This window comes from Eucalyptus grandis, chromosome 8 (assembly GCF_016545825.1).
Source record: "Eucalyptus grandis isolate ANBG69807.140 chromosome 8, ASM1654582v1, whole genome shotgun sequence".
NCBI lineage: Eukaryota > Viridiplantae > Streptophyta > Magnoliopsida > Myrtales > Myrtaceae > Eucalyptus > Eucalyptus grandis.
The window spans coordinates 17194424-17266512 of NC_052619.1; the positions used below are offsets into that span (position 1 = coordinate 17194424).

At 39.7% G+C, this 72089-nt stretch overlaps 2 protein-coding genes and 2 pseudogenes across 2 annotated transcripts; 3 read left to right on the forward strand and 1 right to left on the reverse strand.

Annotated features, from left to right (window-relative positions):
* Positions 1-23200: 23200 nt before the first annotated feature.
* On the forward strand, positions 23201-24479 carry LOC104416574 (rust resistance kinase Lr10-like). The gene has a single exon (XM_039299660.1). The coding sequence runs from the start codon at positions 23201-23203 to the stop codon at positions 24386-24388; it is 1188 nt and encodes a 395-aa protein (XP_039155594.1). The 3' UTR covers positions 24389-24479.
* Positions 24480-29590: 5111 nt separating this feature from the next.
* LOC104457046 lies at positions 29591-35427 on the reverse strand (annotated as a pseudogene).
* Positions 35428-39780: 4353 nt separating this feature from the next.
* Positions 39781-47852, forward strand: LOC108954562 (annotated as a pseudogene).
* Positions 47853-49237: 1385 nt separating this feature from the next.
* Positions 49238-53317, forward strand: LOC104417063 (PR5-like receptor kinase). The gene is made up of 3 exons (XM_039300627.1): positions 49238-50537; positions 51922-51990; positions 52113-53317. Exons 1-3 carry the CDS (start codon positions 49505-49507, stop codon positions 53282-53284), a joined length of 2274 nt encoding a protein of 757 aa, XP_039156561.1. The 5' UTR covers positions 49238-49504; the 3' UTR covers positions 53285-53317.
* Positions 53318-72089: the final 18772 nt, after the last annotated feature.

Consider the following 72089-nt stretch of genomic DNA (forward strand, 5'->3'; position numbering starts at 1 on the left):
AATGCATACTTTGAATGACGTTGGTTATTCAAATTGACGCTATGAGAATTTTCTAATGAGGAGTTGCCATTAGCCTATTGGGGTCGATTAAAAATCAAGTGAAACATGTGAGTATGCTTCACTTTCTACACAATCAAAGAATCTAGGGTTGGGGACTTAATTTCACGAATTAATCAAATGTCATTTTGGTATCTAATTTATTTCATTTCACAAAAAAAAAAAATCTTCAAGTAGCTTGGATTGATTTTAAGCATATCCACTAACATATGAAATGATCATGTGGGTGCGTAATCATTAAAATAATAATCAACAATCAAGGAAAGCATTAAATAAATTATATGGGAAAGTAAAGATCTAACATTACCAAATAGGGAGTATGCAATCTCTAACTAAGCTAAAGGGAGCCCATAATCAACATCGAAAGTGCGTAATCAAGGGCATTTATTTTTAAGGACAATCAAAATCCTATGCTAAAGCTGTAAGGATTTATTCAATTCTTGAGCACAATTTTCTTATCAAGGACTTTCACACATTTTAAGGGTATTTTCTAAAAAGCTAACTCTTAAGCTTTTTCCTAATTTTTAGAAAAAAATAAGTTTTCTCTTAAATTTTTTTAAAAAATTAATTCCGAAAATAGGGACTCAGGCTGGGCCCCAAGGTCTGGTCCGAACATGGGTTACTATGGGCTTTGCGGGCTTGGACCGGGAACATGAATTGGGCTCTATTAAAACAGACCTCCATTTTAGTAATGGACTCTCAAAGACCCACTTCATGAAAATTTATACCCAGCCCAAACATTCACAAATTAAGCCCAGCGCGAGTCCGCCTAACTTAAACCAAACCTAAATCTACTGAAACAAAACCTCAAGCCCATCTTCCTATCCTCTTTCCACGAACGTCTGCACCAGGCCTATTTCGTAATTTTCTTTTATTCTCTATCAGCCTTTCAACGTCTTCTTCTTCTTCTTCGTGTCGACTCCCCTGTTACGTCCTTTACCGAAGCCTCCCACACCGACGAACTCCACACTGGAATTTCGCCGGACGGACCCACAGCAGAAATTTAAACGGATCGACGACGACACCCAACGTCGCCGGCCGTCACCAAGCCATCTTGGCTCAACACCGCAAAACCAAATTCGCTGCCAACGTCTCCCATCACGCAGGCCGCCACCACCACTCATCAAGTTCAATGAAAAATACACAGCATGTCTCGAACGAAATGCAGAGATGCAGTGAATTCATTGCTCGTGAAAATCGAGCTTAACAACTGATGACCCTGGACGAACTGCATCAAGTGGTACCTTCGCATTCGAGCGAAAATAGAAGCCATTTCTTAAACAATTCTCTCAGAAACATTTCATCGAGCAAGTCTTAGGCATTCGACTAAAAGTGACATGGCATACTGATGAACCTCCACTTTGGTGTTGAGCTTGTCCTACGACATCCCAAGTCGATGAAAATATGTGAAACAGATTCATTGTATGCTTTCACGGAGACAAACAAAACCTCTTCTCATTTTTAGAATAACACTAATTGAGGCATTATATCGAGCATGAGCATGGATTATGGAGAGGTCGTAAACCCATTCTAGACTCTCGCTCGTGTCCAGACTCAAAAGAGAACAGTAAGTGACACTCAAACTCAACAAAAGGGACTGCTCGTTCAAACCGAGCATGCTCAAGGACCAAGGAAACGAGACCCAGCTATCGTTTCGGTTCCGTTTTAAATAAAACCAAGCACGGAGTTCCCATAGAGAAGTGTTTGACCGCGAATATCCCTACTCGGCTAGGCGACGACTGCCAGGAGGTGAGCCTGAAGCGAAACGAGCTATGTTCGGCCACCTCGATGTTGCACCGAGCCAGGATTATCTGGATAAAAGTGAATTGAACCCAAAGAAAACTCACCGGTAATTCGGGCGCCGAGGAATAGGTAGCCGTGGACTCGAGGGTGTCGGCTAAAGATCGCCGGTTTATGTTGGGGATGGCCAGGCAACGTTTGTTGGAGAACGAAGTTCGGCTTCTGGGTCTCGCTTTCTCTCAGTCCATCCCTCCACTCACTGTCGGTTCTCTCTCCACTTTGTCATGCCCCGATCCTCAGGCACGCACACATCCCTTACCTTTGGTCAATTTTAAATTGCGATATCCCAGGACTATGTATCGCCGACCCTTTCATTTATATATGCACATGCGGAAGCGGTTATAAATCCCCAAACAATAAAACAATGGGATAGAAAAGCAAGCCATACATTTTTCCTTACTAAAAATTCACAACTACATCTTTTTACATGCATCTCATAGTATTCCACAATACAATATATACACAACTCTGGTCTAACATCTATTCACATGCAAACAAGGTCTGACAAGACAAGACGGGATCTCAGTCCTCATCCGGGTCGTACTCGGGGTTATCCTCGGGGTCCTCCTCCACGTACTCCTCTTCGGGTTCCTCAACAAGGATCTCCTCGTCAGATTCATGCTCCTTAGGCTCCTCATCCAGGTCCTGAAATGGTTATTCAATAACCACTGAGACAACGTCTCAGCAAGTTCTACCTCCTAAGACCCGACTAGTAAACTAATACACCTTAGGGCTGCTTACTCACAACATGAGTCAGAGGACTTACCTTAGCCTCAGATTCCACCTGCATATTAGTACAGATCGAATAGGCACACAAGCAATCACATCACAGATCGAAGCATCGATCTAATCGACTTAGTCAATTTCACATCAGGAAGACCACTCACGATCATCTCCATTCAATCATTCAATTCACAACATCCAACCAAGGCAATGAATCACATCAAGTCAAGCTCAGATCGAATCATCGATCAATCGACCTATTCGATTACAAGTCAATCAGACAATCTCATGGTCATTTCCAATCAATCAGTCCATTCACAACATCAGATCAAGCAATGATCAATTGACCTAGTCGATTACAGGTCATCACGACCTATGCTTGGTCGGCACATTCAATACTATCTATAAGTCCGACCATAGTCCAGGACTGCTCACTTTAAGCTGATATATAGATAGTATAGCTCGCACTAAGCTGATAGGGTTAAGGTATACTTGCTCTCGCTAAGCCGACATATCGCCCGTAGGCTGATATAGTATACCGGTATACTGCTCTCGCTAAGCTGACATATCGCCCGCAGGCTGATATAGTATACCCCCGATGCTTACACTAAGCTGATAAAGTGTATTGCTCGCGCTAAGCTGACATATCGCCCGTAGGCTGATATAGTACACCGCCTATCTTTTGCTCTCGCTAAACTGACATATCAGAGCCCGTAGGATAATATAGTATACTATCCGACCATTCAATCCATTCCATCTGTTATCCTTCTCGATAAAATAGCCGTGTGTGGGAACACGGTCGGCCTTAGCCAAAATATAATATTTTCCTTTCCATAACTCCCACATTTTCTGTAGTCCACCAAAACACTTTTAGTGCTGTCAACCGACACCCGGTTGTTTTCCAATTATTAATCAAAGATTATTCCATTAAAGAATAATTCCCAATTTCACAAATAATTCAATTCAACACAAAATAAAGCTCAATTAAATAAATGAACTATGCCACGACAATCAGCACCAAATTCCGGTCGCTGGCCATCTCAATTGAATTTTCAAAAAATAAATAATTAAACAATTAATTTCGAAAATTAAATAAATACATACAATAAATTCGATTTAGCATAGTATAAAGCTCAATTAAATAAATGGACTGCACCACGATCATCAACATAAAATTTCGGTCACTAGCCATCTCAACCTTAATTTCCGAAAATAATTAATTAATTAATTAATTTCGAGAATTAAATAATTAAAATTAAAAACTCACTTTAGCTCAAAATAAAGCCCAATTAAATAAATGGACTTCACCACGGTCATCCGCATAATATTCCGGTCATTAGCCATCCCAGTTGAATTTTCAGAAAATAATTAATTAATTAATTTAATTCCGAAAAATAATATTAAAATACCAAAAATCTCACTTATGCCCGAATTGCCTAATTAACACCCGATAAGGGTCAGGAAAAATCCCACGAAGCATCCAATAAATACTACATGCAATTCTCTATCTAATTACACTAATCACACCACTAATATACAAAGCAATTAACTAATAATCACTAATCAATTCTAATCTAACAACCTAATTACACTTAATTAACACTAATCAATATTTAAGTATAATTAGCAAACTAAGAAGGCATTAGTGAGTAAAACTCACACAAAACGACGGGCTCGACGCGAGGATCAACTTTCCTCAAAGCGGGCCGAGCATCCGGGCTCGGGAAAACGGCCAAAACGGGCCAAAACCCTATGCGATACCCATTTTCTTCATCTCTGATCGCTGCTGGAAGGGGTGGTTCCGGGGTTGATTAAAGTCGGACAAGGCCGGTGGAGGGCGAGGGTACTCCGGTGAGGCCGGACAGTGGCCGGAGGAGGCTAAACGGGACTGAACAAATGCGGAACAGAGGCTGGACAGTAGCTCTGGACGTCGACCAAGCCAGGGACAACGCGGCTGAAGGCGGAGACGCGGGCGACGCTCGGCGGTGACTTCAGCTCCGATTGCTTGCTGCGGCGGCAATGGGACTTGCTGCTTCGGTTTGCTCTGATCTTCGAACAGCAAGGGCACCAAACAACCGAAAGAGGACAGAGGAGAGAATTAGAGGTTGATATTGCTAGTACGAGTACCTAGAGGGGGGTGAATAGGTTTATAAAAATTTTCTTGAAGATTGCACAATACTTAGACAGATGAAGGATTTGCAATAATTAAAAAATCAATCGTAAGACTGAGTAAAGGAAAGAGAGAATTGAACACGCGGTTTATAGTGGTTCGGCTTGATTCAAGCCTACGTCCACTCTTCTTCACTGACAGCCGATTGGCTGGATTCCACTATGAACAAAGAGATGTTACAGTGTTGATCTTCCTTGATTTCTCGATGTAGATGATCTACTACACTCACTCAAGGTATCACCAAGTATAAACACTCTCTGTGTATACAATTTCGCTCGAACTGTATCGACTAACAATCAAGGTTCTTCAGACTCTGGAATTTTTCTATCAATCACACACTTAAAACAACTAGAATGTCTTCCTTTTATACTCCTTTATGCCATCATAGCCGTTGGCACTTACCAAAGGAATTCCTCCAATCTACCCGTTGGACGGAATCAATTAAGAAGATCATCCGAGCTATTTAAGGAATCTGATGATAGCCCATCAATCATGTTCGCCCATACAATCAGGATCTTGGTTTCCAAGAATAGAACATTCCAAGAATGTTTCGTCGATCATTGGATCTTCAATTGATCTTAGATAAGAATCAAAGAATCCGAAATGATTATCCAACCAAGGGATCTTTTCCAGAGGATAGGATCGAATCCTCAACCATATACTTCAGCTTTGGATTTCCTTCGTCACTGGATTAGAAAGACTGTCAGTGAGAATAGTCTTGAGTCTTGAGTCTTGAGATTACAAAGTCTTGAGACTTTAAACTGTCGATATAGACTGATAGAAATGTTTTGTCAGCTTCAAAATATTCTGGAAAGATTTCTCCAACAATCTCCCCTTTTTGATGGTGACAAAACTTTCTTGTAGATTTGAACAACTTTGACCTGCAAAAACATTTCTCAAGCAACATGGCTAACTCATAAAGATTAATAAAACAACCAGACTCTGCATCCACAGCAAATTGGTTAGTCTTTCATGAGTAATACCATATAACAATACTTGATATAAATGCAACCAGTCAAGCATCAAAATCCACAGCCAATTCAGTCAAATTTAAATTCACACCCAAGTTCAAGTTCTCAAGTCATACTAAAAAATAAACATAACCACAAAAGTCAAAGTTTTTAAAAAATTGTTGGCTCAAATTGGTTCTCCCCCTTTTTGTCATCATTAAAAAGGGTGAGGAAGGAGTCATGTCTGCTTGGGAATGCGCACGATTTGGAAATCTCCCATTGACTGGACCACGCCTTCTAGCCTCTTCAAGTCCTCCCTTAGATGAGCTACCTCCTCTCCTTTGGCATTGGCTTGAAGTTGCAGAGCGAGGTCTTTCATCTTGTCCTCCAGGGTGACTGAAGATGCTTGTCCAGCATTCTTCATGGCTTGAATTTCACAATCCAGAGCATATATCTGGCCACGCATTTCCAGAAGAATATCCATGATGCGATGAAAATCTGCAGAATTTTCCGTCTGTGTACTGGCATGAGCTTTCTCAAATGGAGTAAATGTATACGATGGCGCTTCTGTATAGTCTTGCAGATTTGGTGTCGACGTATCACCTTCTTCAGGCAATTGAGAAGCCTGAAATTCTTGTGGGTCTGCTGGAGATTGTCTTGGACCTTCACTATCGGCAGCATGAGGTGTGGACCTTTCTTGCTCGCCAACTCCCCCTGTCTCTAGGACATCCAAAGGGGAAGAGTGATGATCATGCTCTTGATTTCCCTTCTCTCCAGATTCAGCAGCAGACTTTTCTTTCTCTTCTTCAGCTTCTTTCTCCTTCTCTCTCTGCTCTTCTTCTTCTCTGCTCTTGGTTTGCTCTTCTTCTTCTCTCTGTTTCTTCTGAAGTTCTGTCGGCTGAGACACAGAACGTCTGGTTCTTGTCAGTGCATGGATAGTAGGATCTTCATCCTCTTCATCTTCATCCTCCAGGATAAGAGTTCTTTTCTTCTTTTTCGATGGGGCACCAATGGCCTCCTTTCCTTTTCTCTTTAAAGCAAACTGAACTGGAGATTTCACTCTGAATTTCTCCATTGCCTTGGAAAGTTCTTGCAGACGCATCTTCGTTAACATCTTCAAACCTACCACCATCTTATCACACGGTTGAACACAAAGTGTTTGTGGCGGTTCAATATTCATGTGTCTCAAGATCTTGGTCACTGACCGGATAAGGCAATTGTCCTTTGTCTTTCGACATTGCTCTGTACATATGGAAGAGAATAGTGTGCGGGAGAGAGAATTTCCGTCCTGAGTTGATCGCGTACATCAACTTTGCTTCAAAAAGAGACACGGAAGTCTTTGACGTAGACTTCGGTCTGAGACAGTTGATTACAATCTTATGAAGCACAATGTTGATGGCATTCATCCTGGAATAGGTAACTTTCTTCTCTGCGTTCCTATCTTTGACAAGTTCCAGAGTAGTACGAGCAGGTGAGACTTTGATTGGTAGATAACGTCCTCGTTCAACTCCAACTATGTCTGCCAACATATTCACATCTACCACGTAGATTTGGTCTCGTACACTGAATGAAATTCTATTCGCATCCAGAAATCTAAGATTTGAATAGAAATAAGCGGTCAGATGAGCATACCCGTCAGTAGAGTCAGAGCAAAAATTCTCAAGTTGAAACAAATTCAACTTTTCTCTTAAGTTCATGTTGATGGCATCCAGGAAGTCAAAATCGACACTTCTAGGGTTTATCACCCCTCTTTTCAACAGCCAAAATACACTTTTTCTTGATCCTTGGATTTGAACAAATCCATCCGATTTCCTTTCACCTTTGCTGCCACTCCCATTTTCAGTTGAAATTCAAGGAACATTCTGTCATCATCGTTCCCTTCAATTAAATTTCGTCCTGGCATACGAGGATCACTTGGAATGTTCGCAAGTGCGTCCTCTGCTTTTCCTTTCGGGGCAATTCCCAAATCCTCCATTTTCCTCAGAAAAAGATACTCATTCCCATAATTTTTTTCCTTAAGGAAGTCATCTATATATTGCAATGGAGTACCGGTGCTTTTCAACGCACGATAAAGTTTATAGATAAAGGAGGGTTTTTGGACTCTTACTGGGTCGGCATCCTCGATTATCTCTTCTTCCAGAAGATGACTTGCACCTTGTGGGGCAGGAGGCATTGAATGACGTGGATGAGAGCGAATCGGACTTTGTCGCTGACTTGTTAAGTCTTCTTCCTCAGTGAGATCGAAGTGAGTCGGTCCCTTCTCCATTCTTTGTGGTCCCCCTCGCTTTGCGATTCTTGATGATTTCCTCGAAGAAGACATCTTTCTTTGTCGATTGGAAGATTCCTTCACTTGCTTTCCCAAGAAAAATGACCACTTTCTCGACGACGAACAAGCAATAGAAACAGTATCGGGAGGAGAGTGCCTTTTAGGGTTTTGAAGATTGGGAAAAGAAAAATTGTATATATATAACTCAGTTTTGAAAAGGGAAGTTCAATCGGTGCAAGGAAAGTGTATGAACACTTCTTTTCAAAATCAATAACTGCCAAAATTATTTCTTTTTTAAAAAGACAAGTCTTCAAATTTCACGCGGATTATAGAATAACCGAACGAAAGATCGTACCTTTTCGAGTTTAGATAAAATAACTAAACGAAAATTCGTACCTTTTAGATAAAATACAACTTACAGTCTATAGCCACGAATGTCTGAGTCTGAGGGTTTAAAGTCTGAAAGATTAGAGTCTTAGAGTTGGTGAGTCTCTAGACTTTAACTTCTTCAAGCTTCAAAATGTTGAGTCTTGAACGGATAAAGTCGAATTGATTTTTCTCCAAAGGCTTTGTGAATATATCCGCTAGTTGACTCTTTGAATCAACAAATTGAATCGAGATTTCTCCATTTTGAATATGATCTCTAATGAAGTGATGTCGAATCTCAATATGCTTTGCTCTTGAATGAAGGATTGGATTTTTGGTGAGATTGATCGCACCGGTGTTTGTCACATCTGATTTCGTGCATGAGTCTTCAATCCCAAAGTCTTGTAGCTGTTGTTTTATCCATAGAATTTGCGAACAGCAACTTCCAAGAGCTACATACTCGCTTGTCGTTGAGAGAGCTACGGTGCTTTGCTTCCTCGAAAACCAAGACACCGTCCCTGTTTCCAAGCAGGTTGACAAGTTCCGTGCTTTTTCTATCGACTACGCAACCGGCCAGATCTGCATCCGAGTATCCTAGAAGATTAAAGTCTCCCTTCTTGGGATACCGAGACCGATGCTTGAAGATGAGGCAACGTATTTGATAATACGTTTTGCAGCACCGAGATGGGATTCTCTAGGATCCGATTGAAACCTAGCACAAATGCAAACACTCAACAAAATATCAGGTCTAGAAGCGGTAAGATAAAGAAGTGAACCGATCATGCTCCTGTACAGCTTTTGATCTACTTTCTTTCCTTCTTCATCCTTGTCTATCTTCTGAGAACATGACATTGGTATGTCGGTCTTTTTGCACTTTTCCAATCCAAACCTTTTGACAAGACCATTCGCATATTTTTCTTGATAAATAAAAGTTCCTTCCTTCATTTGTTTCACTTGGAGTCCAAGAAAGAATGTTAACTCTCCCATCATACTCATTTCAAACTCATCCTGCATAGACTTAGAAAATTTCTTGCATAGACTTTCATTTGGTGATCCAAAAATAATATCGTCCACATATATTTGAACAAGTAAAAAGCTTTTGTTTTCCTTTTTGATAAACAAAGTAGTATCTACTTTACCTTTGACAAAACCATTATGTAATAAAAACTTACTTAGTCTGTCGTACCAAGCTCGAGGTGCTTGCTTTAAACCATACAAGGCCTTTTTTCGTCTGAAGACTGAGTCTGGCTTCTTTGGGTCTTCAAACCCAGGTGGTTGTTCCACATAAACTTCCTCATGGATGAATCCATTTAGGAATGCACTTTTGACGTCCATTTGGAATAACCTGAAATTTTTATAACAAGCAAATGCAAGTAATAGACGAATAGCTTCTAACCTTGCTACCGGAGCGTAAGTCTCATCATAGTCTATTCCTTCTTCTTGCGTATATCCTTTAGCCACGAGTCTTGCTTTGTTTCGTCGACTTTTCCTTCTTCATTCATCTTGTTCCTGAATACCCATTTGGTTCCAATAATGCTTTTACCTTTTGGTTTAGATGTCAATTCCCGGACATCATTGATGTTGAACTGCGAGTTCTTCTTGCATAGCTTCGATCCAACTTTCATCGATAAAGCTTCTTCTATGCTTTTTGGTTCAATTTCATAAATGAGAGCCACAAAAAGACTAGATTCTTCACGCCTTTTTGATCTGGTGCGGATTCCTTCATTGATTTCACCAATAATGAGATCTTTGGGATGACTGGATTTATGCTTCCAGTTACTGGTTGATCTGCCTGGTTGATGATCTCTTTCTTTATTTGAATCTTCATGAGTTTCTTGATGTTGGACTTCCAGAGACTGAGATGCTTCTTGAGTTGTAAGCGTTGGAAGGTGCGGGTGGGTTCGAACTCTTCATACCGAGTCTGGCTGGATTCATCTTGCATTGAGTCTTGGAATTTGACATTCATTGATTCCTCCACCGACTGGCTTTTCTTGTTATAGACTCTGTAGGCTTTGCTTGATGTAGAATATCCAAGGAAGATGCCTTCATCTGATCTTTCTTCAAACTTACCAACTCGATCATTTGCATTTTTCAAAATAAAGCATTTGCAACCAAACACATGAAAGTATGAAACAATAGGCTTCTTACCTTTGAACAATTCATAGGGGGTTTTCTCTAAAATAGGTCTTAAAAAGACTCTATTTATAATATAGCATGCTGTTAAAACAGCTTCAGCCCAAAATCGTGAAGAAATTTTGCTTTCAATTATAAGTGTTCTAGCCATCTCTTGAAGAGATCTATTCTTTTTTTCCACAACTCCATTTTGCTCTGGAGTATATGGAGAGGAAAACACATGATTAAAACCAGATTTATCACAAAATTTCGTAAAATCTTGATTTTCAAATTCACTTCCATGATCTGTTCTTATGCTTGAGATTGCACATCCTTTTTCATTTTGAACCTTTTTGGCAAATTTTTCAAAATACGAAAAGGTTTCTGACTTACTTGCAAGGAAATATACCCAAGTAAAGCGGGAGTAATCATCCACAATTACTATGCAATATTTCTTACCTCCAATGCTCTGGGTTCTGGTCGGTCCGAAGAGATCCATATGAAGCAACTGTAGTACATGATTAGTAGAGACATGATTTATTGGCTTAAATGAATTTCTTACCTGCTTTCCCAGAATGCATGGAGTGCATGAATCAGACTTTTGGTATGGCAATTTAGGTAAACCTCGAACAAGCTTCTTTGATGAGATTTTGGCTAATTGTTTCATGTTGACATGGCCAAGCTTTCTACGTGCCATAAGACTGCTTCATCTTGAATTGAGATTAGGCATTGTGCTTCATTTGGTTTTACATCAAGGAGGTAGATATTTCCATGCCTTCGACCCATGAAAGACTGAGTTGAGTCTTTGCTAATTCCAACATATGCCTTCTTGAAAGGAGATCTTGAAACCAAAGGTATCACACAATTGGCTAATGCTTAGAAGATTGTAGTTGAGTCCTTCCACTAGAGAGACATTGCTTATTGTGAGATTTCCAATTTTCACAGTTCCAAATCCCACAATGCTTCCTTTGCTATTTCCTCCAAATGAAACTTTTCCACCATTTACTTGAACAAGCTTTATAAAGCAATTTGAGTCTCCTGTCATGTGTCTTGAACATCCGTCAAGATACCACTTAACTTTCTTTTTGACAGAGACCTGCATTAAAAGAGAGTCTCAAGCTTTCTTTGGTACCCAAATTTTCTTGGGTCCTTTGGCGTTAGTAGAATGAGCATTATTAGGCCATACTTTTTTAACAGGCTTCCAAACCATAGGACACTCTTTTTCAAAATGATCCTGACTGTTGCACTTTGAACACCTTAGAGCATTTCGACCTACAAACTTTACAAAGACTTTCTCGAAATGATTTTTGTAAGCCTCTTTTGACGGTCTTTTCTTAATTCTTTCTTTTACTTTTGGAAAATCAATCAAAGGAATTGTTTCTGCTGTCATACCTAAACCAGACTTATTGAAGTAAGGTCTTTGGACCGAAAGAACTTTTTCAAGTTTTTCAGACCCTATTGAAAATTTCTTTGAAATATTTGATAAGTCAGTTTTTAAGAAAGCATTTTCTTTTGAAAGTTTATCTTCATTCTCCTTAAGAGTAGAAACATTCAAGTCTAAACTTTTCACTTTTTCTTCTAAAATATTTTCCTTTTGTTTTAAAACTGAGTTTTCCTTTTTAAGTTCGGAAATCTTTTTGAGAGAAGTCTTAAGACTAAGACATAGTTCATCAATGTATTTAGAGACTTTGATAGGGATTTTATAATCACTTACCTCAAATTCACTGTCTGAGTCTGATCCAGAGTCTGAGTCTGATTGTGCCATCAGACACAGATTGGCATATTCCTCATCACTTTCTTCACACTCTGTATCGCTCCAAGTTTCGGCTTTGAGAGCTTTTCGAGACTTTTCAGCTTTTCCTCTCTTCTTCTTCAGGAGAGGACAATTTGGTCGATGTGTCCCTTTTTCTTACATTCGAAGCAAACTTCATCTTTGTTTGGTTCCTCATTATCAACAAACTTGGTTTGCTGTTTCAAGACTTTGTTTCCTTGAGTTGAACCTTCTTCCTTTTCTATTCAGCTTTCTGAACTTTCTAATCATTAGAGCAAGCTCCTCATCGTCCAGATCTTCTTCAGAGTCTGTATCATCAGAATCATCGTTAGATTTTAATGCAATGGATTTCTTACCTCTTGGATCTTCGTCTTCATTAATTCGTTCCACTTCGTAAGACTGAAGAGTTCTAATCAGCTCGTCTACAGATAATGGCATAATTCTTTGCGTCTCTCTTATTGAAGTCTTTATATGATTCTAATCCTTGGAGAGTCCATGCAGCAGTTTGTTCACCTTCATAGGATCAGAAATTTTCTGTCCTTGATTTTCAAGGCCATTGACAGTATCTGTAAAACGGTTAAACATGTCAATTATAGATTCTCCTGGTTTCATTTTGAAGGCTTCATATTGACCAAGGAGAATGTTAATTCTGGTCTCCTTCACTCGGTCTGTCCCTTCATAAGTGATATGTAATCTGTCCCGCACTTCTTTTGCTTTGTGACACAAGAAGATATTCTGTTATATTCAGTTGGTGATAAAGCACAATATAAAGAGTAAATTGCTTTTGCATCGAGTGCTTGTCCCTTGTTTATCTCTTCTTGAGACATTCCGCTGATATCAACAGTTTCTTTCCCTCTTTCGGATACTGATGCAGCAGTAGGAATAATTCCTCTTTCCACCACATCCCATTCCAGAGGATCCTTTGACCGTAGAAAAGCTTTCATATTGTTTTTCCAGATGTTGTAATCCTTTCCATCAAAGTATGGTGGTCTGGTATTGCTTTGCCCTTCCACCAGCCCTGGTGCTAGCATACTAGCCATAGATCTTTTACTCCGAAGTAAAACACTTCAAATAAAGTAAGAACACGAGCTCTGATACCAATTGATATTGCTAGTACGAGTACCTAGAGGGGGTGAATAGGTTTATAAAAATTTTCTTGAAGATTGCACAATACTTAGACAGATGAAGGATTTGCAATAATTAAAAATCAATCGTAAGACTGAGTTAAGGAAAGAGAGAATTGAACACGCGGTTTATAGTGGTTCGGCTTGATGCAAGCCTACGTCCACTCTTCTGCACTGACAGCCGATTGGCTGGATTCCACTATGAACAAAGAGATGTTACAGTGTTGATCTTCCTTGATTTCTCGATGTAGATGATCTACTACACTCGCTCAAGGTATCACCAAGTATAAACACTCTATGTGTATACAATTTCGCTCGAACTGTATCGACTAACAATCAAGGTTCTTCAGACTCTAGAATTTTTCTATCAATCACACACTTAAAACAACTAGAATGTCTTCCTTTTATACTCCTTTATGCCATCATAGCCGTTGGCACTTACCAAAGGAATTCCTCCAATCTACCCGTTGGACGGAATCAATTAAGAAGATCATCCGAGCTATTTAAGGAATCTGATGATAGCCCATCAATCATGTTTGCCCATACAATCAGGATCTTGGTTTCCAAGAATAGAACATTTCAAGAATGTTTCGTCGATCATTAGATCTTCAATTGATCTTAGATAAGAATCAAAGAATCCGAAATGATTATCCAACCAAGGGATCTTTTCCAGAGGATAGGATCGAATCCTCAACCATATACTTCGGCTTTGGATTTCCTTCGTCACTAGATTAGAAAGACCGTCAGTGAGAATAGTCTTGAGTCTTGAGTCTTGAGATTACAAAGTCTTGAGACTTTAAACTGTCGATATAGACTGATAGAAATGTTTTGTCAGCTTCAAAATATTCTGGAAAGATTTCTCCAACAGAAGTGCGCGTGGGTGGGGCGAAGCAGCGACGACGGCAGCGTTTCGACATGATGGCGACGGTAGCTCCGGCGTGGCCACGGCTCCTTCAACGCTGCTGGTCGTTGATTCCGCTTCTGCAATTTTTCGAACCAGCCGAGAAGGAGAAGAAGAAGATGTCGAGAGAGTGAGGGAGTCTAGAGAGAGAGTTAGAGATAAGAGAGAGTGAGAGTTTGAAAAGTCAAAAAGTAGAAAAGGAAAAAGAGAAGCAAAGTTGGAATCGGCAGCAAGGGGGAAATTCGCACGAGGGGAAAGAAAAGAGAGGGGGAGAGAGAGAAAAAGAAAAAGAAAGAAGGAAAGAGAGAGGGAAAAGAGAAAAATGAGTCTTTGGCTAAAAAGGGAAAAGAAATGGGAATGTCACAAAAATAAAAGGATTTCCTCAAATAGAAAATCCTAATTCCAATTTCTTTTAAATAAGCTCATAGACTCTCAAAAGGATTTTCCAACTTAGAGTTCTTGATCCCCACTTGCATATCTACATCCAATTTCTCTCTTAATTTATCTCAAATAACTCTCACAAAAATCAATTGATATCTCCATTATCAAATTGATTATTTTCTTCATCCAAGAATCCCTCATGCTTCTCAATTTCACAATCCCCGGTTTCAACTGAACGAAAACGGCCCTATTTATCCAGTCAAAATTAGAACCCGAAAATCTAGATGTCACACACTTCACCCTTTGCTCACTCACTCCGATCTCACTCTCTCTGTTGCTCTAGCTTTCTCCAGCCTCCCGCGAAGAACTCGAGCACGCAGTCGCCTCTCTCTCCCGCTCTCCCTCGATATCCACCATCTCGGTCTCCTCTCTCGAGCTCTCTCTCTTCTATGGCTCGCTCCTTCTCTCTCTCGAGCTCGCCTTCTCACTCTCACCAGCTCTCTCTCTCTCTCTCTCTCTCTCTTGGTTGCTCTTCCTCGGCTGAACAAACCCAAAATGACCGGAGAGACCCCCCTTCCCTTTGCTGCCTTTCTCTCCCATTTATCTCGTTTCTCTCTCTTTCTTCAAGGACGAGATCAGCTAGCTTCGTACTGCACGACATTCCTGGGTGAACGTCGCGCGCAGCCTCGCATCCTCGCGTCCTTCGGCCAGTGACCCTCTCTCTGTTTTGTCCCGAAGCTAACGTCCAAGCGAGGAAAGGAGGAGGAAGGAGGAAGGAGAGCGAGCTGGGCCGCGGAAGAAGAAAGGTGGGCTGCGTGGGGGAAATAAAAGAAAACGAAGGGCTGGGCCGTGCCGGGGAGGGGACCCGGGGGGACGGGGAAGAAAAGGGCAAAGAACATTTTTGGTTAATTTTTTCTAATTTTAATTTTAAAAAGTAATTTGTAAAATTTTTAATACTAGTAATGCAAATGTTCCTAATGTCTATGTACAATGCAATTTAATGAAAACACAATGCATTTTAATGAAAATTATTTACTTTACTTTTATTTATCTTGGAGGCTAATACCTAATTTTCTATGCAATTAAGTTCTAAATAAAAAGAGAAAAGTTTAGGTGTCAACAACAGGCAAGAACATTTTATTTTCATTTGATAGAACGACGGTAATCGATCAATTCATTTATTAAGCGATTCTATTATGGGAAAGAGATGGCAATATTTTTCATAGATCTAGCACAGTTAAGGGAGAGTAATTTTAATATTGAAATAACCACTGGGGTTTGCCCTAGTGGCCACTTTTCCAACATGGAAGAGGCAAGTGGGGGGTTCAAATCCCCACCTTCTCATGAGATTAGGGTGGAGACAATTTAGTTTCAAGTGTGGGTTTCGACTCCTAGGATCGACCAAAAAAAAATGTAATATTGAAGTTGATAGTGAATAAGTAAACATCACTTTTGGGGGGGTGAATTGGAACATGTATAGACTTTGCGTCATGACGAAGTTAGTGAGGCTCTAGTCAATGTGCATTGGTCCTATCACTAGAAATTATTAAATTCCTTTCTTTCTTTCATACCGTGTTACACCATCCAAGAAGCACTAACTCCTATGTTTCCTTTTATTTTTGTCAAAAGTGACATTATACAAGTTAATATCCCCTTTAATAGTCTATCTCTATTATCAATTCTGTTTTTTTTGTCCGTGATGAAAAAGCTTATACGATGAAATGCATCTTTTTTCCTTTTCGTTTTTGCAAATTTGTCGAAGCAATATGCATGGAGTACTGGCCTTGAATATAAAATAGAACGCCAATGCCTCACTTGAAAGGATTTTGATTCAATTTAGAGTACATTACATTCAAATCGATTCTTTTTTACAATACTAAAATTCATTCCTAAAGAGTCAATTTGCCAAGAAAAGTCAAATTTGAAAACTGCAGGAAGTTTCATTTCTAATCAACGTGAAAGCTACGCCATAACTAATTCCAACACCGCGTTTTTGTCTCCTTGACCGCAAGGTGTGCAATTTCCGTGTGAGACCCTCTTTTTCTTCGCTGGACTCTTGCTTTATTGGTTGACTTAGACATTTGTATGACCGATGACTCTCAGCTCTTTTCATTCATATTAAGCTAAAATTTTCATTGCATCAGATCGAACAATAGAGAGACGATTAAGTCTCTAAGCTCCACAAGCATGTTCTATGTTTCGCTTCTCATATTGCATGTTCTGCAACTAATGGGAACGAGCTGTGGACGAAGAAGAATCGTTCGTTCGTTGCTTTATCTTGTGGCAAGGCCAATGACATACATTATCCCTTTTAATTGAAAGGCGACCCAAAAGGGAGTAGGACTTCTAACATAATAAGCTAGCTTGTGAAAATAACCACGGCCAATATTATGTGAAATCAATTTACTACCTTTCTTATCTTAGCAAATATTTATTCGACGGTGAAATCACTGTAATTGATGACAGACTAAAAAAGAGTAATTGCTCATCCCTCCCTCATTACTCATTCGTGCCCTCCAACTTTAGTGATGATGATCCATATGTTTCGTCAGCTGTGCCGGTGGTCTTCATCAAGTGCTCACAGCCCGTTGCTTCTACTTCGTAAGTCGATACTGAACCATGTACTAGGGAGCACATCCTTCCGATATGCCCCCTAATTTTTCCCAAGTGAAGCTGTACTCATACGCTGTACATGGGTTTGATCTTCGAGTAGGAGACATCAAGGATTCTTGCACCATAACCATGATGGCTTTAATACTGCATTAATTCCCAGGGTAAGAAAAGGATCATATAATCGTGCGAGCTCAACGTATCAGCACCATCTGGTCTATTTTTGTGCACGCGAATATTACACCTACAGTTTTTGCATGTGTCGGGCAACAATAAAGCAAGTAAATCTCTAATTACTAGTCGCATCGATTGATCATTGATTGAGAAATTATTGTATTGTCTTTTTCGTTGAGATTGATCCATTTATTCATTAAGTGGTTCAATTATGAAAAAAAAGATGACAGTATCATTCATAAATCTAGCATAATTACGAGAGAGTCATCTTAATATTTAAGTGTAGTGAATAAGTAAACATCACGTTATTTTTGTGAATTCAAATATTGCATCTATAGTCCTTGCGTGTGTCAATCCATGATGAAGCAAGTGAGTTTCTAATCGAAGTATGTAGGTCCCATTGCTAGTTGAGAATTTACAATATTGTTTTCTTTCTTTCATAAAGTTTCTCATGATCCATGACCAAGAAGCGCCCTCTCCTTATTGTCTTTCTATTTTTGCCGAAAGTGACATTATACAAGTTAAAATCTATGTACCCATTAATTAACATGATCCTTTTTCTCAGTTACTAATTTTATTTTTTCTCAAAAGTGAAAAATCTTATACGATGAAATATATTATCCTTTTCCTTTTCGTCTTCAAAATTTAATGAAGCGACACTCACGAAATATTGGCCTTGAAAATAAAATAGAATGCCGGATAACTCATTTGAAAGGATTTTGATTGAGTTTAGGGTACAAAACATTAAAACAGAATGTTTTTTACAATACTAAAATAAATTTTTAGAGAGAATTAATTTTCCAAGAAAAATTAAATCTAGAAAATGCATAGAAGTTTCCTCCCCAATGAATGTGAAAGCTGTCCATCACTAATTCCGAGACCGTGTTTTAGCCAGGCTGTACTTTTTTATATTTTCTTTGCTAGACTTTGTTTACGGGTTGACTTGGACATTTCGATGACCGACGACTCCCAAACCTTTATCAAGCCTCCCTTGCATTATCAGATTCGCTAAAACTTTCATTCCATAAAGAGATGATTATTTCTCTTGGTTCAATATTTATGCTTCGTGTTTTACTTCTCATATCGTATGTTTTGCTAATGTTAGGGACAAGTTACAGTGTGAAAAAGAATCACTTGTGTATCTATTCATCTTGTGGTGAGATTCATAATATAAGTTATCATTTTCGATTGAAAGGCGATTCGAAATACTACGGTAACTCTAAGTTTAAGTTAATTTGTGAAAATAATCGCACTGTTCTATATTTATATGCTGGTCAATATTACGTGACATCAATCAATTACGATTTCAATTATAACCAAGTTATATTGGGCAGTAATATCATAGTGGTTGACGACGGACTGCAAAAGGATAATTACTCATCCCTCCCTTGTTACTCATTGGCGCCCTCCAACTTTAGTGATTATTGTCCATACTTCTTTACCGATTCAGCCGTGCCGGTGGCCTTCATGAGGTGCTCACAACCTGTTACTCCAGCTTCGTATGTTGATACCTAACCATGTATCAAGGGAGCATACTCATACGCTCGACCAAACTGGAATTGCAGAGAAGTTTCTTTCCAAACAATGTGAAAGCTAACCATAAATAATTCCAACACCGTGTTTTGTTACCTTGACTACGGGGACTGCAATTCCAGTTTTGACTTTTCTTGGCAAAATTGACTGTTCGTTCCATGAAAATGAATCGATTTGAATGTTACGTACTCTAAAATGAATAAATATCCTTTCGAGTGAGGCATTGGTGTTCTATTTTATTTTCAGGGTCAATATTCCATGAGTATCGCTTCAATAAATTATGAAGACAAAAAGAATTGTATTGGTTGACTTGAACACTTGCATGAGCGACAATTCCAACACGGTTTTTGGTCACCTTCACTGCAATTTCTCCGTGATACCCACTTTTTCTTCACTAGACTTTGTTTTAGTGGTTAAATTGGACATATGTATGACCAAAGACTCTCAACTCTTTTCATTCATATTACTGTGCCTCTGTCGCAATGCCAAATAGTTAAAACTTTCATTGCATCGGATCAAATGATTGAGAGATGATTCAGTCTCTGAGCTCTATATGCATGTTCCGTGCTTTGCTTCTCATATTGCATGTTCTGCTACTACTAGGAATGAGTTGTGGCATAGAAGAATCACTTGTGTGCTGTTTAATCTTGAGACAAGATCCATAACATACGCTATCCCTTTCAATTTAAGTTCAACCCAAAAGGATATGGCCGCTATGAACATAAGTTAGCTTGTGAAAATAATCGCATTATTCTATATCTATATGCCGGCCAATATTATGTGAACTCAATTTTCTACCATTTCAATCTTAGCAAATAATTATTTGATGGTGAAACGATGGACTGCAAAAAGGTAATTGCTCATCCCTCCCTCCTTACTCATTGACGCCCTCCAACTTTAGTGATCATGATCCATGTAGTTCTTAGCTGTGCTGGTGGTCTTCGTGGAGTGCTCACAGCCCCTTGCTTCTACTTCGTAAGTCAATACTGAACCATGTATTGAGGGAGCATATCCTTCCGATATGCCCCCTATTTTTTCCCAAATGATGGTGTACTCATACGCTGTACATGGGTTTGATCTCCGAGTAGTCATGGACACTTACACCATAACCATAAAGACTTTAATATCGCAGTGTATCCCAGGGTGTGAAAAGGATCGGTATAATCGTGCTAGCTCACCGTATAAGGACCTCCACAACATGACGATCGAGGGATTCACTATCTCCTATCATAAACTCTCGCCACCAACAAGTTTCGAGTTTTGCTAATTAGGTTTCGGATACCAAAGGGAGAGGTGCAGACACCATGATTCCCGAAAGCTCACTTTCCCAGTTCTTTCTTTGTTTCTTTCTTCATCCTCATCCTTTTCTTAAATGTTAGCTCTACTGAGGGATTGTATAAAAATTTACTTACTGAGTGATGTGGCACGTTTCAATTGGATATTGTAATAGGTCAGTTAGATTTATTGCGAGAAAAAGATGAGATTATTTTATAGGTGAGTGATTGACTAATCCACACGAATAATATTTCAATTGACAGTGAATAAGTATGTATTATTTTATTTTTGTGCATGCAAATATTACACCTATAGTCTTTGCTCGTGTCAAGAATGACGAAGCAAGTGAATTTCTAATCGAGACCTGCATCGATTGATTATTGGTTGAGAAATTATCGTATTGCCTTTTTTGTTGAGATCAATTTGTTCATTCATTAAATGGTTCAATTATGGAAAAGAGACGATGGTCATATTCATAATTATAGCACAATTACAAGAGAGAGATTTTAAAATTTAAGCATAGTGAATGAGTAAACATCGCATTATTTTTATGAATTCAAATGTTGCGTCTATAGCCCTTGAGTGTGTCAATCCACAATGATGCAAGTGAGTTTCTAATGGAGGTGCATCGGTCCCATTGCTAGTTGAGAATTTATCATATTACTTTCTTTCCTTCATAAAGTTTCACAACATCCATGCGCAAGAAGTGCCCACTCCTTATTTTCTTTCTATTTTTGCCGAAAGCGACATTATACAAGTTAAAATCTGCATACCCGTTAATTAACATGATCCTCTTTCTTGGTTACTAATTTTGTTTTTTTTCCTCAAAAATGAAAAACCTTATATGATGAAATACATCATCCTTTTTTTTTCATCATCAAAATTTAACGGAGTGACACTTACGAAATATTGGCCTTGAAAATAAAATAGAATGCCAAATGCCTCACTTGAAACGATTTTGATTGATTTTAGGGTACAAAACATTAAAATCGATTCTCCTTACCAAAAAAAAAACATTAAAATCGATTCTTTTTTATGATATTAAATTTAATTTCTAGAGAGAACTAATTTGCCAAGAAAAATCAAATCTGGAAAATGCAGAGAAGTTTCCTCCCTAATGAATGTGAAAGCTCACTAATTCCGTGTTTTAGCCAGGCCGTTCTTTTGAATTTTTTTCTTTGCTGGACTTTGTTTTAGGGTTGACTTGGACATATTGATGACCGACGACTCCCGACCCTTTATCAAGCCTCCCTCGCATTACCAAATGAGCTAAAACTTCCATTGCATCAGACCAAACGATAAAGAGATGATTATTTCTCTCAGCTCAATATTTACGCTCCATGTTTTACTTCTTGTATTGCATGTCCTGCTACTATCAGGGATGAGTTGCAGTGCGAAAAACAATCATTTGTGCGCTCCTTCATCTTGCGGTGAGATCCGTAACATAAGTTATCCTTTTCGATTGAAAGACGATCCAAAATACCGCGGTAACTCTCACTATGAGCTAGTTTGTGAAAATAATCGCACTATTCTACATCTATATGCTGGCCGATATTATGTGAAGTCAATCCATTACAGTTACTATTATGGCCAATATTTCTTCAGAGGTAACATCACAGTGGTTGACGATGGACTGCAAAAGGGTAATTGCACGTCCCTCCCTCGTTACCCATTGACGTACTCCAACTTCAGTGGTGTTGATCGATACGCTGGTGGATACGCTGCGGTGCCCTTCATGAAGTGTTCCCAGCCCATTGCTTCTAGTTTATATGTCGACACCAAACCATGTATTGAGGGGTACTCTGCCGACACGCGTCCTTATTTTTCCCAGATGAAGGTGTACTCATACGCTGTACAGAACTTAAAAGCAGGGGATTTCAAGGACTCCTGCACCGTAACCATGACGGCATACGCATCGGATCAAATCTCGGGGCGGGAAGGGGATCAGAATGGGAGCTTAACATACAAGGACCTCCACAACAAGATGGCCGAGGGATTCAATCTCTCCTATGGGGGATTCCTTTGGGCCATGTCAAGAAGAACTTTTCCGTGTCGCTACTTAAGTTTCGGATACCGAATGGAGAGTTGCGGGCACTTTAATATGCCCAAGGGATTTCCCCTTAAAGGTGTTCTTTCTTTCTTTCTTTCTTTCTTTCTTTCTTTCTTTCTTTCTTTCTTCGTCTTTTCTTAAATCCTAGCTTTACTAAGAGATCTTACCAAAATTTAGTTGCCAAGTGATGTGGCAAGTTTTAGTTGGATATTTTTAATACAATCCACACATTAAGACACTAGTTTCTCTAAAAACACAACAGGAAAAAAATTGCCACATCACCTAAGTTGAAAAGTTTAATAAGATTTCTTAGTAAATTCAGCATGCATTGATCTTTTTATTTTACAATTTATGGACCTTTTTTATCTTTCTGGATTTGACATTATTACTTTAGATTTGTTTGGGGAAAAATGGTTGATTTAATAGTTGCTCGTGTCCCTTGCATGGCTGTTATTCTTATGCGGGTGAATAAATTGCACGCGTCCTGGATGATGTTTGTAAATTAGAACTATGCCGCAGTGAGATGTGAACTTATGAATCATTTGGTACTCCTTGATAAGACAAAAGCGAAATCGTGTTTTTTCGGAGAGATGGTCATGTTACGATAACATGGATTCCGTAAGTGAATAGAATAAACTGCGATCTGAGCACTTATCTAGGAGAGTAAATTATTTTCTATGTTTAAATGCTAAAATGATAGATTTAATTCTTCATTGATTGCTCGTCGATTCTAATTAGTCATTTTCGGTCACCTTAGATTATGTCATGGACTTCAGCCTTTTTTTTGGGCTATATGTGGGCCAGAGCCTCGCCGTTGTCTTGGGTATGACTTCCTAGCCCTGTTCTCCTCACAACTATGAAGATCTCAAGCACCACTCTGACAAAAAAAAATTAAAAAAATTACTTTTAAAATTATTTTATTGCACTAAGCTAATCTATGGACAATTTCTACGCAGCCAACTACGTCGCAGCAAGATTCATACTCGGAGCTCTATGTGTGCTGATACTTCTAATCTATAAGTGGATGAGAAAGCACCAAGCGATCGACGCAAACATCGAAGAATTCCTACAAGCTCACAACAACTTTCTGCCTATAAGGTACTCTTATTCAAATATTAAGAAGATTACAAAAAATTTTAAATGCAAATTAGGTGAGGGGGGATATGGTTCTGTGTACAAAGGAATCCTTAGAAGTGGCAATGAAGTTGCAGTTAAGATTTTGAACAAACCAGAATCTAATGGCCAGGATTTTATTAGCGAAGTGGCCACAATTGGAAGGATCCACCATGTCAATGTGGTGCAACTCGTTGGTTTTTGCTTTGGTTACTCCAAACAAGCTCTTGTGTATGATTTCATGCCAAATGGCTCTTTGGATAAACACATTTCAAATAAGGATGGTGATGATCCTCTTGATTATAAGAAAATGCATGAGATCTCTCTTGGCATAGCTAGAGGGATAGAGCATCTACATCGGGGATGTGATATGCAAATTCTACACTTTGATATCAAGCCTCACAACATTCTCCTAGACCAAAGTTTCACTCCAAAAATTTCTGACTTTGGACTTGCAAGACTTTATCCCATCGGTCATAGCATAGTATCATTGACTGCAACAAGAGGAACCTTGGGTTATATGGCACCTGAGCTATTCTACAAAGACATTGGTGGCATTTCTTATAAAGCCGATGTTTACAGTTTTGGGATGATGTTGATGGAAATGGCCGATAGAAGGAGAAATATAAATGCACATGCAGGGCATTCAAGTCAAATTTACTTTCCTTTGTGGGTTTATGATCAACTCAGCAAAGAAAAGGAGGTTGAAAGGGTAGAAGTCATAGAAGAGGAAAGAGAAACGAGGAAGATGATAATCGTTGCGCTATGGTGCATACAACTGAGTCCTAATTATCGGCCATCAATGAGGAATGTTCTAGATATGCTTGAAGGAGATATCGATAAATTGCAACTACCTCCAAAACCGCTTTTGTATCCGAAAGAGGTACTGACTAATGATGACAACAATGAGATAGAACTTGAAATGGTCTCATCTTCGTCAAGTGCTCCGATAATTTCTGGCAATTACCAATTTGACCACGACAATGAGTTGACGAAATCATGTATTGTGTGATTGTTCTCCTCTTGTAGAAATGAGATGCGAAATATAATTAACACTATCAGCATGTACCATCATTGATAATGTAATCTGTGAAGCTTTTACATGTTTTTCATATAGCATTGGTGTTTTCTACTAGACTCATTATGTCCATATTTTATAAATGACAATGAATGTCCTATGGCATTCATTATAATTTCCGTTTCGTGTGAATCCTCTTGGCATAACGATGTAATTTTTTCTTCATGTTAATGTTTACATTTTGAGCAACAAATCTCTCTCATTTCCATCAAAAGCTCTCACCCCTACCCTTCAACCCCCGCTCGATCAACCAGCTCGACATCAGCTACCTGCTCAAGCAATCTCTGACTTCGACCTCTTGTTTCTAGATGGGTCCTAGCCTAACCGATGAATGATTGGCACACGGCAAAGAGGATAGACAGAGTGGCTATCAATTTTTGCTTTTACGATGAATAGAAATTGAACACGTGATGTCATGTTAGAGGATGTGATGTATTACAAAAGCACAATATCTCAATGCAGTAAGAATTTGTGCATTCACTCGATGATAAGTCATGAGATGGTGCCTCATATTCTTCCGAACAAGTACTATATTCCTCACCGTTGTCCCCTGCACATGAGTTTTCTTGCTTAGCAAACATTCCTCCAGACACCGATGTTGAAAAGGAACGCGCGATATCCACTTCACTCTGATATTGCAGACAGAGAACCCTGACCTGATCCCGAATTAGCAAGGTACTCCTGAATGGAAGCTACAAACAACGCCATTCATCAGGAGTAAGAATACATAGAGAAGTAGCAAAAGCGCATGCTGCTACTTAAACTTGGGTTGCCTCGCCAAGTACAACAGCAATTAACTTTTTCTGCATGGCCTTTTCAATTACTGTAGATGGTTTTTAAAGTATCTAGAAACAGATAAAGCAGGAAGGACCTTCCTAGTTCAAGGTCAGAAATTGAAGGCCTTCAATGACTCTGAACAAGGCTCGGTTTGGAGAACACAAAATTGTTCGAGATCACTGCTGAAAGCTGACTCTCAAATAGCATATTAAAAGCTTTTTTCAGATTTGTTGCACCACGAGTCGAATGCACTGATGGGTAAAAGAACAGAACCGCCATGTCTATGCAACTATGCTGACACGTAATATTCCAAGCCAAACCTTTACATGAAGAGATTGGCCAGTAGGTAGTCCAAACCAAGTAAGATCGACGACACAGAATGTCGAGCTAAGTGTTAAATATCATAAATACCATCAGAGAAAGTAAGGGATAGGGTATGAATCCAAGTGGCTCCAGCTTCGAGCCATTAAAAGTCTGATGGTTGGAAAGGTCCCCTGAAGTTTGCAGCCCGGTGGCCATCGGCAATGAGGTTCGAGAGATGAGAAATTGGTGCATGGGCAGCGTCTAATGCAGCATTTATTCTCATTCCTTGTTCTTCCAATGAAGGACAAGCAAGATTACCGCCAGGTACAAGATGTGGAGCAGACCTTACCACCTCTTCTGATCCAACAAAACCGACAGGAATGGCTAGTAGCTTGTCAGATTCAGCTCTGTTCATCAACATTTTAGAACCACTAGTGCGAGCACAGTTAGCATCACAACTCGAAGTTGAAACTACGTTGTTCGACTAGAATGCACACCGTGACTATCATGTTGTTATTGGTAGTGTGTACCAATGGTAGCAATTATGATCATCTAAACAGACGATTCCTATCAAAAGAATATTCAGGTCCTCTGAAGCAGCACTTTTGACGAGGCAAAAAAACAATAACGCCATGCCTCAGGCCACAAGCCATCAAAGGCACTTGCGCTCTCGAATGATGCATGTATTTAAACTAGTGCAGATGACAGAATTCGCCAAGTAAGATAGTGTGCACAAGCAGGTAATTTATATTAAGAATCCTATAAATGTAGGTAAGTAGCTTTCAGATTGAAATGAAAAGTTAAGCCAATAACTAGAGTAGGTACTATGTTCGACGCAATGGAGAAAAATTAAACGATATGAGACAGAAACATCTCAACAATCGAGTTTCTTACTTATTCCTGCAGTTCATCACGCTCATTGGAGAATCATCCTGATGAGAAAGACCATTCATTGCGACAGGAGGCTGTGGAACTGTCTCTTCCAATTCCTTTGGCATTTGTTGCTCTGCTGCACCATGAAAGGAAGGCGAGAACAATTGAAACCTCACATAAGTGTTCGAAGTACGACAACAGGGCTCGTCTAGTGTACAGCAAAATTCATAGGCTGAACTTCAAGGTCTCCATAAACCGACTTCCAGAAGCAAACGATCATATACAGATGGCCTCACTTAGAAGAGCCCTTGATAACAGGTTCTAGGAGCTGGAAGAGATTCATGGAAAGTCCCCAAGTGAAAGGTGAATAGAGGACAATTCGAGCGTGAATTGCGTATCAATTCTACTTGTGGAAGAACTGATTATTGATACGGCGATGCACTTAAGTTGAGGTCATGTGGCGCAGATTGCTCCCGGCCATCGTGAACTTCATATAGGTGCAAACTCTATGCAATGTCCCTTTGTTTCACTCTATATCGAGCAAGCTTACAGTGCTAGATACGAAGAATCTTTGCTTATTCTTTAATTCTGCCACATTTTCACATCTACTACGAGGACAAAACCAGCTCTCGGTGGAGTTTTCATGGTCATGCCATGTCTAGAGCTTCGGGATTCTCTTCTTGTTCCTTGTGTTTTCTTACATAGTTCTGTAGCTATTCGAGTAAAGACAGTGTTAAATTGATGTTGATTCGACATTTTCCATGTGTAGCATACTAACAGGCGAAGAACGACACAAGTGCTTTTAAATATCGTTATCATCCTGACCATTTACTCATGACCATTACAATTTTCATTTTGCCAGTGAGCCGAGATGAAAATTTTTCTCTACAGATGCCACTTGAGAATTTATTGAAAGATGATGGAACGACATGCTCGGCAAACGATAAAAAAAGGTTACTACCTAACCTTCTTAGTGGTTTGTTTATGATATCATGTTTAAACCATGATAAGTTATTCATGGCAAAATTACCAGAAAAAACTCATTGTACTTTTACCAATTCGGTCATTAATCTTTTAGTCATGCCAAATCTTTTAGTCATACCAATTGAATTTTAAACATTTTCACATTTTGCCAATTGACTTCATCTAATCAATTTTGTTAGGAAATTGCTGACGCGGATACCAGTTATCTTACGTGGCACAAGCGACGCTAATGTGAAGAATTTTTAAAATATTTTAAACATTTTTTTGAATTTTTATGAATCTTTTTGTCTTATTTTTCCATTTTTTTCTATTTTCCTCCTTTACTTTTTTTTTTTTTTTTCGCCATGTCTGGCGAGGGTCACTAAGTCTTTGCTAGTAGCTACAAGGACCCGATGACTCTCACAAGCCATGGTAAAATAAAAAAAGAAAAAAAATTAAAAAATTCCATTTAAAAAAATTATAAGATTTTGCCAACATTAGTATCAACCATCCTACGTAAGATGGCTGGCATTCACATTGGTGATTTTTTCTTAAAATTGGCCCAATAAACTTAGTTGGCAAAATGTGAAAAAATTTAGGATTCAATTGACGTAATTAAAAGATTTATGACTTAATTGGCTAAAGTAATAGATTTAGGACCTTTTTGGAAATTTTCCCATTATTATCTACAAACAATACCTCCGATTTAACACAATTCAAGCGATTAAGAGACTAATTCTTTTTAAGTGTTCACTTAAGAGGGCTTGATCGATGATGGTTACTCCTGGTCATTGCTGATTTCAAAGTCGAACAGTTACAAAAAGAATTACCATCCAAAGGCAATAGGACACTTACAAAATCAGTGACAAAGAGAGAGCCAATCTTGTACCCTAAAAATACAATAATGTATGTCTAGATCTTCAGCATACACGCGCGAGATAATCTAGGATACTTTTCGTCAAGAGATTTTTTTCTTTAATGATTTGTCCAATCATCACTTAATAATTTATTCACGATCTAGAAAACAATTAAAGGTATCAGCACCTGCTGAATAGACCAATTATTTCGACGAAAAAAAATTGTGCTCGTGTTCGTGTTCATGATTTATAGAAGGGGAAATTCGCAACAAAAAGGTAAAAAAAAAAAAATACAACATTTTAATAACTGACTATATCACTATAGAAAAAAAAATGGACATGTGCAGTGAAAACGTCATTGGATGTGTCATGTGACCTACTAGCATAGCCCTTAAACAAACGGTAGAAGTATCAAATATTAATGATTAATTATCTTTCTGTCTCATTAAAAAAATTATTTTTATTTTTAATGTCATATATTAGTGAGGTCCTGAGTAGCAGACCTGCAAGGTTGCAAGTACCGGGATTCTTACTTATCAACGGTATTTTGACGCAATGTCTTAACTGTTTTTTTTTTTTTTTTTTTAATTCCTCTTGTTGGATCCCATGCTTTTCTAAATTGAGATCCCAAGCAAAATCAAAATAAATAATTCAATCGATATAAATTACATCAAGAAGGATCGACTGAAGAGTATACACCAACTGAGAGATACTTGCGTCCTCTACTATGCTGATGCAAGGGGCGCAGTTTGCCAACCATTATAAGGGAGATGCAGTTTTTTATTCATAAGCTAATTAGCATGATACATCAGCCAACAGTGTCTATTATATAGAAAATCTATTTCTCTTTTTATTACACCTTTACTTATAATGCTCATTAAGCTCCATTTAGAGATCACAGAAGGTATTTGTTAAGATGTCGAAGTAGATTGCACTAACTTACCATTTTTCTTCTATCCAATGCTAATTTCAAAACCGGAGAAAAAAGAACGAAGACATTGACTACCGTCACAAATGTTTAGAATTCATAATTACCAGACTGCGCAGCAGTTTTTTTTTTTTTTTTTCCTTATTTGCTTTTTAAAGGTATTTCATTTGAAATCTTTGGGTCTTTTATCAATCACTTGATGTCCAACTTAACAAAAAAAAAATCAATTTTCGAAATTTGCAATTTTATTCCGAGGACTTTTAATCTAAAACGTTTCAACTTTCAGCTAAATCTAAAGATACAAGATCGCATTCTCTAACCTCAACCTTAGCAAAGTCAACTTGAGATGTCGCCCTTGACAAAACTAATCTGAATCTTGCAGTTAAGATTACAAGCGGAAAGAAAAGGCATAAAATACTGAAAAAGAACTTGGCAGAACCGCTTAGAATGCCTAGTTGAAACGTAGGAATTCACTTCTGTCGTGTCGAAATCTATACAGATGTGAGGAAGCCATCACACCAGAACCCTCCCCTCTTCAACTCTTCAACTCTAAACTGAAGGAAAAAAAAAACAGAGAAGACAAGATGCACAAAACAATCGAAGATTTACACAGAGATTGACGAAGCCAGCATGCCCAAGATCACTCAACAACAGCAACAGGAGCAGCTGCTGAGAAAAGAGTGGAAAGAAAAGGGAGATATAAATGTAATGTCATTCGACTTTGCTTAATGTGTTCGTTGTCCATATACCCTTTGAAGGAGGAGCTGTGCCTGAGATCTTTACAATGGCCTGGTGCTTGCACTGTCGTCGCCTTTTCTTGGTAATTTTATTGTTGTTGCCATTGCTTTCATGGGGAGGGTTGTTTTCGCATTTCGTTATGTCGACCTTTACGATGTGGTGATCCGATGTCCCTTTCGATGACAAGACCGAATACGACCCCAGAATGAACTTGTATGGGCAATCTGGTGACGCCAGTAGGTAGTCCACCCCCGTTCCGTATTTGCATGTCCCTTGCACACCTGCAATAGAATAAACAGTTTTAAATTACATATTCAGACAAAATCATTTGAAAAAAAGACTTTGGACTTCAATTTTTATACCATGGATTTTCACATCAAAGGTTGATATCAACAAAGTGATGACAACAACATATGTATATATTCAACATGATCATCATGCTTCAAATGTTATGAATTTCCATCCATTCAAGTCAATCATGTGATCATCGAGCAAGAGGAGCATTGTGCTCGAAAAGCACCTTAGATTAGCCATTTGATAGAACGAAAAAGAAAAATCGAAAGATGGGAAAGCGAACAAGTGAGTTCTTACTTTGTCCTTTGGCAATGACGACCACGGACTCGCATTCTCCGGCAAAGTCCTTAGCATCTGTGTACTGCTTGCTCTTCGAAACCTCATGACTTCAACCTTTGGGGTCGGTTTTCCCATCTCTTCATAGTACTGTAACAAACACAGGTGCCCATGATTACAAAATCGCCGTAGCTTAAGCTATTTAGTAATCGAGTTTGATGTGCTAACGAATATCACATCAAACATGACAGAAATGTACATACCTTGACGATGTCGGTCCACCGCTCTTGCGAGTAATTAGTCTCATCGAGAGAGTTGAGGCCACCAGCCAAGATGTGGGGAGAGTCGCTCGACTGGATAATGGCGCCGACTTGCTTCATCCGCCAGTTCTCGTCGAGATGATCCAGGTGGGTGCACTGGAAGTTCACTTTCCCAACATGGGGCACTTCTATTGTTGCCTTCAGAATATTCCTATGTAATAAAACATATCGAGTTCACAGCCACTACGATTCCTGGTCAATTTAATATGTCGATCAATTATATTTCAATCCACTCTTTTCTTCTTTTTCTGAATTTTCGCGCAACGAAAGCACATAATCCCTTCACTATCTAAGGCGCGGCTTAATTAATCGAACGCAAAAGTCTTGGAAATTGACTCCATGACAAGCAATTGTGTCTGAAACTAATTGATTCTATCCGGTCTGTCTCGCTTGAGAGAAATGTAGTTTTCCTTGAAGATGAGTAGTCCTTGTATAGTCTTCAGGTCAAGCATCTGATTTGGCAAATACATAAAAATAAAGCAAAAGCAAAATTCTCCCCACGTTACTGGCCTACCTACATACACCTTACCCTGCCCTCATTTAATGTACACCATAGATCTTATCCTTCGTTTATCTTCCCAGCTCCTCATTTAAATACTAAAGAGCAAAAAATATATATGTAATTTAGCAGGTTCCTAAGCATTCTCTTGACTACATCAGCAATTAATACATAATGATCTTCAACGCTGACTCTCATCAACCCACTAAATGCAACCAGAAATGAAAAAAAAGAGGAATGAAAGAAGTCCAAGACAGTCTTTCATCACACACGCACGAATTTCGAGTAGTTATAACCGAAGATATTATTATTATTATTATTATTATTATTATTATTATTATTATTATTGATAAATGACAATTCTCTGGAGAACCCATATGTAAAAAATCATAGAAAGAAAAAAATGGGTTTTTTTTTTAATTTAATTTATATTTTAATTCTGACTGGCATTGCTCACAGGTGGTGCTGGGATCCTTGGAAAGGCCCACCATTGTTGTTGCAGATAGCTTTCCGTAAGTTGTACAAAGGCAAACAGGCTGTGGGAGAAAAGCCTTGGGGAATTCTTGAATTTTTGGTGGTAGGGTTCTCGTGAACAATATTCCAAATTCTTCCCAGATCAGTTCCTGGATAACTCCATTCAGATAATTCCAAATAGAACAGTTTAAAAAGGGGAGGGGAAAAAAAAAAAGAAGACAAAATATAAACCAAGTGACAGCAAGATTTTCATCCACAAATTCTGATGGCTAGGCAAAAGCTTATGTTTTTGCTTTTATTTTTGGTCTTGTGAATTTATATTACATCCACATTACCTTAATTTCAACTGTCCGAAGTGGATTTGCACCGTTGTAGATGGGTCTGCGAAATTAATCTTTTCACTTGGAAAAATGTAAGAAAAAATAATATAATATGTCCAGAGGGAATATTAATTTATGATATATTATCAAACTTCGCTTTCAATGGTGGACGCCTCAATAAATAAATGAAAATATCTTTTAAATTTCGAAATTGCCTAGGAAAACCACTTGCTCAATGAGAAAGAGAGCATATCATCGTCACCATAATTACGAAAATGATGTCAAGAATAACAGGTAAAAAATATATGGAAATTAATAAATAAATAAAATAAAATAAAATAAAACAAAATGACGGACCTGAAATCAGTGTCGTCAAATATCTTTTGGACCTTCCAGTGCTTGATCGGCCACCGGGAGAGGACGGCGTTCCCGTACTCCGGCGCCCAGCTCTCGGCGAACGCGTAGCTCATCCCCAGCGCCGCCGCCAGCTCCGATAGCGGCTTCATCTCCCTCTCCTCCTCCGCCTTCACGTCCTGCAGCGCCCCTATGTCCGCGTCCAGCTCCCGCAGCACCTCCACCACCGTCCTCGTGCTCCTGTACGCCTGCCGGCCGCCGCAGGGGTCGCCGCCGCTACCGCTGTTCTCGAGGCTCCCCCTCGCCGTCGCCGGAGCCTTCCCTTTGAAGATTCGACCGATCGACGCTGAGGCCAAGGACGAGGAGTGGGGAGATGGAGAAGGAGAAGTCGGAGGTTCGGTGGCGGCGGCGGCGGACGATTCGCTGAAGCTCAGGTTCCGCCGGCTGCGGAGGAGGGAGATTTCGTTGTCCGGCAGGTTGATGGAGACCCGGAGCTTCGATCTGGCGAACTTCTGCTGCTTCGTCAGGTGATCCTGCCCGTTGATCGGGTGCAGGGGAGACTGCTTGAGTATGCCCCTGGCATCCATGTCTTCTGGCTTGATGTTCGGGAAGGTTACAAGAGAACTAACCGCCATCTCCTAAAAGCTGCACAGCAGAAACTATAGAGTTATCCTCAGCTTGACCTCTGGCTCTCTCTTTCTTATCTGAATCATATAAAGAACCTCCACCATCCTTCTCAGCCTCAGTGATCTCACAATGGGAAAACTCAAATGAATGATCAGCTGAATTCATCACATGAAGACTTTCGGCATTCATACTGGCAGGGGAATCATAAAATTCGAAAGGAAAGACAGACTCAGCCTTGCTTAATGTTTGTGAATTGGCAGATAGTGTGCTCTTCCAAATGACAGAGTATTCTAGGACAAGAATGGAAGCAAGCAAAAAGACAAGTGCTGGCCATAATTGCCGAATGACATTGCGATTTAGAAGTATGCAGGCAGCGAGAAGTGCAATATATAGCATAGAAATGGTATTTAACAAAGCAAAGGAGGCAAGGAGCAAGGCCACCATGTTTATTTCGAGGGCAAAGAGATTAAACATGTTCTCCATCCAAAAATTTATATAGACTATGAAGATTGTCTTCTGCGTTTCAAATCTCTCCCTTCTCATGGTGATAGTCCTTTTCTTGTTCCATTTGTGGCTTTCGTTGGTGCTTTCCCAAACATATCCAAAGGAATATTTTCTAGCACTGCCAGCCGCAGAGCCTCCAGCTTTGGGTACATTATTTGATGCTTGAGAAAAACCAGAGGCTGAGGAAGACAAATTGTTTCTCACGCCTTCTGCTTCTCAAGGAATTGCAGGAGAATCTGCAGGTGGTTTGCTTTCCCCGTTTGAATTAGAAAAATCCCTAAACACTTCTTCTGCTGATACAAACAGAGCGCAAGGTTCTTTGGTGTAATATTTGCTCAAAATGTGAGTTGGTACTTTTTGCAACCAACGGAAGAAATTGTATTGAAGGATACAGGCAGACATCATCACCAGCACTTTTCCCCCTTAAACCCAATTCTAGACCCCAAAAGCCTGACTGAAATAACTGAAAACCCAAGAACTTGGCCAAACTAAAGTCATTCTGTCCAGGAAACATTCCTGCCTGGGCACCCCACATCTGAAAGAGATATTCTGTCATCGCCAGAATTCCTGTATAAAGAAGGAATAACTTTGATGGGATTCGAGATGCTTTAGGTAAAAGGGAACAAATGACAAGACCGAGCAGATAAAGGAAACCAAAGAGACTAATTGGTGACAATGATGCATAGAACTTTGATATACACACTATCTTGTCTCTGTGCCAAATGAGGAAACTCTTAATAAATCCAAGTACTCCAAATTCCATAAGTTTGGAGTCATCAGATTGGACATACTTGCTCTGTCTCCTCTAGTAGCTGTAAAGCTGCATCACAATCAGTATTGCAATAGACTGCCAAATATTCTGCAATAGCAAAGCTTCTGAGTTGTAGGCCAAGTAAAACTGAAGATCAATCAACCCCGACAACCACATCTCAAGGGTGGAGAAATTGCTCAAGCCGTATATGAAGATAAACACAGTGATTGCATATACTTTTAATGGAAACTAAAAATGTCTTCTCGTCCTTTCAACGAGTTGTCTTCCCATGATCTAACATAGGAGGAGCAAAATATAGGCAAACGATATGTGATTGGGTGTCACCAAGTAAACTGTTAGGAGGATTGTCAAAAAATCAATATACGTGCCACACGAGCAATACACAGATAGAAACTTCTGCCCAGTTGCACCAAGAAACAATGCGATCCTTCTCTCTGGAAATTGAAAGGAAATTACATTTTAGAAATGCAAATTATAAATACCTGTCGTATAATTTAGAAAAACGGTAAACAAAATCCTTCCTCTAGAAACCTCTACAAATGAATCTGGCATTCTGAACAGTGCATAACTAGTCAAAAGTCCGCCACCATATCAAAGTTCGGCTCCTGGGTCTCTGCTTTCTCTCAGTCCATCCCTCCGCTCACTCTCGGTTCTCTCTCCGCTTCACCCTTTGCTCACTCTCTCAGATCTCACTCTCTCTGTTGCTCTCGCTGTCTCCAGCCTCCCCCGAAGAACTCAAGAACACAGTCGCCTCTCTCTCCCGCTCTCCCTCGCTATCCACCTTCTCGGTCTCTCCTCTCGAGCGGCTCTAGCCTCTCCTTGGTTTTCAGCCACACCCTTCCAGAAGCAGCCACCCTCGAGCTCCCTCTCTTCTCTGGCTCGCTCCTTCTCTCTCTCTCTCGACCTCACCTTCTCACTCTCACTAGCTCTCTCTCTCTCTCTCTCGGTTGCTCTACCTCGGCTGAACAAACCCAAAAAGACCGGAGAGACCCCCCCTTCCCTTTGCCGCCTTTCTCTCCCATTTATCTCATTTCTGTCCCTTTCTTCAAGAACGAGACCAGCTGGCTTCGTACCGCACGACATTCCTGGGCGAACGTCGGGTGCAACCTCGCGTCCTTGCGTCCTTCGGCCAGCGACCCGCTCTCTGTTTTGTCCTGAAGCTAACGTCCAAGCAGGGGAAGGAGGAGGGAGGAGGAAGGAGGAAGTTAGGTCAAAGCAACAGTTCGTTGCTCAGTTACTCTATGTTGATATCTAGGTGAAAAAAAATTAATTATAGGTGATTCACCCCTGCCCTTCCATACAATAAAGAATTTATAATCTATATTACATAAAAAGTAATACCATCTTTGGTTTCGAGCCCAAGCTTTTTTTTCTGTCCAAGAAAAAGGAAAATTGTAATAATATGTTGTATTCACTACCAAAGATGTTGATTAATAAGATAAGAACAAAAATCTCTCAAATTAAATAAAAGATGTTGTTTCTCCATACAAGTAAAATCGAAATCTCTAGATTTTTTTTCTCGAAATATAAGCAAATCTTTTCTTTGTTTCTTTTGTTGGGCATTTCATATCAAGCCTACATAGAAATTTATAAGTAACGAAAATATATTTGTATTTTTATTTAAAAGGTGCAGATCAAATAATGAAGTCAAGTTGCATTTGTCATGTCTTAATAAGTCGATCCTTTAATAGTATATTCTCTTGGATCTTCTCTAATGATACATCTTTATACATATGGTAATCTGTCTTGTTTAGTAAAATATAAGAGCAGGATAAAAGAAGAGTACCAAATGTTTGTTTCCTTAGGCATCGTACTCTTGAAAATAGGGAATTACGGCCCCGTTTGGTTGGACTTTCCCAAGGGGTTTTCGGGCCCGAAAGCCCTTGGGGAAAAAATTTTGTGTTTGGCAATCATTTTCAAATGCTATTTGGCCAAATATCAGCATTTGGGATGCTGAAAGCCCAATGCTTGGGAGGACCAGCTTTGGGCATTGGAAATGCCGGTTCACTGTTCATCTTCTTCCCCCTTTCTTCTTCGTTCGTCTTCTTCATCTTCGTCTTCCTCGCCGGCTGAGAGTGCGGCTTCTCCGGCAGCCACCACCGCCGCGTGGGGGTCCCGCATCCCCGGTGACCACTGCCCGGGGTGGCGAGACCGGTGACCCAGCGGCGTCGCCAGCGGGCGCGAGCCGCGACGCCGCCGGGTCCGCGCGACCTCGGGCGGCGTCGCTGGCGGGGCGAGCCGCGACGCCGCATGGGTCCGGCGCCTCGAGCGACGCCGCATGGGTCCGCGAGCCAGGCCTCGGAGGTCGCGCGGACGGCGCGCGCCCGCCGGGCGGCGCCGCTTGGGTCGCGCGACCTCGGACCTGCCGCTAGATTTGGCCGTCCGGCGGCCAGATTCGGGCTGCCGACGGCCGATCTAGCCTCCGCGATCTCGAGCCGCCGGATCTGGTGGTCCGCGGCCGATTGGTTGGCGGCGGTTGGCCGCCGCCGAATTTGATTTCGACTTAAATAAAAATAAAAAATACCAAAAGTCAATTACAAAGCTGAATTTTACCAAACGGTGTTTATACTAAGTTGCCTTTCAATGCTACAATTTACCAAACGGTATAACATTCCCACAGACCCATTTTGCTCAAAGGTATTTGCATTCTCCCAATGGCATTTCCCCAAAGTTGAACCAAACGGGCCCTACATGTCCTGGTGGATAAGATTGTCAACACAATCAGGATGTCTACCTAAAGAGAGGAAAACCAGGCCTTGTTTAGTTCTCTGGACTTGGTCGAAATCTGATTCTTGTGCATGCTTGGATGTATCCTTATGGATGAAGCCATGTTCATTGAACAAGTTGGTGAAAACTTAGAGTAATGCATAATTGTATAATTATAATCCATAGTCATCAAGAAAAGAAAAATTTCTTGTCCAAATAGAGATTTTTCATTTCATAACGTATAGCAAAATAAATATCGAGAATTTAGACTAAGGTTATTTTACAATCTAGTTCATACATAAATTTCTTTCATAGCTCACCTCACCTCAGCTTTTTGTTAATTTCATTTTGGTAATAATCTGTCAGTTTTCACTCTTTATTATTTTTGTTTCGTCAGTGCGAGGCCGGCAGAACGATTTTTCAAGTTCCTCTTGCTGATAGGATCATATTTTTCTCCACAAATTGGAAGATTGGAGGGGAAATAAAAAAGAAAGAAAGAAAGAAAGGAATCCAGATCTCTGAGATTAGATGCAATCATGCAAAATGAAAGTGGCATATGCTCTATTACAATTAATATATTATTTCTGCAATTAGGATATATCCGCTCCCTCAGGCAATCTAGACCTTCTCTATCAATCAAATTCATTCCATTCCAACAAGTGGATTGACCTTATCAGAAGAGGGACCCGCAAATGACTTATTTTAGTCCATGCCTTTGGGGTTATATATATATGAGAGGTGAGGCAAATTGTATCGTGTCCACCTATTTTCCCTTTAAATTAGGGAAGGCTGCTTTGTCTTTGAATTGGGTGTTTTAATCGCGCTTGCCTAGCTACCCTTCTTCAAGGTGATGATAAGAGTTCCTAAAACTTCTTATATTAAAAGGGTTGTGCTAAATAATCTTGCTGATTTTTATTGGATGCTTAAACAAAGCCACTAGCTTAAGACAATCGCTTGTTGTTCGTAGCTTTGTTTAGTAGGGGTTAAGCAAAAATGATTGGCAGCCTCTAAAACCTGAATCAGCCTGATTAATCTCTACTTAATTAGACGCTTACAATTACGTAACATTAGCTAAAATAGAAAATAAAAAATTCTGTGTGCTTTTTAGTATATTTATGGGATTTGGTGTCATGAATGGAAGGAGGATATTAAGATATTAAGATAAGGACACCAAAAGTATCATAACTTTCGTGCGGTGCTCGCCTAAGTGCCATAACATTGTTTTTCAATTACTTTGAGTGTCGTGACTTTAAAAAAAAAAAAATCTTTACTTGAGTGCCATAACCTTTAATTGATCATTTGAGTGTTGTAACTTTTAAAGAACGTTCATGTCGGATTTCCTTATTAATGAAAAATTACAGCGCTTAAGTGATCAATTATGACATTAAAGTGATTGAATAAAAAGTTATGAAATTTAAGTGATCATTGTACAAAAGTTATGACATTTGTTGTCTTTTTTGTTCTAATACATTTGAAATACAAATCCCACTATGTGCTTATAAGATTAGCATATTTGTTTTGTCTAAGTTTTTTGAGAAAAATATAACGAAATACACCTTATTTCTCATCCCATGACCACTTACCTCTTCTTTTGAAAATAACAAATATCTACACTAATTCTACCATTCAAAAATCACTTTTTTCAGTCTGCTCAAACTGTAAGGAAGATGCTAAAATGAGTTCACATGGAGGGGCAAATTAATGTTCTCAATGTGGGGTTTTTCTTGGAAGAATGTGAATGATATTTATCAAAACGAAAATATGTGAGTGGCTATTAGATCAAGAGTAAGATATATTTTTGATATTTTCCCTTTTTCGAGCAGGCCACAGCTATATAATCTTGCGGGATTTTGTTGGCCTATTCTGAATCGTGAAGTGAAAGAAGACGGAGATGCAGCAAATGTGGACCAATAAAGTAGTTGGAGAATGGTAGTTGGATATTTTTGGCCAATGTGCTCTGCAACTTTATGGTCCATTCCGTTGTGCCTGTGAATCCCGTCGGCTGGCTTCATGGTGGCTGAATTCTTTAGATTCATGGGCCTCGGCAGTACATGACGTCCTTAGTAGAAAGTAATTCTGTCCACCTCTTGCCTCTATAAATTGACATTTTCCGCAAAATTGGCCACTATGGAAAGATGAAAAACATCCCTTTTTGAAATTCCTGCTACCTAGTCTTGCCATTTGAGCAGACATCAAAAGCATCACTGACCACAAAGGAGGCTATATGCATGCTTTTTGTTCGCATATGTAGTGGTTCTTTTAAAAAATAGAAAAGGAAGATAATGTGTCCCCAGAAGAAGGTCCGGCCAAAATTATCTTGTGCTTATCGTCCAATTGGAAAGGAAAAAAAAAAAAAAAAAAAGAAGAAGAAGAAGGGTTTTGCTCAAGAAAATTCCCAAAAGAAAAGTAATGTTCTAGCAGAACAGTTCTTTTTCTTGATAGTTTCTTATTCCACCAAAGAGATAAGAAACTATTAATTGAGATCTTATCTTTCTTACTCGATAAACATGGGTTAAAGTTGAAGATAACAATGCCTCCATGGAAAAATGGACAGAACTTAATTACTTTCCAGGTTAGAAAAACACTCTGGCTTTCCTAGCCGGTGGTTGGCTGAAAAAGATAGAACTTTGTCCGCGGTTTTTACTTTGTCTTTATCCAGAGCCGTGTCATTGAGAAAGTCCGGTTCCATGTTTTTACTTACTGCTTGCCCATAAAGAGCGATGCAGCCCTTTTCATCTGTGATCCTGCTGTATTCGGAGACTCTGTTCCATTAGTGATTCCAATACCATTAATGGGGGCGAGTCAGAAAAGCAAAGAATTGCTTGCCAGTTTGCAAGACTGAGGTCCGCGAGGAATTCCTAGAAACCGCGAGTATAAACCGATCAGAGTCGGGGTTTCCGTATTAGCACTTGGGGTTTCTCATTTCGAGTCATCCATATAAAGCAAGCAGACTAGCCACGTTGGAAAGAGAACTTATCTTCTTTGGAGCTTATAGATTTGCTAGTTCCTCGTACGTAGTCAGATAGAGAACCAAGGAGCATTTTTGTAAGGCGAGCAAGCATGGCGATTAACGAGGACATTGAAAATCAAGAAACCAGGGACAGAGAAGGAGTAAGAGAGCGGCTCCTTGCACCGCAAGAGAAGGACCGAGCTGGCAAAGATGAAGGAACCGATAAGGGTCGTCCGTGGATGGTCTATTTCACCACATTCGTTGCGGTTTGCGGTTCCTATGAATTCGGGACCTGCGTAAGTAGGAAATGCAATTTCTTTTTGAAAAGTCCAGTTCCCATGGTAATGGTTGAAATGAAAAGGATTTGATTAATTGAATCTAATGAGAAATTGTTTCATTGGATTTTCAGGCAGGTTATTCATCACCAACTCAGGATGCTATAGTGGAGGAACTTAGTCTCTCTACAGCTGAGGTATGTCGAATTTACCGGCGAGTGTTGAGAAGCACATGTCGCGTTGTCTTTGTTCGTTGCTTCGATTCAATATCAGAATTGTCACTGAAGGCGCCCATATACAAGAAAATCAAAGTAACGATCTGCTCATATTCCGGGTCCATAATATAGACGTGTTATATGATCAAAAACTTTATAAACAAGACTCTCTCAATAATAAGGATGTTGGCTTTGAGGTAGAGATACTTCTTTCTCTAGACATCTTATTCTTTCTGCATTGTAACGAGTGAAATGTATACTGAATTTTTGCATCGAGTTCCATTGTTGGACACCTCAGGACAAGAAAACCAAAAATGGGGAGATTTAGATTGGGTATCATCAGCTGAAAATTGCGACTGCATATCATTCAGGTTTCTGATCGAAGTGATAGGTTTGTTCAGAATAGCTTTCCACTGAGATTCTCGAGCATTCGGTGACTTATAGCATTGTTAGCTAGATGGAAACTGAAGTTCTTTCTCTCACTGAACTCAAGCTGATTTGCAGTTACTCTTTATGTGTCTTTCAACAGTATTCAGTCTTTGGATCCATACTGACATTCGGTGCAATGATTGGTGCAATTACCGGAGGACCAATCGCTGATTTTGTTGGCTGTAAATGGGTAAGCAGCAAATGAGTGCGTCGTTCACAATGTAAAACAGAACAGTGTTTTTCAAGACTCTTTGAGAGTTTTAGCTTTGGGATTTAGTTATATCATGGAAGGAGGACGTGACAGCATAAACATTTGCCTCAAAATGCAGACAATGAGAATAGCGAGCGCTCTGTGTAGCAGGATGGCTTGCTATTTACTTTGCTGAGGTGTGTCCATATCCTATTTACAAGCCTTATCATAGGTGAAGATCGATTAGTTGCATAAGAACTTCAAGTCTCATCAACTCTCTGTTCTGTTTAATTTTGAGTGAATTAGGGAGCACTTGCTCGGGATATCGGAAGATTGGCCACGGGATATGGAATGGGAGTCTTTTCCTATGTGGTAATTCCTCACTTCGTACCACACACATTTGATGTAGCAAGTTGTTCTACGACAACATGCTGGACTCGATTCACAGTGACAGCATGAAGCTCTCTCTTCGGTTTAGATTGGTTAATCTTTTTCTAATTTATGTCCAGGTACCGATATTTATAGCTGAAATTACACCCAAAAATCTCCGTGGAGCTTTGACTGCTGTCAATCAGGCAAAGATTTTGTATGAACATTCTTGGTTAAAATTGCAAGCATGGAGTTATTGGCAAAAGGCCTTAGCTTGTAGCAAATTTTGCCTTTTTGCAAGTGCAAGATGGTGTATATATGTACATCCTACAGAACCTACTAGGCCTAACATGTTCTCTTCTCTCCACAGCTTATGATCGTTGCTGGTGTGATATCCTGATTTTCGAGTCTGATTTCGATGAGACGAGTTGGGCTTTTCATCGATGTGTCTATAGCCTTTTTCTCTGAGTTGGCCACTCACGAGTTAACTAGCCTATTAGGTAAAGCCGTTAAGGAATCTAAATACAATAGACATGAGAATTCGACTAGGAATCGACTGCTCGACCGTGCTAATCTGCAGGGGTCATTACGGCACCGTCAAAATGGATCAGAGACCGGAGATAGGTTGATTCGATAGATATATGTGATTAGTGCGTGGGTGATTCCACCTAATTGCAAAATTTCTGTCAAATGGCACTAGACCGATTTTTCTGTCGTTTTTGTACCTTGTGTCCGTATTTGAAATCTCGAGATTTTCACGACAATCGAGAGTCGCTAGTGTGTCGAAGATGTACATTGTGGCTCGAAAATAATCGACCACGAGTCAATTGCATTAAAAATTCCTAAAAACTACCTAGTAGATTGGGACGCGCTAAAATCACGTCGAATTGAAATTAACCGCGAAATTAAGCTTGATTTCAGAAATTGAAAGTTCTGTTGTGTCACAATCCATTTTAGGAACGTCGACTCACTTTCCGAAAAATTTTCGGAGATCCCGAGATTTGTACGGAAAATCGATTCGGAAATTGAACGAAAATTCAGTGGACTTATTTGAAGGAAATTTTGATGTGCAAGCCGAGCTACTGGGTGATGGGAATTTATGGACATGTGTGGGATTTTTCTTCGATAAAATTTGATTTCGAAATTGAGAATTTGAGGATGAAATTGAATTCTAAAATCAGTGAAATTCGGAGCTATGGTTTGAGGGTTGATTTTTGGCATCATTTAGTTGATTCTTAGATTATGTTGGTTAGAAAGAATTAGGGGGATAAGGATTTAATGGAGGAGATAAGCATGTTGACTTATTTTCCCCCAAGCCAGCTGCTCTCCACGGACGGAGCTTCTCTTTCATTTTTCCGCGGAGCCGATCCCTCCACGTCCCCTGTCCACCGCCTCTTTCCCTCATCCGATTCTCTCTTTCTTCTTGGTCTCTCTCGCTTTTCACGGCTTCAGCTCCTTCTGTTCACTTCTCCCTTCGAAGACACCCATCACCGAAGCATACCCACGTTTTTCCCTCATCCCACCGCCACTTGCACCATCATTCACCCACCGTTTCTTCTCTGCACCACACGTCCGAAGCCACCTCAAATTCAGTCAACCAAAGGAGTTTTTCTCCAGCAAAGTTGACCGTGAAACCCTCACATCTCGCCGTTCCCTTCCACCGAAGCATCACCGGGTCTTCTCTTCACGCGGCCATGAAGACAACTTGCTTTGTTTGTTGACCGCATCTCTCCAACTCGCTGTCTCCACGAAGCCAAGCTTCGTTGCCGCGTCCACCGCAAGTTCAACCGAGGAAAAATCCAGCTCCTTCGGTCTTGAACCATAGGCTTTGTTGGCTGATTTCAGCCGGTCCAAGCTCCTGTCGGCCTCGCCGTGAGCTTAAGTCTTGGCCGCCGTCGCGCCGCCGTCGCCGTGAGCCGATTTTCGGGCTTAACCGGTGAGTTGCGTTCTAATCCTTTATTAGTGGGCTAATGACACTTAGAGGTGTGTTAGTTAGCTAATTTGTGGATTAATTATGTTGATTAGGTTTAGGATGGCTTAGTTAGATTAAGTATATAGTTAATATTTAGTTAGTGTAATTAGTTTAGTTAGGTGGATTAGTTAGGAATTAGTTAGTTTATTTAGTTAGTGTACTTAGATTAAATTAAATAGGATGGTTAGATTTAATTGTTAGTTAGATTATTTAGTTTATTAAATGCTTTAAATTTATTTATTTTGTAATTTATTTAATTTTTGATAAATTATTTAATTATTAATTATTTTCCGGAAATTAGGCGGGATAGCCGGTGACCGGAATTTCGTGCTGATTGCAATGGTGTGTTTGATTTCTGCAATTGGATGTTAATTTGTGCAAATTGAGTGCTGATTGGAATTTTGAGTATTTAATTCCAAAATTTGTGAAATTCATTATTTATTCAGAAAATCCCGGGTATTGGGTTTTAAGGCCGAAAATGGTTAAATTGGAGGATATCAATTTTTCTAGTGTGAATTGACCGTGTATCCACACACGACTATTTTATCATGTATTTCTAATACGAAGAAAACAGGCCAGGTTCACTATTTTAATTGAGACATTTGAGTGCAATGCACAGTGTCCTGGGCCGAGATTGATTGGTCGTGTGTTGGTTAAGAGAAATCGTCCTGAGCTGTTAAGTCGGATGTTACCAATTTATTGGGACTCGGGTCGCAGTAGATTCTGGACCTACGCCCCTTCGGGGAAGCCATCTAATTGAGAGACGTAGCCATGCTCAAAGGAGGTGAGACGACGCCTGCCACCAATAGAGTTGGCCATGCCCTTGAGGGGTGTAATTAACAATTGGAACGCATGATTGTTGAGTTTGATGCACCCGATTATGAGATCAAAACTGTGTGACATGGAATGGAATGTGTCATAACGGTTTGGCCTTATAATCAGGACTTTGGTAATTAATTGAATTGATGAGGTGTTCCAGTTGTTATATGCATTACAATATGAACTATACTGACATGCAGGAAAGGAAACTGAGGCGAGGTAAGTCTTCTGTGCCAATTGAGTGGTTGTGTGGTTAGGAGTGTATTTCCCTCCTAATAGGGGCTTAGATCATGTACTTGCTGAGATTCATATCTCACCCCGTCGTGGACTTAAAATTTTCAGGACCGTAGAGGGAGGACTTGGAGCTGAGCTGAGGTGACCTAAAGAGTAGGTCAGATAGGACAGCCTCTTTTTGAGAATTAGTCTTTTGGTTATAGACTTGTGTAAAAGACTCAGTATGTTTATAAAAGTGTGGCTTGTTTGTTAATGTGATGTCCTGCTTTTCTATCCCGAGATAGTTGCTGTCAGGGGATTTGTTAATTGCTTCCGCATGTGCAATAAAATAAAAGGGTCGGCGACTCGTCCTGAGAAGTTGCATAATTTTTATCGACCAGAGAGGGATGAGCATGCGCTCAAGGATCGGGGCGTGACAGCTGGAGTGTCCGTTTCCTTCATAATTGGGACAGTATTAGCTTGGAGGGTTTTGGCATTAATTGGTAAAACAGAAAAAGTAGCATAATTCAAGTTTAGTGCCAATGTTGCATAGAAAAGTCCAAGTCTGAAACCACCTTGAACGTCTGCGGTTTATGCAGGTCTAATCCCCTGTGCAGTCCTACTGTTCGGCCTGTTTTTCATTCCAGAGTCTCCTAGATGGCTGGTAACAAATCAAGATTAACACCAGATTCTTCTTATCTGAATTGTTGGAAGAGAGGGATTTGTAGTGTTGGAATGAATTTTAGGATTCTGCCGAATGCCGGTGAAACGGGCCATGAAAAGGAGTTTGAAGCCGTGCTGCAGAAACTCCATGGAAAGGATGCGGATATTTCTGAAGAGGTTGCTGAAATACAAGTAAAAGGCTTTAAGTCTATACTCGTTTCATCTTAGTGCCTCAACTTTATAAGTACGAATAACTGACGGAATGATCGAATTTGTTTTTCTTGACAGGACTACATCGAAACTCTTCAACTGCTCCCGAAAGCCAGCATTCTCGATTTATTTCAGAGAAGATATCTGAGTTCTGTCATCGTAATCTTCTCTCTGTATTTACTGCTATGTATCCAATAAAGTCCCTCCTTCGTTGCTTTCTTGGAATGCCCTGTGGATCGGGAGTATGCAGTAGTTGTACTTTTGGTGATATTTCCCATTGTTGTTCTTTTTGCTGACAAATTTGTTAAATTTTGGCCAGATTGGTGTTAGATTGATGGTCGTCCAGCAGTTCGGAGGGATAAATGGTGTCTGTTTCTATGCAAGCAATATTTTCAAGGAAGCAGGTATGAAGTTCATAGCAAGAAGCTCTTGGGCACCACAATAATGAAACTATGCATTGCATTTTATGATTCCAGAACGGATAACCAAATAAAAAGCAAAGCAAGGGTTCCAATTTATAAAATCCAGTTAATATTCGAATGCTTTTGGTCTACTTAATTATCACTGAATGAGCTGTTCACATAATATAGTGTTGAATCTCACAAGCAAGGTATTAGTCTCGCCTTTATAATCGCATTTGCACAATCTCCTCAGGTTTGTCCTCCAGCGTAGGAACCATAACTTATGCAATCCTCCAGGTCTGTAATTCTCGCCCTTTCCTCTTTGGCGGGGATCTAGTTTTATACACGTCACGCTTAAAGAGTAAATTTTTGCAGGTTATTGTCACGGCTATTGGCGCTGCACTGGTCGATAGAGCTGGAAGAAAGCCCCTTCTCTTGGTAAAATAGATGAAAGTCGCTGAGAAATCATGTCTATAGTAACAAAGCTTTTCTGGTTCTGCCCCTTTCGCGAGTTCTGCAACTTGAACCATAACCTTCTCTCTCTCTCTCAATCGCAGATCTCGGGGACAGGATTGGTCCTGGGATGCATAGTAACTGCCCTTTCATTCTTTCTAAAGGTAAATACTATCAGTCCTGGTGTCTTCCTTCTGCTTTGCAATGCTTGTCAACCAGTAATTTTTTGAGAATCTTCCAAGCCAGGTTCATGATCTAGCAGCTGATGCTGTCCCGATACTTGCAGTCACCGGCATTCTGGTAATAGTCTCACCTGCCTTGATCTCTTTCTGGCTTTATCCGGTTGGCTGCCACAACAACTCCCCACTATAAAATTTTTTGTTCTGTTTTTTCTCAATGCTCAGCTATACATAGCAGCATTTTCCGCTGGAATGGGCGCGGTTCCTTGGGTTGTGATGTCCGAGGTAATCCTAAACATCCCCCGAAGTTTCATGCTTATCAAATTAAAGGGTCGTTTCTGTAACTGGGATTGTTACGAGTATTTCAAAAAAATTTGCCAATCATGTAATGTGTCCCTGGTGTTCAGATTTTCCCCATTAATATCAAAGGAGTAGCTGGAGGGTTTGCAGCACTAGTAAACTGGTTTGGCGCTTGGGCAGTTTCCTACACTTTCAACTACTTAATGAGCTGGAGCTCCTATGGTACGACTCTGCTGAAAACGCTCTTTGAACTGTTGCTCTGGCAGGAGCTCGATAAACATTTGTCACATTGGAACATGAGTTGTTGCGCGAATTCAACCAAACTACAGACTTGAGACCTAGTTTTTCCCAAAAACTTCAATCCTATTTGGAGCTGGAGGTGTCTGTCACTGTTCTTCACAATCTCGAATGCATATTGAGTCCATTTATTTCAATCAATGTGTTTACAGCAACTTCTACCTAGATTCGAATATCACGAAAATTGAGTCGACGTGTCATTTAGAAAAGAAAATAAGTGAAGTGGGTCTTTCTGCAGAAAGATTAATAGACAGGTAGTATATATTAAAGCATTCTTCCCATGAGAAAAATGTCAGAATATGCTTCTGCAAAACTTGTCGAAAGCAAATAACTCTGCCGGCTTGCTTCACAGTTACCTTCTTTCTTTATGCGGTGATTAACGCCGCTGGGATGGTGTTCGTGATCACGGTGGTCCCTGAAACGAAAGGGAGGAGTCTTGAGTAGATTCAAGCAGCTATCAACAGAGAATGAAAATGGCAGCACTCTTCCTTGTAGTCCCATTTGAGCTTACATGACACTTGCAATACCACACATTCGGAGATGGAAAATGATTATGAAGCAGGTAACAGCATCTGTTGTTCGATAAAACGACGTTATTGTTGAGATCTGTCAGGTCATTCAGTTTTATTGCGGGAAAGAGATGTGGTTATTTTACAGGAGAGTGAGTGATTGATCTACGAGAATAATACTTCAATTGCTAGTGAAAAAGCACGTAGTGCTTTTTTTAATGAATGCGGATATTACACTTATAGTCTTCGTGCGTGTCAGGCAATGACGAAGCAAGTGACCTTTAAATTGAGGTTCGTGTCCATCTATTGCTGGTTGAGAAATTATTGTATGGCCTTTATTCTTTTCTCGTAATGTGCAACGATAGTCTTCAGTGCTGTTATTTATCTTTTCAGTTAGAAATTTCATTTTGTTCAAAAATGAAAAATCCTTCACTACTAAACAGATTATTATTTTTCTATAGTCTTTTATGGCACTGAATGAATTGATAGTTGATACATCAATTTGCATAATTTATGTCCAAATCTTTTGGTGTACGTGCAAGAGATAATATTGGATACTTTCACCAAGAGATTTTCTACTTAAAATTTGACTAATCATTGCTGAATATTTAATGATGATAGAAAGCAACTAAAGTATCATTGCTGTGGAGATGCTCGCAGAACGAACCTATTTCCAGAAAGGGTAATATGCAATAAAAATAAAAATAAAAACGTAATTAGTAATAATATTACTACAAAAAATTGAACATGTGCAGTTAAAATGTTATTGGATGCGTCAGTTAAAATAAACTTTGTCGTATTATATGGAAAATCCATTTCAGTCTCTTCAATTATACTTAGGGGCATGCATTAGCTTGAGAAAATATATGGTGAGTGCTAATTACAACTATTTGAAGGCGTTTCTATTTCGCTGAGAAGAATTGCTATGCGAAGCTCTCTGATGTTATGTTCACAATGGTAAATTGCCCGATAGTCTCATTTGAGCTTACATGACACCTTCAATTCCACACATTCAGATATGGAAGATGATCATGAAGCGGGCAACAACATTCGTTTCATTTGATAAAATGACAGTATTATTGAAATTGATCAGTTCAATCATTAAGTGGTTCTATCATAGGAAAGAGATGATAGTATGGTTCATAGATCTAGCACAATTATGGGAGAGTGATTGAAATATTAAAGTTGACAGTAAATAAATAAACATCGCTTTGTATTTTTGAAGTCAAATTTTGCATCTATAGTCTTTTCGTGACGATGAAGTTAGTGAGGTTCTAGTCAAGGTGTGTCGGTCCCTCAATAGCAATTATTGTATTACTTTCTACGTGCGTCGGTCCCTCAAAAGCAATTATTCTATCGCTTTTAGGTGCGTCGGTCCTTTGATAGCAATTATTGTATTGCTTTATTTCTTTCATAACCCGTTCCATCATCCAAGAAGCACTTACTCCATATTTTCCTTTTACTTTTGCCAAAAGCGATATTGTACAAGTTAATATTCCTGTCAATAAGCAATTTTTGTTACCAATTTTTGTTTTTTGCTAAAGATGAAAAAGCTCATACAATAAAATACGATATGTATTTCCTTTTTGTCTTCACAATTTAATAAGCAACATTTATGGAATATTAGCCTTGAAAAGAAAATAGAACGCCAATGCCTCACTTGAAGGGATTTTTGATTCATTTTAGAATACAAAACATTCAAATCGATTCTTTTTTTATGGTACTAAGAAAAGTCAATTTGGAAAGTGCAGAGAAGTTTCTTTTCTAAACAATGTGAAAGGTATGCATAAATAATTTCAACACCATGTTTTGTCACCTAGACTGCAAGGGCTGCAATTTCCATGCGGTACACACTTTTTCTTCACTAGACTTGCCTTTATTGGTTGACTTGGACATTTGTATGACCGACGACTCCCGACACTTTTCATTCATATAACTAGGCCCCCATCGCATTACCAATTAGCAAAAACTCTCATTGCATCAGATCAAACGATAGAGAGACGATTAAGTCTCTGAGCTCCATGAGCATGTTCCGTGTTTTGCTTTTCATATTGCATGTTCTACTGCTACTGAGGACAAGTTGCGGTGCAAAGAAGAATTACTTGTGTGTTGCTTCGTCTTGTGGTGAGGTTCATAACATATCCTATCCTTTTCGATTGAAAGGTGACCCAAAAGGCTGCGGCCACTCTGAGTATGAGCTAGCTTGTGAAAATAATCGCACCGTTCTATATTTGTATGCCGATCGATATTATGTGAAGTCAATTCACTATCACAACGATTATTTCGGATATCATTTCTCTGGTCATATCACGGTGGTTGAAGATGGACTGCAAAAAAGTAATTGCTCATCCCTCCCTCGTTACTTATTGATGAGATCCAACTTTAGTGCTAATTATCTATACAATGATGGTTCTTGGCACTCAGAAGTGCCGGTGGTCTTCATGAAGTGCTCACAACCCGTTGCTTCTGCTTTGTATATCAATACTGAACCATGTATTGAGGGAGCATACCCTTCCTATACGCCCCGTAATATTTCCCAAATGAAGGTGTACTCCTACGCTATGTATGGGATGCGTTCGTCCGATCTACAAGCAAGGGACATCAAGGATTCTTGCAACATAACCTTGATGACTTTCTTATCGAATTATAACCTGACGGGGGAAATGGCTTCGTATAATTGTGTGAGCCTACTGTGTAAGGACCTCCACAACATGATGGCTGAAGGATTCAATCTCTTTTTTTATGCACTTCCTCCTTCGCCGTCTTGGCCGTCTTCATCGTCTTGGCTGTCTTGGCCGTCTTGGCCGTCTTGGTCATCTTCGTCGTCTTCACCGTCTTTGCCGTCTTGGCTGTCTTTGCCATCTCCACTGTCTTTTGCCGTCTTCACCGCCTTCGCCGTCTACGTCGTCTGCGCCATCTCCGCCGTCTACATCGTCTACGCCGTCTCCGCCATCTCTGCCATCTCTGCCATCTCCGCTGACTCCGCCGTCCTCACCCTCTCCGCCGTCTCCTTCGTCTCCGCCGTCTTCGCCATCTTCGCCGTCTCCACCACCGGTAATTTTCCAGCTTTGTGTGATTATGTACCCAGAGGTGTGGTGCGAACCATATTACTCCTGTAAGCTGACTTTCTCTGAAGCTTTTCTTCCTTTACTCTCTTACTTTCTTTCTTCTTCTTCTTCATCCTCATCCTTTTCTCAAATGTTAGCTCTACTGAGAGATCTTATCAAAATTTACTTACTGAGTAATGTGGCATGTTTCTATGGATATTGTAATACATTGGTTCGATATATTGAGTCATTACTTTCTTTAATACCCAATAAAAAATTGCCACATCCTTTTAGTGAAAAAGTTCAGTAAGATTTTGTAGTAGATTTGGCGTGCGTTGCTCTTTTATTTTACATCTGTGGAGCTTTTTTGGACTTGACACTCTTTCTTTATTTTATTTTATTTTTTGGGGCCTTATTCACTAAAAAAAAACCACAACTTCAAGTTTAGTCCCATGCTCCGAACTTTTTTTGTCTAAAAAAACCCTAAACTTTAGGTCTAGTCCAAATTTGCGTCGAACTTTTCTTTATCTTGAAAAAATCTCAAACTTTAGGCCAAATCCTAAATCTATCTCTAACCTTTTTTGTCTAAAAGAAAAAAACACCAATTTTTACTCTAATTGCAAATCTACCCCATCAACCCTCTGACCGAAAATTGTCATTAGTCGTCCCTAATTTTCATATCTTAGAACGGTTTCATTTTGGAAATAATTTTCCATGTCACCTTACTGAAGTGGAGTTTTTATCGATGTGGAAATGCCATGTCAAATTGGGAACATACCATGGGGGTAAATTTTGGAATATATTAAAAGTTGGTGATTTTTTTAAGCAAAACAAAATTTGAGGCAAATCTAAAACTGTACCTAAAGTTTGGGGTTTCTTCTTAGACAAAAAAGGTTTGGGCCAAAATTGGACTAGAACTTGAGGGTTTTTTTTTAGGGAATTAGGCCTTTTTTGGGGAAAATTGTTTGATTTGATCGTAGCTTGTGTCCCTTGAATTGATGTTATTGTTGTGGGGAACTTATGAACATTTGGTACATTTAGGAGAATAAAAGCGAAAACGTGTTTCTTCAAAGGAAAAGATCATGCAACGATAACACGGATTTCATGAGTGAATAGAATAAAGTTGGATCTAAGCGTTATCTAGAAAAGTGAAAGTCGTTCACTCTTTTTTTTATTCTAGACTTCTCCACTTGCAAATTTCAATTAACAAAAGTGTGTCTTTGCACTTTGCAGTGACTGTATGAAGTTATCCTTCACTTGGGGTATATCTTAACGTGAATTGCTTTTATTATTTAACTGCTAAAACAATGGATCTAGTTCTTTATTGATTGGTCGTTAATTCTAATTAACCATATCTAGTAATCTCTCATGAATTCTCTTACTATCTACAGATGATTCTACGCAGCATATCATGGGCAGTGTTGCTGGAATTGCCGCATGGAATCTCTTTTTTGTCTTGGGTATGATAAGTCCTTTTCTCTTCACACCTATGAAGCTCTCATTCAGTACTCTGACAAACAAAAATTGTATGTGTAAAAAAAATTATCACACTATGCTAATCGATGGCCAAATTTCTCTGCAGTCTACTTCCTAGCAGCAAAATTCATACTCGGAGCTCCGTGTGTGTTGATATTTCTAATCTTGAAGTGGATGAGAAGGCATCAAGCGACCGATGCAAACATCGAAGAATTCCTACGAGCTCACAATAACTTCTTGCCCATGAGGTACTCATACTCGAATATCAAGAGGATCACACAAAATTTCACATGCAAGTTAGGTGAGGGGGGATATGGTTCTGTATACAGAGGAATACTTAGAAGTGGCAATGAAGTTGCAGTTAAGATTTTGAAAGAATCAAAATCTAATGGCCAAGATTTTATAAGCGAAGTGGCCACAATTGGAAGGATCCACCACGTTAATGTGGTGCAACTTGTTGGTTATTGCTTCGATTACTCCAAACAAGCTCTTGTCTATGATTTCATGCCGAACGGATCTTTGGATAAACACATTTCCTATAAGGAAGGTGATGATCCTCTTGATTATAAGAAAATGTATGAGATCTCTCTTGGCATAGCTAGAGGGATAGAGTATCTACATCGGGGATGTGATATGCAAATTCTACATTTTGACATCAAGCCTCACAACATTCTCTTAGATCGAAGTTTCACTCCGAAAGTTTCTGACTTTGGACTTGCAAGACTTTATCCCACCGATCACAATATAGTATCGCTAACTGCAGCAAGAGGAACCTTGGGTTATATGGCTCCTGAGCTATTCTATAAAGACATTGGTGGCATTTCTTACAAAGCTGATGTTTATAGTTTTGGGATGTTATTAATGGAAATGGCTGGTAGAAGGAGAAATCTAAATGCACATGCAGAGCATTCGAGTCAAATTTACTTTCCTTTGTGGGTTTATGATCAACTCGGCAAAGAAAAGGAACTTGAAAGGGTAGATGTCATAGAAGAGGAAAGAGAAACAACGAGGAAGATGATAATCGCTGCACTGTGGTGTATACAATTGAGCCCTAATGATCGGCCGTCGATGAGGAAAGTCCTAGATATGCTTGAAGGAGATATGGATAAACTGCAACTACCTCCAAAACCACTTTTGTATCCAATAGAGGCACCGGCTGATGATGTTGATGCTGAGATAGAACTTGAAACAATCTCATCTTCATCAAGTGCTCCGATAGTTTCTAGCAGTTCCCAATTTTACCATGACCATGAGTTTACGAAATCATGTATTGTGTGATTGTTCCCCTATAATGAGATGCAAAAATTATAAATAGTACTATCAACATGCATCATCATTGATAATGTAATCTGTGAAGCTTTTACATGTTTTCATATGGCACTAGTGTTTTCTGGTGGACTTGTTATGTCCATATTTTATAAATGACAATGAATGTTGTATGGCATTCATTCAATTTTTGTTTCATGTGAATCCTCTTGGTATAACAAGGTAATTTTTTCTCTGTATCAATGCTTGCATTTTGAGCAATGAATTTCTCTCATTTCCATCAAAACCTCTCATCCCCACCCTTCGACCTCTGATTGATCACCCACATCGAAGACAGCTACCTGCTCAAGCTATCTCCGACTTGGTCCTTATGTCACAAGATGGGTCCAAGCCTAATCGATGAATGACCGGCACATGTCAAAGAGTAAAGACAAAGTAGGCTGATAATTTTGCCTTTATGATGAATGGAAATTGACCACGTGATGTTATGTTAGAGCATATTATGTATTACAAAAGCTCAATCCCTAAATGCAGTAAGAACTTGTGCATTCACTTGATGATAAGACATGAATTGGTGCCTTGCATTCTTCAGAACAAGTATTACATTCCTCATTGTTGTCCCCTGCACATGAGTTTTCCTACTAAGCAAAGACAGAGAAGTATAAATTTTAAGTTTTATTATTATCAAAATAAAGCAGCATAAAAAATGATGCTAAACAAAAGTAGAAAATGGAAAAAATTAACAATCTTAATCTCTTTAGTGGTCGTGAAATTCCACGTGAAAATGGTCCTCCATTCTAGACTCTAGCTCGTGTCTAGACTCAAAAGAGAACATCAAGTAACGCTCAAACTCGACAAAAGGGACGGCTTGTTTAAACCAAGCATGCTGGTAGACTAGGGAAAACGAGACCCAGCTATTGTTTCGGTTCCGGAGTTCACAGAGAGAATTGTTTTACCGCGAATATCCCTATCCAGCTTGGCGACGATGGCCAAAAGGTGAGGCTGAAGCGAAATGAGCTATGGTCGGCCGCCTTGTTGTTGCACCGAGCCCAGGATCATCGGGATAAAAGTGGATTGAACCCAAAGAAAACTCATCGGGAATTCAGGCACCGGGGAATTTGTAGCTGGGGGCTCGAGGGTGTCGGGTGGAGATCGCCGGTTTATGTTGGGGATGGCTGGGTAACGCTTGTCCGAGAACGAAGTTCGGCTTCTGGGTTTCGCTTTCTCTCAGTCCATCCCTCCACTCACTCTCGGTTCTCTCTCCGCTTCACCCTTTGCTCACTCTCTCAGATCTCACTCTCTCTGTTGCTCTCGCTATCTCTAGCCTCCCCTGAAGAACTCGAGAACATAATAACCTCTCTTTCCTCTATTATCTGGCTTGCTCCTTCTCTCTCTCGAGCTCGCCTTCTCACTCTCACCAGCTCTCTCTCTCTCTCTCTCTCTCTCTCTCTCTCTCTCTCTCTCTCTCTCTCAGTTGCTCTACCTCGGCCGAACAAACCCAAAAAGACCGGAGAGACCCCCTCTTCACTTTGCTGCCTTTCTCTCCCATTTATCTCATTTCTCTCCCTTTCTTCAAGGACGAGACCAGCTAGCTTCGTACCGAACGACATTCCTAGGGGCGCAGCCTCGTGTTCTTGCATCCTTCGGCTAGCGACACTTTCTCTGTTTTGTCTTGAAGCTAACGTCCAAGCGAGGGAAGGAGGAAGGAGGAAGAAGAGCGAGCTGGACCGCAGAAGAAGAAAGGTGGGCCGCACGGGGGAAATAGAAGGAACAGAAGCGGGCTGGGCCACAATGGGGTAAAAGGGAGGGGCCGGGCTAAAGTTGGCCCTAGCCCGACCAGGCTAAGTTTTTATTTTTTGTTAATTTTTTTCTCATCTTAATTTTAAAAAATTATTTTTAAAATTTTTAATACAAGTAATGCAAATGTTCCTAATGTCTACATGCGATGCAATTTAACGAAAACGCAATACATTTTATTGAAAATTATTTACTTTACCTTTTTTTATTTTTTAAGACTAATCCCTAATTTTCTATATGACTAACTCCTAAATAAAAAGGGCAGAATTTAAATGTCAAAAACAGACAAGAACATTTTTTTTTTCATTTGAAAGAAAGACAAAATCGATCAATTTATTTATTAAGTGGTTCTATTATAGGAAAGAGATGACAATATTGTTCATATAACTAATACAATTATGGGAGAGTGATTGTAATATTGAAGTTGATAGTGAATAAGTAAATATCGCTTTTGCGCAACGACGAAGTTAGTGAGGTTCTAGTCAATGCATGTTGGTTCCATCACTAGAAATTATCGAATTGCTTTCTTTCTTTCATAATGTGTCACACCATCCAAGAAGCACTAACTCCTGATTTTGTTTTATTTTGTTATACAAGTTAATATTCCCTTTAATAGTCTATCTTTATTACCAATTCTGTTTTTTTTTTGTCAATAATGAAAAAGCTTATACGGTGAAATACAACATCTTTTTCCCTTTTCGTCTTCACAATTTATCGAACCGATACTCGTGGAATATTGGCCTTGAAAATAAAATTGAATGCCAATGCCTCACTTGAAAGGATTTTGATTCAATTTATGATACATAACATTCCAATCGATTCTTTTTTTACTGAAGTAAAATTGATTCCTAAAAAGTCAATTTGCCAAAAAAAGTTAAATCTGAAAACTGCAGAGAAGTTTCTTTTCTAATCAACGTGAAAGCCACGCCATAAATAATTCCAACACTGTGTTTTTGTCGCCTTGACTGCTAGGGCTGCAATTTCCACATGAGACCCACTTTTTCTTCACTAGACTTTGTGTTGATGGTTGACTTGGAAATTTGCATCTATATTCTTTGCGTGATGACAAAGTTAGTGAGGTTCTAGTCAAGACGCGTTGGTCCACCACTAGAAATTGTTGTATCACTTTCTTTCTTTCATAACGTGTTACACCATCCAAGAAGCACTTATTTCTTGTTTTCCTTTTACTTTTGCCAAAAGCGACATTATACAAGTTAATATTCTTGTTCATAGTCTATTTTTGTTACCAATTTCTGTTTTTTTTTTGTCAAAAATAAAAAGCTTAGATGATGAAATATAACATCTTTTTCCTTTTCGTCTTCACAATTTAACAAAGGGACACTTATGGAATATTAGCCTTGAAAAGAAAATAGAATGCCAATGCCTCACTCAAATGGATTTTGTTCGTTCTAGAGTACATAACACACAAATCGATTCTCTCTTTTTCTTTTTTCTTTTGGTTTAAAATCGATTCTTTTTTTATGGTACTGAGAAAAGTCAATATGAAACTGCAGAGAAGTTTCTTTTTTTAATCAATATGAAAGCTATGCATAACTAATTCCAACTGTGTGTTTTGTCACCATAAATGCAAGGGCTGCAATTTCTACGTAAGACCCATTTTTTCTTCACGGGCTTATTCCATCCCGGCTGTATTTTTATTTTTTGTTAATTTTTTAGTACCAGTAATAGTAATGTAAGTGTTCCTAATGTCTATAAGTGATGCAATTTAATGAAAATGCGATGCATTTTAATGAAGATTATTTACTTTTTTTATTTCTTTTAGAGACTAATCCTTAATTTTCTATATGATTAAGTCCTAAATAAAAAGGGAAGAGTTTAGGTGTCAACAACAGGTAAGAACATTCTTTTTCATTTGATAGAATGAGAGTAATCGATTAGTTCACTATTAATTGGTTCTATTCTGGGAAAGAGATGACAATATTGTTCATAGATCTAGCACGATTATGGAAGAGAGATTGTAATACTGAAGTCGATAGTGGATAAGTAAACGTTTTTTTTTTTTTGTGAACTTGAATATGACATTTTTTTTCCTTTTCGTCTTCACAATTTATCGAAGTGACACTCGTGGAATATTGACCTTGAAAATAAAATTGAACGCCAATGCCTCACTTGAAAGGATTTTGATTCAATTTAGAGTACATAACATTCCAATCAATTCTTTTTGGACGGAAATAAAATTGATTCCTAAAGAGTCAATTTGCCAAGAAAAGTCAAATTTGAAAACTGTAGAGAAGTTTCTTTCCTCCATAAATAATTCCAACACCGTGTTTTTGTCACCTTGACTGCAAGGGCTGCAATTTCCACGTGAGACCCACTTTTCCTTTGCTAGACTTTGTTTTAATGGTTGACTTGGACATTTGCATCTATAGTCTTTGTGTGATGACCAAGTTAGTGAGGTTTTAATCAAGGCGCATTGGTCCATTGCTAGAAATTATCATATTGTTTTCTTTCTTTCATAACATGTTACATCATCCAAGAAGCACTTACTTTTTATCTTCCTTTTACTTTTGCCAAAAGCGACATTATACAAATTCATATTCTTGTTAATAGTCTATTTTTGTTACCGATTTCTGTTTTTTGTCAAAAATAAAAAAGCCTAGACGATGAAATACGACATCTTTTCCTTTTCGTCTTCATAATTTAACGAAGCAACACTTATGGAATATTAATCTTGAAAAGAAAATATAACGTCAATGCCTCACTCGAAAGGATTTTGATTCAATTTGAAAACTATAGAGAAGTTTCTTTTTTAATCAATGTGAAAGCTGAGCATAAATAATTCCAACACCATGTTTTGACACCTTGACTGCAAGGACTGCAATTCCACTTGATACCCACTTCCTCTTTTCTTCACTAGACTTGCCTTTATTGGTTGACTTGGACATTTGTATGACCGACGACTCCCAACACTTTTCATACATATAACTAGGCCTCCATTGCATTACCAATTAGCAAAAACTTTCATTGCATTGGATCAAACAATAGAGAGACGATTAAGTCTCTAAGCTCCATGAGCATGTTCCGTGTTTCGCTTTTCATATTGCATGTTCTATTGCTATTGAGGACTAGTTATGGTGCGAAGAAGAATCAATCGTGCGCCGCTTCATCTGGTGGTGAGGTTTGTGACATACACTGTGGCATCCCGGAATTTCATAAAAATCCCTAAATATGCCATGAGCTATGGATAGGCGATAGAAGTACCGCTATTGTATTTTGTGGCCTCCTAGTCCATGAGTTGCGATAAGATGTATGTCCAAATCTTTAAATGGATGAATTTTGGGAAAGGAAGTTTTATCTTTGGCCATGTGTATGTGATAAATTGGAACCTATGGAATTATAATTTCAAGGATATAGTCATCTTAATTTGTAATTTAGTACTTTAATTTAATAGGGATTTAAGTAATTTTAAAAGGATTGAATTTGGGCTAATTAAGCTTGGGTCTTAGGCCCAAGATGGATGGGCCTAAGATGGGCCAAGCTGGCCGGCCCATGAGCCCATGAGGGGCTGTCGACCGTGCGAAGGGGAGGGGGGAAGAAACCGGTTGCATGCCCTCTCCCACTTGTCCTTTGAAGTGTGCCAAGTGTTCCCCATGCATTGTCAATGATTGCTCATCATTGAGGGGAAGAAAATTTGGAGAGATGATGGCCGGTTTAAGCGAAAATGAGGGAGAGAGAGAGAGGGGTTCGTCCGAAGAGAAAGAGAGGAGAGGAAGAGAAGAAAGGGAGAAGAGAAGAGGAAAGGAGGAGAGCTGTCCGTCGACCGTCCGCCGGTTTGCCGCCCGTTCGCCGCCATGTGTTCGTCGCTAGCTCGGTTTGGAGGCAAGTTAGGATCCTCTTACTACTCTTGCATGTGTGTGTTGCATGTATGTTTGGAGAAATTTCGAATTTTGGGCGATTAGGAGGGAGAAACCGAAGCTAGAATGACTTGTTCTTGAGTGATGTTGCTGTTTTCGCATGAACCGCCTGAGCCAGAATCTTGTGAGAGCTTGTATGCATGTTTTGAGTTCGATTTTGACTTTGATTCCTTCATAAAAGTTGTAGCCAACATCTTAAAATAAAACATACTAAAATTTGGTGCAAAATTATGGAGATTTAAGGGGTCAAACTCTCATCCTACGGAGACACTAGATCTGGAACTGTTTTGCTGACTTTGTGGTAGATTTGTGGTTGCATGTTGATTTTTATTAAGAATCTCTCTTCAACTTCTTCATGAAAATTGTATAGAACATATTAAATACTAACATACTCAAATTTGACGTAAAATGAACAACTATATCCCAATTAATCGACTTACTCTTGAAGACGGTAAATCTGGAGACGTGGTACTGGACACCCGAGACTTCATGGACCCATATGGTGACTGTTATTTGGAAATTTGACTTAGATTCCTTAATGAAAGTTGTAGGGGATCTCTTGAAGTAAAAAATATCCAAATTTCAGAGGAAATGAAGAAGAATAAGTGGGTAAAAACTCGGTATTTCGGAGATGACTACACTGGATGTTTCGGTATGAGGACCAGAAGCTTCGAACGACTATAGGAAATTATCTAAAACGAATCTGGCCTATAAGTCTTCATGAAAAATCTACTTTAGCGTCTTAGCTATAACCTGGTAAAATTTCATAATTTTCGGAGGTCCTTCAGGTATTTTAATCGAATTATTTCAAAAACTGCACATTCTGTTTTTATCCGAAATTGCATGCTGTGATTGTGTGAATGATATCTTTTGTGTGGAACTTTATTGGCCATGTGTTTTTCATGAAATCATTATCTTATTGTCTTATTTATTACATGCCTTAATTTCATGATTTTTGGGAATCATATGGATATTTAATTTAAATATTTTCAAAAATGGTACAAGCTGGAATTTAAATAAATTTCAAAAGGGCATGATAAATGGACTATTCTAAATTGTATGAATTTCATAAATTTTATTTTTATGAATGATTGCATCTTGCTGCATGAATGGTGATGACGGATGATGCATGTATAAATCAAAGGATGAAAGTGATTTTATTTGCCATCACATCACATGCCATGCTAAGTTGAGACCTAAATTGGTAAACATGATCAATGATAAATGAGGAATCTGTTTGTGGCGGATGATAATGCCTTGGGAGTATCAGGATGCCCGGGATGGGGGGTGCCGGATGCCCGGAATGTATAGAGATACATGGCCGGATGGCCCTGGGAGTATCAGGATGCCCAGAATGGTTGGGTGCCGGAAGCCTCGGAGGTCTTTGCCCGAGGGGATGCCTCGTGATGCCAATTGGGATGCGAGATGCCCGGAATGTGGGGGTGCCGGATGCCCGGTGGCCTTAAATGGCTGAACGCCGGAGGTTTTTCTCGCGATGCCAAGATGGGGTGCGAGTGTAAAGTATGGGATGAAATTGATGATTCCGAGAAAGAGTGATGTGGTGATCAAATTGAAAAATTAAAAGTGGAAATTGAATCATGCATATATGACATGATATGATGATGTTCACCTATGGCATGATGATATGCACATATGACATGATATGATATGATGATGATGATCACCTATGGCATGATGATATGCATATATGACATGATATGATGATGATCACCTATGGCATGATGATATGCATATATGATATGATATGATGATGATGATCATCTATGGCATGATGACATGTATATAAGATATGATGATGATATGCATATATGACATGATATGATGATGATCACCTATGGCATGATGATATGCATATATGATATGATATGATATGATGATGATCATCATCCATGGCATGATGACATGTATATAAGATATGATGATGATATGCATATATGACATGATATGATGACGATCACCTATGGCATGATGATATGCATATTTGATATGATTGCGATTAAGGTGTATAATGGTATATGTATGACTTCGAGGTAAGTATGCTTGGATGCATGAGTGACATGTATGATGTTGTGATTGTATTGTATGATGCATTGAGTGGTTATTAGATTCATTTACCTGCTGAGTGGTTGTACTCACCCCTTCAGGGACCAACATTTCAGATTAAAAAGATGCCGCTTCTTACCGTCACGCAAGGTACCTTCTATGGCCTCCCATCGGATGTAGAAGTAGAATGTACGGAGATCGACTGCGTCACCGTCCTTGGATTGACTTTTGTGCGAGTGCGAGTGCTGGTTATGTACGATGTGGGCTTGGCTGGGGGCCCAATCATCCAGGAGTTCTTGTCAATTCATGTTCGCCGAGACGGAGTGTTTAGGGGGATGTTACCACCACCACCACCCGACGCGCTAGGATGGGTGTGATGGTTGCGTGAGAGGTAGAGAGCTGGAGTTTCTTTTTGGGAGAAGCCGCTGCTGTTAGATGGAGGGCGTCATGTGATTACTTTAGGGGTCGTAGTATCTTTTTGGGATGTGGCCAAGTGTAGCTGAAAATCTTGGCTTTCTTTTGTTGTATCGACCCACGAAAAATCCATCACGAAAATATGTAAATAAAAGTGGCATGGCTCTATCTTTTCCTATGGTACTTAGTGGTGTGCAATTGTATCATGGTTGTTAGGAGGGATAGATGGTGATGTTATATTTTGCTTCCGCTAATGAGTCGCGCTGGGACCGCTTTAAAAAAAAATGTGTCTATGATTTACGACGCTTCTTTTAAGAGATGTAGCTAGTGTTCCATTAGGTGTAACGTCAGGTGCCTGTGGCGACCCTAGGTGGTTCGGGGTGTCACAGCGCCGCCCCTTTTTGGTATCAGAGTGAGTGGTTATAGGTGGAGTGATAAGGAGCCTCATTTGGAAATTGAGGAACATGATGACAATGCACACCATAAGATATAAAATGGAATAATTGAATAACGGGTGATGAGTATTCACTCGTAGATCCCTAGTGTTTATTTTGAGTTGCCTTTAGGTACCAGTAACATGTATATGTTACTTATGTAGTAGTAGTGGTTGCTTTGAATGGAGGCAGTGAGTCTCGGATTATTCCCGAGGCAATGCTTGGAAATTGCGGAAAGTCATGGTGCGAGCTGGAAGTGCTCATCCATCGAGGGCTGAAGCCTCTGCTGCAAGGGCTGAACCCCAAATGGAAGACATCCTGCAGGCATTGGCCAATATTGGAAATCTGATGGAAAGGCAGGTGCAGCAGCAACCTGGAGCAGAACGCCGTACTCAAGGACTGGTGGAGCAATTCCTGAAGTTGAAGCCACCTAAGTTCAATGGAATGGGAAGTCCTGAGGAGGCGGAACAATGGATTGATGGGATGGAACAAATTTTCCGGCTGTTGGACTGTAATAATGCTGAGAAAATAACTTTGACAGAGTACCAGCTGGAGGGAAATGCAAAGTTTTGGTGGAGAGCTTCGAATGACATAATCTTTCCAACAGGTACTGATGTTAACTGGGAAGAATTTGTGAGAGCTTTTAATAGAAAGCATTTCTCTGACTGTGCTAAGGATAGGAAGATTACAGAATTTGTTCAACTAGAACAAAAGGAGCTGACAATAGACCAGTATGAGGCTAGATTTTCTGAACTGTCTAGATATGCTCCTAGACTGATTGAGGATCAGGAAGAAAAGGCTAAGAGATTTCTGAAAGGGTTGAGAACCGACATTAGAAAGCAATTAGTGCCTTTGAACATAAGATATTATAACGAGATTTATGAAAGGGCACAGTTAGTGGAGCAGGAACTGTTGAGAGAACGGTCAGAGTTTAAGAAACCGTTGAATTTTAATGATGTGAGAAGGGGTAAGAGACCCTATTCTGGTCAAGGTCAGACTTGGAATGTGAAGAAGAAGAGTAATTTTGGAAATTTTGGGGCAGCAAGAAGTGGTCTGAATATAGGGAAAGCACCCTATGAGCTTGGTGTTTGTCAAAGGTGTAATGGGCGACATGGCCCAGGACCTTGCCATGGACGACTAAAATGTTTTGGTTGTGGACAAGTGGGCCATCTTAGGAGAAGTTGCCCACAAGAAAGGTCACAAGTGAGTGTTGGCTCGGTGCGACAGGGATATCAGGGTGCGGTTAGATCGAATTTACAAGGAAATCCTCAGAGGCCACCAGCACAAGGAATGGTGTATGCGGTCACCCAAGAGGAAGCGGAAGCTTCCAAAAATGCTATCTCAGGTACGATCCTTATTAATGGTGAAAAGGCATATGCATTGTTTGATACGGGTGCAACGCATTCATTTGTGTCTGAAAGATATAGACGTTTGAATAAAATAGAAGTTATGCCCCTTGAGACGCCTCTTTGTGTTTCCACGCCTTTAAAGGATATGGTATTGTCTACGCTGGTGTGTGGGAATTGTAAGATATCAATAGAGGGAAATGATGTGGGAATAGACTTAATTGTAATGGCCATGTATGATTTTGATGTTATCATAGGAATGGACTGGCTTCGTAAGTATCGGGCTAGAATGGATTGTTATAGAAGAGTGATCCAATTCGTTTTACCTGATCAGTCTAGTTGTGAATTTTTAGAAGGTCAGACCCATTTACCTGTAGCGCTTATTTCGGCAGTAGAAGCCTGTGCGTTACTTGACAAAGGATGTCAAGGATACCTGGCCATAGTTAAAGATTATGCAAGGGAGGAGCCAAAACTTGAGGAAGTTCGAGTAGTTAATGAATTTCAAGATGTATTTCTGAGGAATTGCAGGATTACCACCAGAGTGGGAAGTTGAATTTGAAATTGAGTTAATGCAGGAACGGACCAATATCAAAAGCCCCATATAGGATGGCCTTAGTCGAATTGAAGGAATTGAAAGTGCAATTACAGGAGTTGCTTGACAAAGGATTCATTAGACCAAGTGCTTCACCTTGGGGTGCACCGGTCTTGTTTGTGAAAAAGAAAGATAGATCGATGCGCTTGTGCATTGACTATAGGTAGCTGAACCAGGTGACCATTAAAAATAAGTATCCTTTGCCTAGAATTGATGACCTGTTTGACCAACTCCAGGGAAATTCGGTCTTCTCTAAGATTGACTTGAGGTTGGGGTATCATCAGTTAAGAATTAAGAAAGAGGACATTCCTAAGACTGCGTTTATGACTTGTTATGGACACTACGAGTTCCTTGTTATGCCATTTGGATTGACTAACGCGCCGGCTGCATTTATGGATTTAATGAATAGAATATTTAAGCCCTACTTAGACCAGTTTGTGATTGTATTTATTGATGATATTCTGGTGTATTCAAGAGGGCCTAAAGAGCATGTGTGACATCCTGAAATTTGACCCCGTTTCGATAAAGTGAAATGGGCATTTCGTCAACGTGTTTACGGTCCTTTTTCTCTGAGCTGATCACTCACGAGTTAACTAACTTATTGGGTGAAGCCGTTAAGGGATGTAATTGCAGTAAAATCCCTAAAAGCTACTCAATTTGTTAGATTGGACTAAAATCACGTCTGATCGATTTTTAACCACGAAATTGAACTCGATTTCGGGAATCGAATTTTAAATGCGTCATAATTCTTATTTTTAGGATCCTGTCTCATCGCTCGTCAATTTATTGACGAGTCCGAAATTTCAATAAAGAAATTATCGGAAGAAAAATTGAAGACCGAAAGAATTTTAAAAAGGGAATGAGAAAAGGAAAATAATAGAGGTAATAAGAAAATGGTGTTTTCTTATTTAGAATATTATTTTATTTTCCCTTTTCTTTCCCTCTCTCTCTTTTCTCTCTCTCCCTCTCTTTTCTTTTCTTTTCTTTCTTTTTCTTTTTTCTCTCTCTTCTCTCTCCTCTCCCCTCCCCCTCGTGCAAATCCCCTCCCCACCGACCGCCTACCCCTTGCCAAATTCAATTTGGCTTCTTCTTCTCTCCCCATTTGACTAGTCAAAACCCCTATCTCTTCCTTCTCTCTCTTCTCTCTCTCCTCCCTCACCCCACCTGACCGAACCAACTCCTTTCTTCTTCCCCTCTTGTTCGTGAAAAACCAGAAGCTGAAGACAGAAGCGGAAGAAGAAGATAGCAGCTCGCCACTCGCCGCCGTCCCGCCGCCGCACCGCACGCCTACGCCCGCGCACGCCGCGTGTCCGCCGTTCGCCGCCCGTGCGTCGATTGCGCTTGCCGCCCCTCCCCCGCGTGAATCGGCCTCTGCTCAGCCCTTGTTCCGGCCGTCCAGCCACCTCTAGCCGCCGTTTGAGCTCGCCGGACCTCCACCGGCCTTCCCCCGCGCCTTGCCGCCCTTGCGGTGGTTGTAGGTTGCTGTTTTGTGTGTTTTTCCAGCCATTCCAGCCACCCCGCCGAGTGGGTATCCAGCTGGTTCGAGCTCGTTTTGGGCCGTTTCCCGGCCCCGAACCCGAGCCGTGCTTTGGGAACAATCGTTCCTCGCGTCGCCGCCGTCAGATTGATCCGATTTGCGCGCGATTTGGTGAGTAATCTCACTAATTCCGGATTAGTTGGCTAATTATTCTTAAGGTTGGTTTAGTTTTAATTAATTATGTTTAGGTTGTTAGATTAGAATAAATTAGCAATTATTAGTCAATTGTGATGTAATTTAAATAAATTGATTGCGCAATTAGTAAGTAGACGTGGTCTACTATTTATTGGAAGTATCTCGGGAATTTTCCGACCCCTAATTGGGCTTCAATTTGGCGATTCGGGCCTAAGTGGGATTTTTGGCATTTAAATATTAATTTTCGGAATTAAATTAAATAATTATTTATTTTCCAAAAATTCAAGGGAGATGTTCGAAACCGGAATATTATGCAGATGACTGTGGTGAAGTCCATTTATTTAATCGGGCTTTATTTGAGTTAAATTGAATTATTAATGTTAATTATTTAATTTTCGAAATTAATTAATTATTTATTTATTTTCCGAAAATTCAACTGGGATGGCCCATGACCGGAAAATTATGCTGATGACCGTGGTGAAGTCCGTTTATTTAATTGGACCTTAATTTGAGCTAAACGGAATTTTTAATATTTAATAATTAATTTTTGAAATTAATTAATTATTTATTTATTTATTTTTCGGAAATTAAGTTGGAGATGGCCGACGACCGAAATCTCGTGCTGATCGTCATGGCGCAGTCCGTTTATTTAATTGAGCTTTAATTTGTGCTGAATTGATTTAATTGTGGATAATTACTTTAGAAATGGAATGAATCATCATGAAAGGCACGTGGCTCGGTGAATCGTACATCATCTCGGAGAATGCACGTGGCTCGGTGATTTGGTATATCACTTCGGAGAATGCACGTGGCTCGATGGTTAGTACGTCGCCTTGGAGAATGCATGGGGCTTGATGATTAGATATATCACCTCAGAGAATGCACATGGCTCGGTGACGAAGTATGTCGCCTTGGAGAATGCATGTGGCTTGGTGATTAAGTGTGGCATCCTAAAAGAGACACGTGTGCTCGGTAATTTGATGCATTACCTCGGAGAATGCACGTGGTCTCAATGAGTACATTTGGCATCTAAAAGGACACGTGGGCTCGGTAATTTGATGCATTACCTCAGAGAATGCACGTGGTCCCAATGAGTTCATTTGGCATCTTGAAGAGACACGTGGGCTCGGTGACTTGATGCATCGCCTCGGAGAATGCACGTGGGCTCGCTGATTCAGAATGGCATTAAAGGGCACGTGGGCTCGGTAAAGTAATGCATTACCTCGGAGAATGCACGTGGCTCGGTTATTGGTCTTGTTAATTAAGTCTGAATAGCAATAGCTTGAATGACCGGGAAATGGTCAAGCTAACATGTAATCGACGTGGTCGATTGATCATTGCTTTGATTTGATGTTGTGAATTGATTGACTGATTGAAAAGGACCGTGAGTGGTCTTATTGACTTGTAATCGACTAGGTCGATTTGATCGATGCTTCGATCGGTGATATGATTGCTTGTGTGCCTATTATGAATTGTACTGACTTGCAGGTGGGACATGAGGCCAAGGTACGCCTTCTGCCCTGTGAGTGTATAGGCAGCCTTTAGTATAATAGTTTACTAATCGGGCTTAGTGGGGTAGAACTCGCTGAGACGTAGTCTCATCCCAGTTTGGGGAAAAACATTTCAGGACCCCGATGAGGAGCTGAGGAGGAATCTAAGAGAACTCGGAGGTGAAACTTAAAGAGAAGGATTTTTGGAAGAAGAAGATAATCCCGAGAGGGGCCTTAAGTATGGCCTGGGTGGACTGAGAGTCTATCTTCTTTTGAGAATTTCTTTTGAAGTGAATAATTATGAATTGGTTTCTATTTTGTATAAAAGTTTGGGTATAAATTTCAATATGAAAAATATGGCCCTGCTTTTCTATCCCATCGTTTTATTGTATGGGGATTTTAACTGCTTCCGCATGTGCTTAATAAATGAAAGGGTCGGCGATACATTATCCTAGGATATCACATTATAAAATCGACCAAGAGTGAAGGATGTGCGCGTGCCCGAGGATCGGGGTGTAACAGCATGAGCAGCATTTGAGGATAGTTTTGCAGACCCTGAGAGAGCATAAGTTGTATGCCAAGTTTAGTAAGTGTGAGTTCTGGCTGGACCAGATAATATTTTTAGGGCATGTGGTGTTAGGAAAGGGAATTGCAGTAGACTCGGCAAAAGTTGAAATGGTAGTAAATTGGCCGAGACCAACGACACCTACTGAAATACGAAGTTTCTTAGGACTGGCTGGTTATTATAGAAGGTTTATTGAAGGATTTTCATGATTGGCAGGTCCTTTAACTAAGTTGACCCGAAAGAATGTGAAATTTGAATGGAATGGAGAATGTGAAAGGAGTTTCCAGGAGTTTAAAAGGAAATTGACCTCAGCTCCAATCCTGACTATACCGACTGGACTTGATGGTTTTACAGTATATAGTGATGCATCTCACAAAGGACTGGGATGTGTTTTGATGCAACATGACAAGGTTATAGCCTATGCATCTAGACAATTGAAACCCCATGAACTGAATTACCCAACGCATGATTTAGAGCTAGCAGCTATAGTGTTTGCCTTGAAGATATGTAGACACTATTTGTATGGGGAGAAGTTTGAGATTTATACGGATCATAAGAGCTTGAAATATTTGTTCTCACAAAAGGAATTGAACATGAGACAAAGGAGGTGGATGGAGTTGTTAAAGGATTATGATTGTGAGATAAGGTACCATCCAGGGAAGATGAATAAGGTAGCGGATGCTCTTAGTCGTAAGTTGGCTATGGAGATGGCTAGTTTAAGAATGGCAGAATGGAGCTTGTTAAAGTCCGTTACAGACTCAGAATTTAAATTGGAAATGGATTGTCTTACTGGTATGCTTAGTGCATTAAGAATAGAACCCGAGATTATTCAAAAAGTAAAAATCTTGCAAGAATCTGACCCAGAGATTTTGAAAGTGAAAGATGCTGTGTCTTTAGGAAAAAGACCAAAATTTCATGTCTCTGAAGATGGAGTGGTAAGATGCCAAGGACGACTCTGTGTTCTCGATAACGAAGAATTAAAGAAGGAAATTCTGTCGGAGACACATAAAAGTAATTATAGTATTCATCCGGGTAGTACAAAGATGTATAGGAATTTACGTTAGCAGTTTTGGTGGAATAATATGAAGGCAGATACGGCTAAGCATGTTTCTCAATGTCTGACGTGCCAGCAAGTAAAAGCGGAGCATCGCAAACCTACAAGACTCTTGAGACCATTAGACATACCAGAATGGAAGTGGGAGCATATAACAATGGACTTTGTGCAAGGATTGCCAAGGACATCGAGTGGCCATGATTCTATCTGGGTAATAGTGGACCGTTTGACTAAATCGGCTCATTTCCTAGCGGTTCGCATGGACTACCCAATGGATAAATATGCGGATATGTATGTAGGTCAAGTAGTACGCCTACATGGTGTTCCAGTGACTATTACCTCATATCAGGATTCGAGATTTACTTCAAACTTTTGGCGAAGTCTTCAAATTGCATTAGGAACTAAGCTTCAGTTTAGTATTGCTTTTCATCCCCAGACAGATGGACAATCAGAAAGAGTAATCCAGACATTAGAGGATATGTTGAGGGCTTGTGTAATTGATTTTAAAGGAAATTGGGATGAAAGATTGCATTTGGTGGAATTTGCCTATAATAATAGTTTCCAGAAAAGTATAGGCATGGATCCCTATGAAGCATTATATGGAAGGAGATGCAGGACTCCTGTCTGTTGGAATGAAGTAGGTGAAAGGAAATTGACAGGACCTAAACTGGTACAAGTTACCACTGAAGCTGTTGAAATTATCAGGAAAAGACTTAAAACAGCTCAGAGTAGGCAGAAAGACTACACAGATAGGCGTAGAAGGCCTTTGGAATTTAGTGTGGGAGACCATGTATTCCTTAAGGTATCTCCAATGAAAGGGATATCTCGATTTGGGATGAAGGGTAAGTTAAGCCCCAGATTTGTAGGACCTTTTGAAATACTCGAAAAGATAGGGGATGTAGCTTATCGCTTAGCGCTACCTCCTAAATTGGGAAATTTGCATGATGTGTTTCATGTATCGATGTTGAGGAAGTACCAGTCGGATCCTGGTCACATACTCGATCATGAAGCCATCAAAGTGGATGAGAAAGTGAGGTACATTGAAGAGCCTGTACATATATTGGATCGAAAGGAACAAATTCTTAGGACTAAGAAGATCCCTCTGGTTAAGGTATTATGGCGACATCATGATATGGAGGAAGCCACATGGGAAAGTGAAGATCATATGAAGGAAAAGTACCCCTATTTGTTTCAAGAAGGCACGAGTGGTGTCTAATTTCGAGGACGAAATTCTCTAAGGAGGGGAGAATTGTGGCATCCCGGAATTTCATAAAAATCCCTAAATATGCCATGACCTATGGATAGGCGATAGAAGTACCGCTATTGTATTTTGTAGCCTCCTAGTCCATGAGTTGCGATAAGATGGATGGCCAAATCTTTAAATGGATGAATTTTGGGAAAGGAAGTTTTATCTTTGGCCATGTGTATGTGATAAATTGGAACTTATGGAATTATAATTTCAAGTATATAGTCATCTTAATTTGTAATTTAGTACTTTAATTTAATAGGGATTTAAGTAATTTTAAAAGGATTGAATTTGGGCTAATTAAGCTTGGGTCTTAGGCCCAAGATGGATGGGCCTAAGATGGGCCAAGCTGGCCGGCCCATGAGCCCATGAGGGGCTGTCGACCGTGCGAAGGGGAGGGGGGAAGAAACCGGTTGCATGCCCTCTCCCACTTGTCCTTTGCAGTGTGCCAAGTGTTCCTCATGCATTGTCAATGATTGCTCATCATTGAGGGGAAGAAAATTTGGAGAGATGATGGCCGGTTTAAGCGAAAATGAGGGGGAGAGAGAGAGAGGGGTTCGTCTGAAGAGAAAGAGAGGAGAGGAAGAGAAGAAAGGGAGAAGAGAAGAGGAAAGGAGGAGAGCTGTCCGTCGACCGTCCGCCGGTTTGCCGCCCGTTCGCCGCCGTGTGTTCGTCGCTAGCTCGGTTTAGAGGCAAGTTAGGATCCTCTTACTACTCTTGCATGTGTGTGTTGCATGTATGTTTGGAGAAATGTCAAATTTTGGGCGATTAGGAGGGAGAAACCGAAGCTAGAATGACTTGTTCTTGAGTGATGTTGCTGTTTTCGCATGAACCGCCTGAGCCAGAATCTTGTGAGAGCTTGCATGCATGTTTTGAGTTCGATTTTGAATTTTATTCCTCCATGAAAGTTGTAGCCAACATCTTAAACTACAACATACTAAAATTTGGTGCAAAATGATGGATATTTAAGGGGTCAAACTCTCATCCTACGGAGACACTAGATCTGGAACTGTTTTGCTGACCTTGTGGTAGATTTGTGGTTGCATGTTGATTTTTATTAAGAATCTCTCTTCGACTTCTTCATGAAACTTGTAGAGAACATCTTAAATACTAACATACTCAAATTTTACGTAAAATGAACAAGTATAGCCTAGTGAATCGACTTACTCTTGAAGACGGTAAATCTGGAGACGTGGTACTGGACACCTGAGACTTCATGGACCCATATGGTGACTGTTCTTTGGAAATTTGACTTATATTCCTTAATGAAAGTTGTAGGGGACCTCTTGAAGTAAAACATATCCAAATTTCAGAGAAAATGAAGAAGAATAAGTGGGTAAAAACTCGGTATTTCGGAGATGACTACACTGGATGTTTCGGTATGAGGACCAGAAGCTTCGAACGACTATAGGAAATTATCTAAAACGAATCTGGCCTATAAGTCTTCATGAAAAATCTACTTTAGCGTCTTAGATATAACCTGGTCAAATTTCATAATTTTCAGAGGTCCTTCGGGTATTTTAATCGAATTATTTCAAAAACTGCACATTCTGTTTTTATCCGAAATTGCATGCTGTGATTGTGTGAATGATATCTTTTGTGTGGAACTTTATTGGCCATGTGTTTTTCATGAAATCATTATCTTATTGTCTTATTTATTACATGCCTTAATTTCATGATTTTTGGGAATCATATGGATATTTAATTTAAATATTTTCAAAAATGGTACAAGCTGGAATTTAAATAAATTTCAAAAGGGCATGATAAATGGACTATTCTAAATTGTATGAATTCCATAAATTTTATTTTTATGAATGATTGCATCTTGCTGCATGAATGGTGATGACGGATGATGCATGTATAAATCAAAGGATGAAAGTGATTTTATTTGCCATCACATCACATGCCATGCTAAGTTGAGACCTAAATTGGTAAACATGATCAATGATAAATGAGGAATCTGTTTGTGGCGGATGATAATGCCCTGGGAGTATCAAGATGCCCGAGATGGGGGGTGCTGGATGCCCGGAATGTATAGAGATACATGGCCGGATGGCCCTGGGAGTATCAAGATGCCCGGAATGGTTGGGTGCCGGAAGCCTCGGAGGTCTTTGCCTAAGGGGATGCCCCGTGATGCCAGTTGGGATGCGAGATGCCCGGAATGTGGGGGTGTCGGATGCTCGGTGGCCTTAAATGGCTGAATACCGGAGGTTTTCTCGCGATGCCAGGATGGGGTGTGAGTGTAAAGTATGGGATGAAATTGATGAT

Coding starts and splice junctions, on each gene's coding strand:
- LOC104417063 (XM_039300627.1), top strand. CDS start 49,505: ATGAGCATGTTCCGTGTTTTGCTTTTCATATTGCATGTTCTACTGCTA. Junction 50,538..51,921: donor CTTCGCCGTCTCCACCACCG/GTAATTTTCCAG, acceptor TACTATCTACAG/ATGATTCTACGCAGCATATC. Junction 51,991..52,112: donor GAATCTCTTTTTTGTCTTGG/GTATGATAAGTC, acceptor ATTTCTCTGCAG/TCTACTTCCTAGCAGCAAAA.
- LOC104416574 (XM_039299660.1), top strand. CDS start 23,201: ATGGACAATTTCTACGCAGCCAACTACGTCGCAGCAAGATTCATACTC.